Source organism: Chelonoidis abingdonii, chromosome 1, assembly GCF_003597395.2.
Source record: "Chelonoidis abingdonii isolate Lonesome George chromosome 1, CheloAbing_2.0, whole genome shotgun sequence".
Lineage (NCBI taxonomy): Eukaryota > Metazoa > Chordata > Testudines > Testudinidae > Chelonoidis > Chelonoidis abingdonii.
The window spans coordinates 65044064-65116152 of record NC_133769.1 but is presented as its reverse complement, the minus strand read 5'-3'; positions in this window follow the sequence as shown (position 1 = coordinate 65116152).

Genomic DNA, 72089 nt, shown 5'->3' with positions numbered 1-72089 from the left:
CATTGGGTTTGTTTAGTCTGGAAACTGACAGGGTACATAACAGGTTTCAAGTACATAAAAGGTTGTTACAAGAAGGAGTGAGAAGACTTGTTCTTCTTAACCTCTGAGGGTAGGACAAGAAGCAATGGGCTTAAACTGCAACAAGGCAGATTCAGTATGGACATTAGGAAAAAATTCCTAACTGTCAGGATAATAAAGGACTGGAATAAATTGCCTAGGGAGGTTGTGAAATCTCCATCATTGGAGATTTTGAAGAGCAGGTTAGACAAACACCTGTCAGGAATGGTCTAGATAATACTTATTCCTGCCATGAGTGCAGGGGACTGGACTAGTCTCTTGAGGTCCCTTCCAGTCCTATGATTCTATTACAGTTTCCCCCAGCCCAGTGATCTCTTTACTTCACACCTGGTCCCAGGTGGAGTCTTCCTTCTATCCTAGCTTTGATTTCTCAGCCTCATCTCCAAAGTTTTCCGACTTCAAAGCTTCCCCGTCCTCTATTTCTCTGCTCCCAACCAAACTTTTCCATTTTTGGATGTTTGACAAAGTCGAGATTTTCCACAGAAATCAGACACAGAAAGCAGACACTTTTTGTGAAGGAAAAAAAAGTGTTTAGTCAAAAATCTCATTTTTCCATCAAAAGCCATTTTGATGGAAATTTTTCACTCAGCCCTACTGTGAAGATGCTGCACTGGTCCCCAGTATAAGCTGCAGCTGCTCAAGTTTACACTGGTGGCAAATAACCCAATGGGCTATTGTAGGACTGGAGCTCACCAGCATGAAGGGACGCCCTTGCATGTCCTCTTTCTCTTGGCCATTCCCCTGGCATAGTCCATGCTATGCCACTTGGGTGGTATCCCCCTAAGCTGGGGGATATTCCAGAAGCCCAACTAACCTGGCTTTATGATCATTTCATACTGGCAGAGTAGAAGAAAGTGGCCCTGGAGCAGCCAGAGTTTGGGGCCTCTGATTAATGTATTTGCAAACTTTGCAGAAGGCAGACTTTACCATAATATAAGGAAGGCACTGACTTTCCTTCGGATCCTACCTGGTTTCTGAAGTGCACAGATTATACAACACTGGCACCACACTGTGGACACTTAACATTATTGCACAACCCTTGATTGTGCCCCTGTGTTTTACGAGACACAAGTATTTTATTCACCAGGATAAAACCTGTAAAATTTCTTTTTTCGGAAAGTTGAGAAATTGAATATTATGTTGCTAATGTTAGTTCTGTGAAAAATCGTTCCTAGTGCACGTATGCTGTGGTGACGGTCCCTACAGTCAATTATATTAGCATAGGTTAATTGCTTAACTGTTTTCTTAACTTAGAGCTTTGAGGAGGAAGGGATTTAGAAAAAAACACCTTATTTGAAAGTTTGTTATCCACCTTTTCTATCTTTGCAATTTTTTTAAGGCAGGATATAAATTCATCATAGTAAGTTTTATTATGTTATCTCTGGTGTACCTTCCCTGACTTGAAAGGAATTGTACAAGAGATTCATTTGAATCAGCATTCTCAGCCTAGAGGAGAGATTGTCCATGGCTGTGGGAGTACAAGTCCCACTGAAAGTAAAAGGGAAATAATTGGCTGTCAATGGGATTTTGCTCCTGTGGATGCTAAAGATAGTTGTCTTTCACACACTTTCAGTTGTTATTTGTTTCAGCTTTTCTGGAATGTCTTTTAGTTTGATTAGCAAAATAATAATGACTTTAAATTAGGCCTTTGGGATGATCCCTACTTTTGACTATTAAAGTGCTGCTCTGGGACTCAGGAATAATCTTATCTTCCTTACATCAGAGGTGTTGAAAACACAGCCCACAGATTGGATTGAGACCGTACAATGTATTTATTTGGCCTGCCTAGAGTGACCAGATAGCAAGTGTGAAAAATCCAGCCTGGGGGACGGAGAGTAATGGTGGGCTAAAAGGTGACTATATAAACCTAAGCCCCTAATATCGGGACAGTCCCAATAATATTGGGACATCCGGTCACACTAGGCCCACCTAACATACTCTGAAACTCAGTAATTTTCTAGCCTTCTAATGCAGAAATAACCTTGCAAATAGGAACCAAATATAAACCAATGTTGTTCTACTTTCCTGTTGTGCAGACAGCCTGAAGCAATGACTTAGAGATGTGAACTGTCCTGTCCCTATTAACCACAGTTGTGTGTCAACTCGAAAGCCAAAGCCGAGTGATGATATCTTAGCGTGAACATTAACTATTCTGTTGCTGGTCACTTTAAAAGATGGGACAGTAAGAGGGCTGGGAGTGAAGGTGTCAAGGGGTGGGAATTGGGAGTTGCAGCAGGGAAGGAAATGCAGCAAGAAGAACAATTGAAACTCGGAAAGAGAAGAAAGTGGGAGAGAAAGAGGGAAGGGAAGATAAGAAGGAAGAAAAACAAGTGACAGAAGTAGCAATTGCCTAACAGAGAGGACATTGTCTTAATTAGTGATACTGACTGTTAGGATATGGATATTCAGGCCTGTCTGTAAAGGCCCATACTTTAAGAACTTAGGTGTATTTGTATCACTTAGATAGTTATAGAGGTATAAAACAAAGAATCAAAATCACAGTCTGCCTGTGTGTAGGCCTTCTCTAACTAGGATAGTCTGAGGCCTGGTTCTTAGGCTAAGGCCTTTGGCTAAGCAGCAGAAGCAGCCATAAGCTGGGAAGCATAGGGTCACATCCTCACATTCCAAACCAGTCACATTGAAATAAGGTGGTATTGGGCTGTTAGGAATACAATCCTGTCTGAATAATGCCTTCACCCAGATAAAGATAGTTAAAGAAAACTTAATTTGATAACATCCTGTCTGGCAAGAAATCACTTCTCAGTAGTTGTGGTTGTGAAACCCTCATTTCTGTAGGTTTTATCTTTATGGCCTCCACTTTTCTATCGTTAATCTGTCTGGTTCTCTAATTGTTTCTGTCTGCTGTATGATTAATTTTGCATGGTATAAACTAATTAAGGTGGTGGGATATAATTGGTAAGCTCATCATGTTACAATATGTCAGAATTGGTCAGGTAAATTTCAGTAGAATGATTGGTTAAGGTATAGCTGAGACTATTACTGTATAAATTAGGGGCAAAAAGGAAGTAAATTGGGATTTGAAAATAAGGAAAAAGGAACTTGGATTTAAGCTTGCTGGAACTTCACCCCAATAAACATCGAATTGTTTGCACCTTCAGACTTCAGGTATTGTTGTTCTCTATTCACACAAGAAGGACCAGGGAAGAGGGAGGGTTAAGGAATAAGCCTTCTAACACTGACTGTGACACTCAAGTACAGAATAAATAATAAATATAAGTTTAATTACTACATAAAGGTGTTATTTTGCCCTTGATGTCTGTGCAAACTTCCCACTTTCATCAGTGGGGGACCTGCCATGGACTAAGCCGAGTATGAAATACTGTATTTATAACCTGGCCCATGGATCATAATTAAATAAGGAATCTGGCCTTGTCCTCCGAATGAGTTTGACAGCCCTCTTCTACACCATTCATTATTTTATATCTTTATCATGTACTCTCTTATTATCTCCTGTCTAAAATGAGCATTCACAGTTTTCTGTCTGTCTTCATCTGGAAGTCTTTCTATGAATCTAATCACTTTTTGTCACTGATGTCTGAAATCCTTCTATTTCTGCTATATCTTTTTTGAGATAGGGTGACCAGCATTGAATACAGTATTCTCTGTTGTTGGGGGGCCCCATGCCAAGGCACCCTCTGCTTGTAGCCAGTCCTATGGTAAACTAAATAAGGATTTATTAACTAGGAAAAAGAAATTAGAGAGTTATTTACAGTTTAAAGCAGGCAAACATATACACACAAATCAGTTACAGTCTATGGTTCCAAAAGGTGAAAGAGTTGCGGTAATCTTTCAGCTCTTAATGTCTTTTAGGGCTAACTCAGGTTGACCCTAGGGATCTCTGCTTCAATTTTGTAGCTCCAGTCCTGTGAGAGTACAAACAACAAAAGAGATGAAAAATTTTCTTGTTCACTATTTTTATTTCCTTCTTTCAGATTTCAAGCTGTTGAGACGAGCCCTTTTGCATATAGCCTATGCAGGAGCAATTAGCAAAGTCTTTGCATTGTGATGTCCCACAATGGCCCGTTCAGTTTTGATAGTCCTCCATGATGGGCAAAGATGATCCCTTCTGACTGTTCAACAGTTTCAGGACAAACATTTTTTACAGTTATAAAACAAAAATGTAAATAAGAACATAACATAACATAAGAACATAAGAACAGCCGTACCGGGTCAGACCAAAGGTCCATCTAGCCCAGTATCCTGTCTACCGACTGTGGCAATTCAGGTGCCCGAAGGAGTTGAAACCTAAACAGGCCAAATTATCAAGTGATCTCTCTCCTGCCATCCATCTCCATCCATCGACAAACAGAGCTGGGACACCAGTCCTTCATCCATCCTGGCTAATAGCCATTTATGGGACTTAACCACAGTGGAATTTATTCATTCTCTTTTAAACCGCTGTATATAGTCTAGCCTTTCAACACTATCCTAGGTAAGGGATTCACAATGTCGACTGATGCAGTTGTTTGAAGAAGAACTTCCTTTTATAAGTTTTAAAACTTTGCCTTATTAATATTGGTTGACCTCTAGTTCTTGTCTAATTATGGGAATCCTGAAACTTTTCCTTATCCATTTTCTCACATCACTCATGATTTTATATACCTCTATCATATCCCCCCTTAGTCTCCTCTTTTCCAAGCTGAAGAGTCCTAGCCTCTTTAATCTTTCCTCATATGGGACCCTCTCCAAACCCCTAATCATTTTAGTTGCCCTTTTCTGAACCTTTTCTAGTGCCAGTAGATCTTTTTTGAGATGAGGAGACCACATCTGTACGCAGTATTCGAGATGTGTGCGTACCATGGATTTATATAAGGGCTATAATATATTCTCAGTTTTATTCTCTATTCCCTTTTTAATGATTCCAAACATCCTGTTTGCTTTTTTGACTGCCTCTGCACACTGTGTGGACATCTTCAGAGAACTATCCACAATTACTTTATAGCATGTAACAAAGATATTATAAGTGAGATTAATGCATGCAGCAATTTACAAGCATTTCATAAAGTGAAAACACTGAGCACATTGTTAGAAATCCAATACCCATCTTAACCACACTAACACACAGGTGAGATAGACTGATTTTCAGCAATGAATTTGTCAGCACTTGGCTGAGGCCTAAAGCCTTGGCAAGATCCGGCACCTGGTCTACCAGCATCACACCTTATTTTGCAATTGGAACCCTAATTCTGCATTTCCTGGGTTTCAAACATTGGGAGGTGGGTTCGTGAACGATAATAAGTCCTTTCACCATGAATACATGCCTGGAACCTTAGCTTCACCCTAGCAAAGATTTTTGTATAAATTCTCTTTGTAACATTTATTGGTACAAAATTTAATCTAGAATAATAAATGATAGTATTCTGAATGTTCTGATGTAGCTATAATAACTTTCTAGCAAAACAGCAGGAAAATTAAAGCTTGATGGTGTAGTAATTTATGTGAAAGGAAAGGTTATTGTTTATATATTTAATAATATAAATAAATTATTATTTTTAATTTTATAAATTATTAATAATTTAATAATATATTTATATTATATATAAATAATAATTTAATAATATATAAACAATAAAGGCGATTATAATGCTGCCCTTTTGTAAGTAAAAAATATTAATGTAAACATAGCTTTCCCCTCAAGGTCATTAGGTACTTCACGCAGTAGTTTGGAAGAAAATAAACGGATTATAGTTAGTCCAAAATACAAACTAATTTCCAGGAAAAACTTCAGAGGAAATAGGTTTTTTTCACTGTGGTTTTGAAAATCAAAAAAATTTCCAGTTTGGGGTATTTCGTTTATTTATTTTTCATCTTCCTCTCGCCTTATTAATTTTTTGTACTTGAAGACAGGAGAGGTAGTAAAAACACACAGAAGGAGACAGAAAATGTTTGGAGGAAAAGAGGAGAAGAGAAGTAGAGAAAGGGAAGAAAGCAGGGAGAGGGAGAGGTTTGTGTAGGACCAAAACCCAGCATTTTTTCAGTTTCTGAAAACTTAAATCAAATTTGTAATTATTTTAAAAAATTTCATTTGACTATTTTGACCAAATCAAACATCTTCTGCAATTTTTTTTCATTCAGTTGAAAAGTAATTTTTCCATTTAAAAAAAAACCAAACAAACAAAAACTTGGACGAAAGATTTTTGACCACCTCTGAAAGAGCTTTTGCATTTATACAATAAGGAACAAGGAGTGGTAATAATATGAAATTCTTGTGGTTCCATTTGATACTGATGAGGTAATATCCTGATGTTAAGGACAATTCCTCTTCCTAGCCACTAGCTAGAGCTACTTGGTTGACCACTGAGAATCTCCCTGGTTATATGTGGAGGTGAAGCTACATCTATATGCCACAGATTGGCGGAGGATACGTTCCAAACCTTTGTGGCCCTAGTACAACTTCTTGTACAGGACACAGTGGACTGTGGATCTAACACTGCCCTCTTTCCTCTGCTGCTCTCAAGGAGCTACTGTGTGCAGCCATAGAGGGAAGCCCAGTGAAATACAGCCATAGAAATTCTGTTCTCCATCAACAATAGACCTCAGCAGTTCTCCTGCATCCGAGATCCTTACACTCACAGAAGAGAGACAGGATTTGTCCCTTGCTGCACTTGTGAACTCTCTTGATGGCAAGATGAAGTCCCAATATACCGCTAACTACTTCCACTGTTTTCTGTTCTCCACACACAAAAGTTCTCCGTGGACCCCATGTTGTCACCTGCAAGTTGATGAATCAGAAATCCTCAACCATTGCCCTTGTGAGGTGCTTGTTGTGCTTTTTTGTACAGGCCTGCACATATTCTGTGTGTGCCCCATTTTGTTGCAGTTTCAACAAAGTTTGTCCTTGTACAGCAATCATTTGCACTGTGCACCTATTTCTCACAAAGAAAGCACTTATTGCTGGTTGGGAAATGCAATTTTTGCTCTGTGAAAAAAAATCATTTTTTTCTGAAATGTTTTTGTCCTGAATGGAGAGAAAACCAAAAACTCAACATTTTCTGTGGAAGTGAAATTCCACAATATTTTGTTTTGGAAACACTGAAACCTTCCCACAGTGAATACATTTCGGTATTTCTGAAACAAATATGCTCCCCATAAAATTCCCAGCTCCCCACCTGGCAAGCTGCAGTGGAGCTGGGAACCTCAGCTCCCTAGGCACCCCATCTGGAGGGCTATCCTAAAGTTAGGAAACCTGGAAGCCCTGGTTGCTCAGCAGCCCACCTGGTGAGCTACTGAGAAGCAGCCAGGGCCGGCTCTAGGCACCAGCAAACCAAGCACATGCTTGGGGTGTCACATTTTCAGGGGCAGCATTCTGGACATCTTTTTTTTTTTTTTTTTTGCTTCGGGTGGCAAAAGCCTAGAGCCAGCCCTGGCAGCAGCAGCAGTGTGTTGTGCGTGGGGGGTGCCCTGGGCCCACTGCGGTTCCTGCCGTGGGGGAGTAGCACTGCACCTTGTGGCTGGGCCAGGCAGGCTCTGAACAGGGGACACTTGGGCTGGGGCCTGCCCTGTGGGGGGCACAGAGCCACCTGCAGGTGCCGCAGGGAGGCCGCTCCCCAGTGCTGCAGCTGGGGCTGGGCGAAGCGGTCCAAGCCTCCCAGGGACTGAGGCATGGCAGCCAGAAGCAGCAGAAACAGTGAGGCCATAGAGGGTGGGGTGCTGCCGTGCGGGGCCTACATCCTGCTTTCTGGCACTCTGCTCCCTCCGGGACTGCTCCGCCCCGGCTCCTCAGCCCCCTGCCAGGGTGGTCCCCCGGCTCTGTCTTCCTGGGTCCTGGCCAGTCCTGGAGGAGGGACCCCCAACTAGAGGGACCCTGGGCTGAGGTGCAGCCCGAGACCCCTACTGCTTACCCCAACTCTGCCAGCGCTGGACCTGCTGGACCTTAGGGGGAAGCGGGCGGAGTCAGCACTGGTGGGGGGGAACCCAGCACTGGGGCGGCAGGGGGTGTGGGTGGGGGAGGGCACTGGTGGCAGAGGGGGTGAGAGCTCAGGGCTGGGGTTGGGGGGCAGCCAACATTTTTTTTGCTTGGGGTAGCAAAAAATCTAGACCCCGCTCTGGAAGCTGCAGAGCTGTAAGAAAATCATTCCAGTGGAAAATTCCCAACCACCTTTAGAAAGCATGCTGCCTTTGAGAGTTGTCCAAGTTATGCTTTCTGCTTCGTCCCCAGTTTGTTTATTTGCACAGACTACATCATGCTGTTGCAGCTCTTGGGCATCCTTAGTAGATGTCTATTGATACAGAGGTTTCTAGTGCAGATTTTAGTTTCAAATCAGCCTTAGTCAATAGCTAGTTTTGGATGGCTTCACTTTGCTTACCACATATCAAATGGTCCCTTAATGCGTCGTTTAAACTCTTTCCAAACTGGCCAGGCTCTGTTAACTTCTTTAATTCAGGCACAAATCCAGAAATTGCTTAATTTTCTTTATGAGCCCATTGATAAAAGCAGGAACACTCCAGAATCATTCTAGCCTTTGGGGTTAGGGCATTTTGTAGAATTTTCAAAATGTCAACAAATGTTTTGTTTGCTCGCTTAACAGGACTTATAGGCTGCTAGGCAGGTTAGAAGTTTTATCCCCAGTTACACTCAGTAAAACTGTCACATTTTTTTCATCAGTTATACTTTTTGACCCCAGAGGTTAGTCAAAGTTCAAGGGCCTGCAGGTTGTCTTGGCTAGGAGCAAAAATTAATGAGGGATTCAAATATCTTTGATATAATCCTGTTTATTTACAAAGAAAAGAATAAAGTCCTGTTTCTCTGAACACAGACGCAGGCAATATCTTTGTTCACAGTTCCAAGCCCCTTTCAGCCAACACTTAGCCCCAAAAAATCTGGCTCTAGGCTTTTCTCGGGGGAGTTTACTGTAAGTGCAGAAATAGGACAAAAAGAATCTTCAGGCCCATCGCATCCTGGCTGGAGGTGGGGGACACCTGTACATGTATGGTTCCTGTTTGAATGCTGAATGGTATGCACCAAAACCTCAAGAAAATATTTACCTTTACCATGCTCACCAGCCTATTTTGATTGGTAAATTTGCTTGTAACTTCTATATCATGGGGTCTAAGGCTCTTATTAAGCACAGCACTCCAGCACGTGTTTAAAGTTAAGCATATACTTAAGTGTTTTTCTGAATAGTAGCTCATATGGTGAGGCCCATTATTATGCTTAGAAAATGAATTGTTCTGGCAACAGGGGCACTATTTGCTCTCTGCAGATTTATATAGCCAATAACCTGAGAGATCTTGTGTTAAAAGTTCTCCACAAGAAACTCTGCAGTTTTCTGTCACAGAGCATCGAAAGTTACCAATTTTGATACCATACTGACAAAGGGCTATTGTATATAACTTCATTTATATTTGTCCTGTAAAGGCCCAGTGGCTGAAAATGATTGAAATGTATATGGAAGTATATTAAAGGCAAGACTGGATGGCCTGAAGAACTGAAAAGTCATACACACGAAATAAATATTGCAAATAGTCAATCTGGATGAAAATTCTTTTATTTTTTAATATTTATGGACAATAAAATTTGATAAAGAAAGGAATTATTCTTGCTCTACTGGATTATTTTAGGTATAAATATTTTCCACAATCATCAATCTAGCAGGTTATGTGCAATAAATTACCATGTCAGTCTTCTGGTAAAAAATATTATCCATTCCCATAACTGTTTTTCCTTGGCAGTACTCGCTTTTCACCATAGACTTGTCTCTATGTTACATTTATCCTCAAGAGAAGTGTTTGTACACCAGCCTAAATATGTGAAATGATAAATTTTAATATATCTGATGCATTTTTCTATGTTAATACCCAAAATATTACTGTTTTCCTTGACAACCAGCATATTTTCCTCAGCAACAGCACTGAAAAAAGTAACATAAACCATTTTCCTGGAATCTCCTAGTATATGATACTAATTCTCAAATATTTACAAGCAACAGCTTATCTAGATTGATATAAATTGATGTGATTATTGATATACATCAAAATTTTATTTTCTTATTCAAATCCAGCATTCCCTTTGAAATATGTGTATTGCTGTTGGCATTGTTGTGGTTATTCCCCAAGTAAAATACATTTTTATTTCCCAGTCTGAGGGTACGTCTACACTGCACGATCATTTCGAATTAACTTAAACCGATATTATAAAACAGATCTAATAAAATCGGTTTAGCGCGTCCACAGTGGGATCCCGAAATCGATTGTTTGCGTCCATGGTCCAAAGCTACCATCGATTTCAGGAGCGGTGCACTGTGGGTAGCTGTTCCTCAGCTATCCCATAGTTCCCACTTCCGTGTTGAGAGCACAGTGCCTGATGGGGCAGAAAACATTGCCCCGGGTGGTGCTGGGTACAGCCTCACCCCTCCCTTTGTGAAGGCAGCAGACAACCCTTTGGCGCCTTTTTCGCGGAGTGCATTGAGCAAACGCCATAGCACAGCAATCTTTCCCTTTTTTTTTTCACGTGGTGGTGGGGGGAAATAAACTGAGGAGCTGTTCCCTGAACCACGCCAGACACTGTGTTTGAACCTACAGACATTGGGAGCTCAGCCAAGAATGCAAATAATTTTCAGAGACTGCTGTGGACTGTGGGATAGCTGGAGTCCTCAGTACCCCCTCCCTCCCTTCATGAGCGTCCATTTGAGTCTCTGGCTTCCCGTTACGCTTGTCACACAGCGCTGTGTATCCTGGAGTTTTTTATTCAAACGCTTTGGCATTTCGTGTTCTGTAACGGAGCTGGATACAACAGATTTGTCTCCCCATACAGCGATCAGACCTAGTATCTCCCGTACGGTCTATGCTGGAGCTCTTTTTCGATTTCAAACTGCATCGCCAGCCGTGCTGATCAGAGCTCCACGCTGGGCAAGCAGGAAATGTAATTCAAAAGTTCGCGGGGCTTTTCCTGTTTACCTGCCCGCTGCATCCGAGTTCAGATTGCTGTCCAGAGCGGTCAGTGCTGCACTCTGGGATGCCGCCCGGAGGCCAATAACGTCGATTTCCGTCCACATGAACCCTAATCCGAGTTATCACTATCGAATTTAGCGCTACTCCTCTCGTTTGGGAGGAGTTCCGAAATCGACTTAAGGAGCCGTTTAACTCGATATTAATGACGACGTCGTGTGAACGGATACAGCGTTAAATCGGTATATCGGCCATTAAACCTATTTAAAGTCGCAGTGTAGACCTGGCCTGACAATCATGACATCCTATTCATCAAAGTCACTCTCATGGGACACATCATCTGTGTGAATAACAGGGTTAGCAGCTTTTTTGTCAGTCTCCTCACATGTCTGATACTTACACAAGTCTGTTCAGGAAATCTCAGCAGCAAATCAGGTATATACCTCCTCATTGCCCATTTCACTTGCTTTCAGGCACAATGCACTGCCTGCAACATGCTATCTGGTGTTGGACTGCTTGTTATTCCGCTGATGGCAAGCTCCTTGTTTTCTAAACTCCATCAATGGTCAACAAGGGAAAGAGAATTAATCCTGTTAACAAGAGAGCCTCGTTATAGCAGATGATGGTTGGCAGAGCACCTGGTATCAGGCATTAGTGATATGCTGGAATGAAGCTTGGTTATATAGCTGGCACACGCATTTCCTCAAGCACAAGGAATGTTGTGCCTTGAAGTGTGAAGTCTTTCCCGAGGTGTGTGGAAGGAACTCTTCACTCTCAGAGGCCATAGCAAATATCTATCTCTTTCCCTTCCCATGCAAGGCACTTGTAGCATCACATCCTGTGAATATGTAGTGTCCAATAAGGAAGGTACAGAGCCTAGAGTTGAAGTGACTTTCTTCAAATCAATAATGTTGCTTTGATTCCCAATATCAGTGAAGAAATGCAAATTGACTGCTGGTTATGACTTAAGACTGATGCCTATGATTCCAACATCTGTATCTTGGCTCCTAATTATCACATTCTGGTAGTTGCTGGCAGCAGATTTCAAATTAATATATGTGTGTCACATTCTTCATGGTCACAACTTAATTCATTAATAACTGTGGCTGTCACTGAACCCTTCTACATAGCCAGGCAGTGACAGTTCTCTCGAGGGGCTATATAGCCCATGTCCTTACCTACAGCTTGCAAATCTGCATCCCTCCACAATAATTTCTGCCATGTTTCCTTATTGTTACTTCTTCCACTGAGATGAGGTTTTCTGGTTCTTTCTGTAGATTTGTGACACCAGCTGCTCGCTGTGGCCATTCCACATTTTGATGCTCACATGGGATACTGGTCTGTGATAAAGTCCAAACAAGTATACTTGTGTAAGCAGAGTCAGGATGAGCTGTATCCTGACATCTGGTGGTGAATTGTAGGGAGTGTGGAAAGAATGTCAAGAATCTCAAAAGGTGTGGACAGATTTGCATTGGCATCCACCCTCAACTTAGCATAAGCCCACAGCAGCTTGGGATGGTGATTTTAACAGCTCTGGGATCCCCAATTTCTTTGTTATTGAGGCAGGAGGAAAAAAAAGTTTGTCATCATGATTGTGTGAATGGGGAGCTGTGGGACTGCTTTGTGACAGAAATGACTCAACTTCAGTTGGGTGGTACTTGCTAGACAAGGGACATGGGTTCCAAAACCCACTGAATTGAGAGAGAGTGGGGACAGGTATCTGTGTCTGGTGAGGCAGTTTCCTTATGGAGCCAGATGCACCAGTTCTACCCTTCCTCTCTCTACTGTGGAATGTCAGAGTTGACTTTTTATTCCCTTAAGACTCTAGATACAGGTTACTGAGCTGAATTCACTTTGGGCAAATGGTGCACTAGCACTGGGGCTCCTCTACTATGTGCTGAGATCACTAAGAGCTGAAATTACTGAGCTGGGAGCACTGAGTACTGTGCTAACTAGTGGGGGAGCCTGAAGCTCTACTGCAGAACAGAGCAGTTGGTGGAGTGGAGCAGTTTGTGGAGATGGCTGAAGCGGACCACGGGACAGCTGGTGGACGGAAGTGGCTGCAGAGTGGAGTGAGCTGTGGAACGGCGTGGACGTGGCCCATGAACATGAGCGGAGCCGAGCCAGTGCAAGGCAACTGGAGCACTCATGGGGCAGCTGTGGTGGCGGAAGCAGTGTGAGGACCGGCTGGGAGCAGGAGTGAGCGCTGTAAGGCGGGCAGTTCGTGGAGAAGGTGGAAGCAGACACCCGGATGCAGGGCGTATTGGCCCTGGACCACGTAACGTGCCGCCTTTGCACTCCAGGTGCGGGGAGGCGACCTCTCACGATAGATCCTTGAATCTGAGGGCACCTTAGACCAGAGAACTTTTGGGTTGCTGGACTTTTGGAGTGATTGCTAAGACCCTAGGGAAGGCCAATTCGCCAAATTACTATGGGTGAGTTTGTTTTGGTTGTGTATATACTTGGTTTATGGGTCTCTCCAGGGATGCGGCCATTGATCCTTCCTTTATTAAAGGTTTTGGCTACACTCGAGACTCCATGCTTGCAAGAGGGGAAGTATTGCCTCCTAGAGGCGCCCAGGAGGGTGTGGTATGTAAGTGTCCCAGGTCACTGGGTGGGGGCTCGAGCCGGTTATGCATTGTGTTACTGAAATGGAACCCCTGGATACTGAACCTGGCCCTTGTTGCTACCAACTCAGAGGGGCAGAAGGGTTACACTTGTACTGTCTTGCAAGCTAAATCATGTACGTGGTGTCTTCAAGTGTACCAGATGTGAAGGAACATCAGATAGTGGTTGGATGACAGCAATTTCATCAAAGATTATTGTGCTGTTCTCTGGAACGTGGTCCATAAGGCAGTCTTCCCCTTTGAACTGAAGAAGATCAAGCAGAGTTGATCTTTTGGTTTTTGCCAGAGTATCAGGACTAGTCAGAGAATAGAAAACTGCTCCCAAAGAGTAGGACAACATTTCCCTGAGATCCGTTTTCCTACTTTGACCTAATACAAGAAGTCTTGCAAAGAGATTCTTGTGATTATGAAGAAACACATCTTTGCCAGCCATTTGTGCTTTTGTTTTCGGTGACTTGCTCACTGAATGTTTTCAGTTTCCTTGCCACCACAACCTCATCTTTCTTTGATGTCACTAGCATTATCTTTACAAGAAACATTACTAAGGGACACCTGAGTGGAGTGCAGGTTTCGACACTGAAGACCATAGAACAAGGCGTTTTTCTAGTCAGTTAACATTTATTTTAAAAAGAATTTTTCTTCCATTGAAAGCTCTGGACTATTATTTTATTAATATAGATCCATTTAATTGACAAAAGTTCCAAATGGCTGCATAAAATTTAGAAAACTTAATTGTCTGTTATAATTCACAGACTGTAGCTTACTGTGATGATAGATTTTTTTACTGATAATTTTCTAATGATGGTTGCTCCTGCCAATTGTTCCACAAGCCCCTCTGTGAAATTGAAAAGGCGTGAAACATATTTCCATTCGAACAGTAACTATCACTTACTGTTAGGGTAGATGCCCTGTTGATCAGTACAAGTTCTGTAGGATGAGATAAATATTAGTCCATTTTCTATAGATCAGGATTGCTGTTGGCACACTTTCCAAGTGCTAATTTAAATAATGTAATGTTTATTTCGAAAACTTGTTTGAAGGTGAACTGTGTGCCATACTCTGCTGAATTACAGAATATATTCTACCATCTACACTATTGGACAATATATTCTTCAAAGGCTTGTGGGCTCTCTTCCTTTATTGTGAATTAAAGGATATTTTTTGAAATACATACAGTATCTTTTTAATTTTGTATAGTGGATTATTGAATAAAGCATCTAGCACCTGAACTTCTAAGAGTCATACTTAAATCTTATATATAGTGATATACTTCCAACTATCTCAAAGTACTTTACAAAGGAAGCAGTAGCCCCATTCTATAGATGGGGAAACTGAAGCATGCAGGAGAGAAGTGACTTGCCTAAGGTCACCCAATAGGCGAGTGGAAGAGCCAAGAATTATGACCTAGGTCTCTTGACTCATATTTCAGTGCTCTATGCACTAGGCTACAAGACATACAATTTCTTGACCATACTTCTGGGTCCCCATATTTTTGCTACAATCTTTCTACCCACTACAATGACGGGGTAGGGGAGCAATTTAATCATCTTAAATCAACTGTGATTTTTAAATGGCCAAGCTACTAACCTTAAAATTGCTCTTTAAGACAAAACAATCTACAAATCCGCAGGTATTGGAGTCCTAGGCAAGATAAGTGATGATAAAAGCAGGTAAGATACTTAGAAAAGTGAATCTATACAAGGCAACAAGTTTAGACTATATACATCCAAGAATCTTAAGATTATAAAGACTTGATGTGGCAGTTGTTTCTCAGAGACAAAACTGCTATTCACTTCCATGGGAGTTTTGCTTGAATATGGAATGCTTGATCAACATCTTACTGAACTATAGGTAATCATTTTTGTTAAGTTCTGGAGAGCTAGGAAGGTGGTAGAATGACAAGCATTGTACGGATCTTTAAAAAGCAAAAATGAGCAGTCCTGACAATTGCCTTGTAGTAAATAACACCTTTTAGTGGGGGAGGGATAGCTTGGTGGTTTGAGCATTAGCCTGCTAAACCCAGGGTTGTGAGCTCAATCCTTGAGGGGGGATCTAGGGCAAAAATCAGTACTTGGTCCAGCTAGTGAAGGCAGGGGGCTGGACTCAATGACCTTTCCAGGCCTGTGGGATAGGCATATCTCCCTATATATATTTCTAAATGTAACTTCAAGCAACAGAACCACAGTTAACAGAAGCAATTTGTATGAAGCTAGAGGGTAATGGAGTTATGGACAACTGACAAAACAGGATTATAATAAATCATAGCACATAAACTTGATCACATTTTTAAATGAGTTGCAAACTTCATGGGGAAAAGGGGTGCAGTACCTGCAGTATACACTATCTGGAGACTTCAGTGCTTCCCTTTTCTTCTTTTTTTTTTAAATGAATTCAGATTGGCTTGCATATGAGCACCATTGCCTAGACTTAGGTTGACTGACAGATCCTAAACAGGGAAATAAGTGGAAATACATCATGTGCATGGTGAGGTCCACAGTAAGGTCATGCAGTAATAGACGCTAGGCCCAGTTTTACTGTATCCATGCTCTGGAAGAAGAGGTAAACAATACATTCATACCAGCGAGGACAGTGAAATGATGCAAAAGGACCCAGAGAGATTTGAAATGGGCAGGTAAACACAAAATTCAAGGTTCAATGTTCAGTCTGTAAATATAGCTTTTAATACAGATAGAACCCAATTATTTAAACCCAAATTATCCAATTTCAGGTTATCCAGAACTTGGATATGTCCTCCTAGTCCAACATGCTTTTATAGAAACACGTTGTTTTTACAAAACTCCAATTATGAAAATGTTTTTGATTTCCTCTGCCTGTGACACCCCTTGGCACCGCAGAGAAGGGAAAGAGGGACTGGTAGGAAGTTGATCATGTCTCCCTGATTCTCTGCTCTAGCACAGGTCAGAGCAGTCTGCTGGCTGTTTTAACTTGCACCAGCCCACTGTGATCCCCAAGGGACAATATTCCAGCTGGACGTAGCTGGAGCATAGTACCTCCCTGACACCCCTGACCCCAGCGAGTCACCTTCCCTCCCATGATATGGCCCCTGTGCTAGAAGGTGCAGGAAAGGGGGTGGAGAAACCAGTTACAATGGTTTTATTCTTACTGGGATATAGAGAATTGACCTAAATATTAATGCAAAAATGGTTATTAATACAATCACAGTTTATTTTTCTAATTTAGGTTATTGCAAACTTGCCTTTCCTTTCACTGAATTTTAGGAATTATTTTCACACACATGATGCTTGGGAGAATACAATAGTTCACATGCTTATGTTTTTGGTTGCTTATTTATGGAAACAGTCTGGATAAGCTCTCCCTGACATCTAGTGGTGAGCTGTGGAAAAAGACTTCAGAAGCTGATCTCATTTGCATGGACATACCAAATCTGCCTAGGTGCTCAGCATGATGGGATTTCTTGGCCATATGATCACTTGTGGCTGGTTTTGGATCCCCAGTCTCCTTGTTATTGGGGCAGAAGTAATAAAGTGTTGTTATCCTTGTTGTGTTAATCGAAGGCAGCAGAACTGTACCTGGCATACTCTGATGGAAGGACTCACCCTCAACTAAAAAGCACTTGCTAGGCAGGGGATATGGGTTCCAAAGCCTAATGGGTTAAGTGAGGGGTGGGGACAGGTACTTGTAGTGGCTGGTATGGGGCTGTTTAAGTGTCCTAGGTATCTTTTGATTCTTTTTCTTCTATGGTATAATGAAAGAGTTAATTTAGATTCAATTGTGAATCTTATATGCTGTAGGGTGTAATCACTGAAATCTAGGTTTAAGTATTAGACCTGTATTGTGATAGTGTTTCTATTGCAAAAAACTGCTTAGTGTGCACTGGTAGTAAGGCTCCCCCACTAACAACTGAAATCACTGACAGCTGTGTTAAGTTTGGGGTGGACTTGAAGACATCTTGGAAAGTGGGTAACTGGTGGAGAGGCATGGCAAGCAGACAGCAGAGAAGGTGGTAGAGAGGGCCAGAGCAGAGCCCTGCAGAGGCTTGGCTGCTGTTGGGGTGATGGGCGAGTGCCTGAGCAGTGTAGAGCAGTGTAAGGTGCCTCCTTAGCCCCCATGCCTTCCACAGAGGGTGGGAGGTGAACTCTGCAGATGAACCTTTGAACTCTGGGGCTGCACTGGCCAAAGACAGCAACTGTGAGTGGGATAAAGAAAATGGATGGGCATACTAAAGGGACTTTTGAATTGCTGGATTTAAGACCCTGAGGGGAAAAGGACACTGCCCAACTTACTTGGGGGTGGGTCTTTTGCTCATGGTTAGTGTTTATAAACCCTAGTTGGGATGTTTTCCCAAATTAATGCTAAGTTAATTCCCTCCTTTTATAAAAAGTTTTTGCTACACTCAGACTCTGTGCTTGCAAGAGGGTATTTCTCTTAGAGGCACCCAGGAGGTGGAGTGTAATTGTCCCAAGTCATTGGGTGGGGGCATGAGCTGGTTTTTGTTGTTGAAAAGGAACCCCTAGATACTGAACCTGGCCCTTGTTGCTGTTAGCTCCACCTGGCAGAAGGATTACATTTAATTAAATAAAATGTTGAAGCTAATTTAGGAAACTGCTAGGGAATCTCTGCTTTTGGTCAACCACCTCTTTATTCATAAAACCATATTCATATCCTCCACATGTATTTACACAGACTCAGGATGCAGCTTCATAACTTGTACTTCGCTTTAATATTCCATATTTTGTTTTCTGTTATGTTTGAAAGTTGTATTTCAGTTTTAGTTATTGTGATTTGTGCCTTGCATTGAATATTTGTTTGGAGTTTTTAATTGCAAATTTTAAATGTACTACAAATGGTAGGTTGTAAATCTAAGAACTATTTGGTCAAAAGCCAAACAACTAATAAGAGCATCTTGTCAAAGAAGGAGTCGCTTTCTGCACAAAGGGAGTGGAATGAAGCAGAGGATTTGACTCAGTCATCGCATCGCAGACTAGAGAAAAGATGGTCTTTCTCTACTGTTCACTGTTGAGGCTGCCCATAAAAGCTGCTTAGTGTTCTAGCATCTGCGCAGAAGAAAAATGCAAATACATTGGCAGTAATTGAAAGAGCAACAAAGGAGATAGGCTGTAGGGATTCATTCAGAAGGTAATTGTTTTAAATGTTGGCTGAAGGATGACTTAGTAATGGAGGGATATGCTGTGCAGAAACATAACTATTGTGGTCAGCAGGGCTGAGGAGGACACATCCTTCCTGTCACAGATCTTCCCTTTAAGGCAAGAGGGGGAAGTCAGGGAGGCCAGACTTCCCCATTCCAGGAATCCTCAAGTGGACAAGGGCCTAGGAAATGGCAGAGGCAGGTGCTGGGAGGAAGGAAGTGGTTCTGGTGACATTGTCTGGGGTGACTGTTTCTTTAAGAGCCTGGGCTCTGAAGCTTTATATTTCAGGGTGGGACAAGGCTCCCGTCTCAGCCAACCAGGATAAATTCTGGAAAAGAGGGCAGCATATAGCCTGCCTCTTCCTGCATAATGGGAGTAGCAGGGGGAAGACTGCTAACTTCACCTGTCCTAGTGGGAGAAAAGACTGAGGTGGTGAGACCTGGTCTCCAAGCTGTGGAGGAAGGCTACACTCCAAAAGAGATTCCTGAGTGAAAGGACACTTGCTATAGAGGGTCTGTCTGGATTTTTATTTATTTATTTGAAAGATTTTGTTGCTAGCCTAGGAGGAACTGGCTGAGGGCAGTTTAAAGGGATCAAATGAGAGAAGCTGCTTTAAGGGCTGTAGCCTGCTACACTCCCCTTGCTTTTTCAGTAGCCTGTTCGTGTTCTCTCATTATGGCTTCAGGACTCAGGCATTTTCACTCTAGGTCCCCATCAACCTTTTGTGTGGTTGCAGCTCTGATGCTGCATAAATATTTGAAGGGCATAAACGCCAAGGGAAGTGATGAATTGTTGGATTAATGGGATGAAATTGAGCAAATTAAAATATACACTCAGTGTCAGAATATTATTCTAACACAGATCTCCTAGCCAGTGGAAAAATCTCACAAAGGAAGCAGAAGAAATTTGATCTTTTAGCATAGTTGAAACAAGATTGGACCAGGGGTGGCAGGTTTGTAGAAATTTTGGTGGTGCCCAGAATCTGCCCACCCAAACTCCACCCCCCACCTTCCTAAAGCTCTGGAAGGGAGTTTGGGTGGGGGGAGGAGGTGTGGGGTGCAGGCCCTGGGTTGGGGCAGGGGAATGGGGTGCAGGCTCTGGGAGGGGGTTTGGGTGCAAAAAGGGTGAGAGGTTGGGCTTTTGGAGGAAGTTTGGATGGGGGAGAGGGTTTGGGGTGCAGGCTCTGGGATGGAGTTTGGGTGCTGGGTGCAGATCTGGGCTGGAGCAGGAAGTGGGGGTGCAGGAGGAGGTGAAGGATGCAGGCTCTGTGAGGGAGTTTGGGGATAGGAGGGTGTGTGGAGGAAGGGAGTGCACTGATGAGGGCTGAGAGGTGTGGCTGGGGATGAGGAGTTTGGGAGGAGGCTCAGGGATAGGGCAAAGGGTTGGGGTGAGGGCTGTGGGGTGGGGCTGAGGGGTTCCTGATGCAGGAGGGGGCTCAGGGCTGGGGCAGAAGGTTAGGGGGCTGGGGGATAAGGGCTCTGACTGGGGCCAGGGATGTTGGAGAGTCTCAGGGCTAGGGTAGAGGGTTGTGGTCTGAGGGCTCTTGCTAAGGGTGTGGGCTCTGGGGTGGGGGCAGAGCTGAGGATGAGGAGTTTGGAGTGCAGACAGGCTGCCCTGGGGTTGGGGGCAGAGAGGAGGACTCTCCCTGCCAGCAGCAGTGAGCTCTGGGGGAGGGACCCTCCTCTCCCGCCCCAGAAGCACACTCACCTTGCACCACTGTCACTGCATGTGCTCCTAGAGCGCTTCTCAGGTCCAGGAAGCCCCCTTTCCTCCCCTCTGGTGGGTGCCAGAGGGGTGCTGCCATCAGATGTGTGCCTCCTCCCCTGCTGCTGCCTCTCACTGTAGCCTCTCTGGGAGTGTGGGATGGGGCTGCCCCTTGCCCAGCATGGGGCAGAAGCAGTGACTGTGGGCAGGGGGGCCCTGTGCTGGTGAAGGGTCCTGCCAGAAAAGGGAAGGGTCCGAGGTGGAAGGGCAGGGTAAGGGCAACCTGCCCTGCCACTAGTGTATGAGGAGCACTAGGACCCTGCGGCGGCAGTTATGGGGAGCTGCTGGGGAGAGGACACGCTCAGGGCCTGGGAGAGGCATGCGGTGACAGCAAGTGGGGCTGGGGGCATTCAGGGGAGGGGGACGGCAGGCGGAGCTGGGGGAGAGACCCAGCCCCAAACATTGGTGGAGCCAGGCCCCCGGGCCCTGAATATTGCTGTAGCCTGGGTACCACAGGCCCATACAACTTGCTGCCCCTGGACTGGACAGTGCTCTAAAAAATGTACTACAATTGTTTACATGTACATAGTGTCCTTCACAGCAATATCGCAGACTGCTGTACTGCTAACTACAGAATACCATTATCAGCACTTACTCTACAGAAAACCTATATTTCTTTAGTTTTGCCTTAAATGCTAATTGTATTAGGCAGTGTATTCCATCGTCTAGTTCAGGGTACAGAGTTACAAATTGCCGCATCTCCAACTGACTCACGTTAATAACCAAGACTACCAAATACAGTATCCTGTTGATTCAGACTTTACTACATGGCCTTTAGGAACATAATAAAAGAGAAGATTAGGTACATAGACTGGGCCATAGCACAGGATTCAGGACTGAATGTGAATGAAAGAAACTTTGAAAACAATATTTAAGTTGTAAGGGAGCCAGTGCAAAGACTCTACAGCAGGTGTCATATGTTCAGATAGGGATCTGCCTGTCAAGATTAGATCTGTTGCATTTTGAATACACAATGCAAGTTGGAGTTCCTGCTAACTAAAGAATTAATGTATTCTAGTGTGGTGGCATTCAGCCTTTCCAGACTACTGACCCCTTTCAGGACTCTGATTTGTCTTGTGTACCCCAAATTTCACCTCACTTAAAAACTACTTGCTTACAAAATCAGACATCAAAATACAAAAGTGTCACAGCTCACTGTTACTGAAAAATTGCTCACTTTTTCATTTTTACAGTATAGTTATAAATCAATTGTAATATAAATATTGTAGTTACATTTCAGTGAGTATATAGAGCAGTATAAATAAGTCATTGTCTCTATGAAATGTTAGTTGTACTGACTTCACCAGTGCTTTTTATGTAGCCTGTTGTAAAACTAAGCAAATACCTAGATGAGCTGATGTACCTTCTGGAAGACCTCTGCGTACCTCCAGGGGTATGTGTACTCCTGATTGAGAACCACAGTTCTTGTGTGACAGTCATGTAAAAAGGAGTTTTAGAAATGGGCCTAAGATACATAGGCATGAAGATGGAGTCAATGCAACATATTGAGCTATAGAGGAAAATATTGCACTGACAGAAGAAAGGATTGGATGTCCTAAGATCTCCTCTAGGGAAGTGATGAATCTACTATTTGTTAAATTTGTGGATACCAAGTAGATGGTTTCACCCTTTGGACTACAGACACGGGTCTAAATGTCATTTGAGCAATATGCTTGAACTACTAGTCTGCCTCAGCTAGTGCACAAGTCCTGCTGCTTCAGCATGTAGCTGTAACTCAACTAACTGCAAGGACTTGCAAGAAATTGCAACCAGCTTCAAGTCTCTTCAAATATGTCAAGCTGCAGTGAATATGTCCTAATAATAAGTAACCAGAGTGTCACTGACTACTTAGAAGTGTTAAATCTATACGAAGCTATATTTTCTAACCTGGGGCACTGTTGCTAATGGGTGCTCTTCCTCTTTGCTTTTCTTCTGTCAGGGCCTTGAGTTTCCGGAACACAGAGCAGGGATAGACAGACAGCATGAGAAACTGTAATCTGATTTGCTATGATTAACTCCTCCTCCTCCCCACCTTAATGGAGAATAGCTGATGTTTTAGGGTCACTCACTCAGATATCCATACTGTATGCCTACAAAGAGGATGAACAGTAAATGCCAACCCATGGTTCCAAAGGCTTGACTGATGCCAGCGGTTCCATTTCTTGGAAGCGTCCTGCTCTGTTGAAAATATTGAAGTGCCAAGGAGGGGTGAAGGAGATTCTGGGAGCATGAGGAGCTTTAGCGAGTAAAGCCAGATGCAGCTGGCAATTTGAAGAGTTTACATGCAGCTTCCCAGGCCACTGAAGAGTCTGAACAGGAACATTAGGAGTAGGGGAGATGTAGAAGGGGCAGGGAGATTATTACCAAAAAAAAGAAAGAGGAAAGTAGTATTGTCCCTCTCACCAAGTCTCAGTCATTATCTAAGATGCTGGTAAACCAGGTGCCAGCTCTTGTCGATGCTGTAGGCATCAGCTGAGCACTGACAAACTCATAGCTGGAAACCAGACCGGCTTATCTGTATGTTAGTATTGTTCAAGATAGGTTTTTAGCCTTATGCAAATGTTTACTGTTTAGACCTTATGGAATTCTTGTAGGTTGCTGCATGCATTAATTACACTTGTAATGTCTGTATCCAATGCTATAAAGGGTGATTCATAGATTCATGGACTCTAGAACTGGAAGGGACCTTGAAAGGTCATCGAGTCCAGTCCCCTGCCCTCAAGGCAGGACCAAATACTGTCTAGACCATGTGATACATAGTCTTGCTTTATAACTGTAAAAATGCTTGCTCTGAACCTGTGAACCCAATCAGGAGAAATAGTCCACTGCCCATCAAAACTAAATGGGCCATTGTGGAATATCACAGTACAAAGACTTGTAAATGGTCCTCTCACACCCATGCAGCTAATATGTGCAAGAAAGTCTGTCTCATCAGCTTGAATGCTGGAAGAAGGAAATGAAACAGGGACACATGAATTTTTAATCTCTCTGTTTGGACTCTCACTGTGCTGGAACTAAGAAATAGAAGGAGAGATCCCCCAGGGTCAACTTGGGTTAGCTCTAAAAGGCATTCAGTGCTAACAGATTACTACAACTGTCAACTTTTGGAACCACTAACTTGTGTGTTTATGTTGGCTGCTTTAAGCTGTAAATAACTCCCTCATTGCCTTTTCCTAGTTAGTAAACTATCTAAGGATTTATTATAGGATTGGCTACAAATGTCTTTTGGTGTGATATCTGAGGTACTAATCGACCTGTGGTGAGTGCCTCATCTCTTGGGACTGGGAGCAACCTGAATCTTTTGTGCTCTTTGGTGTATGGCAACCAACTGTCACTAAGTCCAGCTTGCCTGGGTAGCAAGAGAGACTGGAATGGTGAAGGGGACTGTCTGTAACTCCATGGTAAGACTGTTATAGTGCTTTAGGAGTTCACATTTGTCATTGGGTTGGAGAAATCTAATTATGAACATACAACCAGTTTGGGGTATCTGCCCTGCTTTTTGACAATCTGACCTGAGGTTGGCACTCATGGCCACAAACCACTCCAGACAGCGTGACTGGAGGTTCTGGAGGAAACCCGTTCTGTGAACTGGATCCCTATCCTGTATTGCTGGCAAAATCCAGCAGAGGTTACTGGGTCCACTGCTGACAGAGATGATTAATCCTTCCCTAAAGGAAGGTGTGATGGGGTGTATAAACACCACACTAGAACTGAAGTGGTTAAGAACCAGTTCTGGGTCCAGGTGTCTCCTCTCCCCTGCACCTGTAGAACCTACTCCAGTTGGGGGGAGAAGCTTAAAAGGGAGCCATACAGCTCAGAAGGGGACAGAGAAGGTAGAAGGGCAGACCTATCCTGAGAACCCCTGAGCAAGAGGCCTGCAATAGCCTTTGCTGGCAGAAAGGGGCTAACAACTGAACCCAGCTGGGCTGAAGGTTCCCTTCTTTTTTTGTTTTGCTGTCTTGTAGGGAGGCAAATAGTACAAAGTGGCCCAGGAAGGCAGCCTTTCAAGGTTGTTTGTTGTTGTTGCCTCTCATAGGGCCCTGCATTGGAGCCTGGTGGAGTGAGAGGGCCTGCATCTGTATGCCAACAACACTTGTCATGGAGGGTGTGACATTCTATACCTTGGGGGAGCACCCTGTAACCCCAGTGTTCCTCATTTACATATAATTGTGATCTTACATCACACAGCCTACTTTATCTGCATTAGGGGAAAGGTTATGATCTTCTGAAAGTAATTTTTCTATCCATTTATGTGTATCATTAATGCATATGAAGTTATGAGAATTGTGTTGTATGGTTGTCACTAAAATATGCTGTAAATTGGGGAATCAGTCAGATATTAGCTCCCCAGTGGCAACAGCAAGGAAAGTAACCAACGCCCAGGCAGGGTGTCAAACAGCCCATCAACAGCCATTGTCCAGCAAGGGAGCGAAAATTCAATGACTCACCTTCATGAAGACACACCAGGGAAATTGCGTAACCTTGCCTGGAGACTCAGTAATGCCCACCAGACATGCCTGGACTTGTGTGTTCCCCAACCACATGGGACTGAGGATAGAACAGAGCAGGCCATGCTTGGCCTTTTTCCTGCTCCCACCTCTGCTGCAAGGAACAAGGACACTGAGAAGACTTAAGCAGAGGAGACAGGCCCAGATTTCAAGGGTGAAATCTGTGTAATATGAACAGAAATATCCAGTGAGGTGAAAAAACTGCTTAATATAGATGTTGTCCAGTCTAATAGAGTTGAAAGTTTAGACTGCATGCTTATATTTTCTTTTCTTACAGTGACTAACTCTGACTTTTTGCCTATCACTTAATGTCACTTAAAATCTATCTTTTGTAGTCAATACACTTGTTTTACTGTTTATCTTTACCAGTGAGTTTGGATGAAGTGTGTGGCCAAACTGCTCAGGTTTGCAAAGCTGATGTGTATCCACTTTCCACTGAAGACGTAGTGAACCAATTAATAAATTTCCACTCCTCATCTTGAGCTGTGCAAGATGGTGTATTCCTGAGGTACAGTGCTGGGAGCTGGCTGGTGCCTTTCCCTGTGTGATTCATGAAGGGATCTGAGAGCATTCATGCAATCTAGCTCACAGCACCCCAAGGGGTTTGCTGCTTGTCACTAGCAAGGCCTTGTGAGAGACAGCCCAGGCTGGAGAGAGTTCAGGGTAGACAGCAGTCCCACAGTCCCAGGCTGCACCCCAGGGATCCTGTCACAGAGGGGGCCTACATTTGCCTTCCACACACCCCTCTCAGAAGTAAGAAGATGGTAGAGATTCTGAAATCTCCAAGGTGAGGGTGAGTCACCTACAGAAGTCATGAGATAGATTTAAGGCCCTCCCTGCTGTGAAAACATGGGGTTCTATATATATTTCTTTGGACTTAGTTACCCCATAAAGAGGAAACGCTGACTTGGTAAATCTCTCTTCATCTCTAAATCCAATGATATTAGGCTCATTAAGTTTAAAGCTGGAAGGAACCATTAAATTTAGTCTAACCTCCTACGAAAGCTTTTCAATTCCTTTGATAAACATGGTTTCCCCCCATTCCCTCCCCAAAGATTAGCACCTGTGGGCTAGATTCTGCTCTGTCCAAGATGCTAGCTTTTTTGATCACTGAGGGTAGATGTTAGTTTAGTCAAAAGGTGTATAGAAAGTTACGATATAGTTAATATGGAAAAGTGGATGAGATAGCAGAACAAAGTGTCTAAGGAAGAACCATGTGATAGTAGAAGATGGTTACAGCTAAAAGCTGTGGTATTCAGACATTGTTCTGTTGACATAAGCGCTATCGTGTTATTCATGGTGTGATATGCACCCTACAGACTATATTCAAAGTTAAGAATTTACTTGAGCTACATATGAGCAGCACTGTAGATAAAGAACAATTATTTGAACTGTATGCTATACTCCTCCTGTGTAAAGTGATTATGCTGATCAGTATAACACAAAGTACTTCTGACACTTCTTTGAAAAGTGCCAAATCTTCCCAGTACTAAGCAATGATGAGTTCCACAGGCATTAGGAGGAACCTGCCCAGGGCATGTACTGATAACAGAGGCACCAGGAATACTCAGCCCTTGTCCCCAACACACTAATCTGCACCGATACAGAGGAAACTCCTTCAAAGAATGGATCTAAGCACCAGGTGCGGCAAACACTTTATTTGTGTAAGTAATCTCATAGAATTAAGGGGAACTATTTGTCTAAATAAGGATCCTTCACTGGAGTAAAGGTTTACAGCAACAAGGCCATAGGCTTTTCTAAGGTACCGACCAACCTCATAACTAAGCATCTAGGATTAGATTCTGGACTATGCCACTAAAAAGTGTATCAGAGAACTCAGCCCTGGGGCTTTGTCACCTTTGTGCCCTCCTGATCGTAGGTTGCTGCTGGCAAGACAAAGCAGCTCCTGGTGTACTTTAAACTGCTCTGGGACCTGCCCACACACACACACACACCTCTCTACCCCTTCATTGGAGGGGTCTTCTTCAGTGTCCGTACCAATGGAATTCTCTGTCTTCTGATGTGAGGCTTTCAGAGCACCTTTACCTGGCCCCAGTCCCTTTATCCAGCATGAACAGGGGTATTACCCCAGGTTTGAAGACATACTATGCATCATTCCCATATCTTGCCTCCTATCCATGTGCAGCAGAACCTTCTCCAGTCTTGCTGTGTTGAAGGCCCTTGCTACACAGGAGAGGAAGAGGCTGCGGGGTTTGCCCATATGTACTGGGGTTACATATTTTAAAGTTATATTTGGTTCATTATTAAATTATTTTGATTATATTGCAAAGTAATGTGTGAAAAGTTATATTTTTAGAAGCTTTTGTTTAAATAATATGACTCACCCACCCCAAATGCACAATTGTTTAATAGTTACAGAGTTTTAAAAATCACTTACTAAAAATACTTGAAAAACTTCCCTCCTGGGCTAAGATCTCATCTCCCCAAATTACAGCCTGGAGTAAATGTTTACTACCATGTCTGCAGCTTTGTAGCTGGCATAGCTGAGAGGCAATGTGATCTAGTGGACTGAGAGAAGCCCTGGAAACCAGTACTAATCCTACTGTAATTCTGGTTTAACATGATCTTCAGCAAATCACTTAACCTCGCTCTCTCTTTCCATCTGTAAAATTGGGGTGATAATACCTATTTCACAGGAGCATTGTGAGGATTAATTAGTCTGTTCAGTGCTTTGAAGTTGTAAAGCATTATATAACTGCTCGGGATTATGATGTTTGCTTATGTACCCTAGAGGCATAAATGGAAATACTGACAGACCTTCAACTACAGTAGTATTACTGGCAATAGACACAATTATAATTATTATTTTTAGGTCTGTCAAGCAATTAAAAAAATTAATCACAGTCACACTGTTAATGATAGAATACCATTTATTTAAATATTTTTGGATGTTTTCTACATTTTCAAATATATTGATTTCAATTACAACACATAAAACAAAGTATACAATGCTCACTTAATATTTATTTTTTATTACAAATATTTGCTCTGTAAAAAACAAAAGAATAGCATTTTTCAATTCACTTATTCTAGTGCAATCTCTTTATCATGAAAGTTGAATGTACAAATGTAGAATTATGTACCAAAAAAAACCTGCATTCAAAAATAAAACAATGTAAAACTTTAGAGTCTACACATCCAATCAGTCCTATTTCTTGTTCAGCCAATTGCTCAGACAAACAAGTTTGTTTAAATTTGCAGGTGATAATGCTGCCCGCTTCTTGTTTACAATGTCGCCTGAAAGTAAGAACAGGTGTTTGCATAGCGCTGTTGTAGCTGGCGTCGCAAGATATTTACATGCCATATTCGCTAAAGATTCATATGTCCCTTGATGCTTCAACCACCATTCCAGAGGACATGCGTCCATGCTGATGATGGATTCTGCTCAATAACAATCCAAAGCAGAGCGGACTGACGCATGTTCATTTTCATCATCTGAGTCAGACCCCACCAGCAGAAGGTTGATTTTCTTTTCTGGTGGTTTCGGTTCTGTAGTTTCCGCATCAGAGTGTTGCTTTCAGAAGCCTTAAAAGAGTATGTTCCATACCTCATCCCTCTCCGATTTTGGAAGGCACTTCAGATTCTTAAATCTTCAGTCAAGTGCTGTAGCTATCTTTATCTCCTTTGCATTTTGTCAAATTTGCAGTGAAAATGTTCTTAAAATGAACAACATATGCTAGGTCATCATCTGAGACTGCTATAACATGAAATATAATACAGAATGTGGATAAAACAGAGCAGGAGACATACAATGCTCCCCTAAGGAGTTCAGTCACAAATTTAGTTAACACTATTTTTTTTTAACGAACCTTATCAGCATGGAAGCATGTCCTCTGGAACGATGGCCGAAGCATGAAGAGGTATATGAATCTTTAGCACATCTGGCACATAAATATCTTCACATGCCAGCTACAACAGTGTCATGCAAATGCCTATTCTCATTTTTAGGTGACATTTTAATTAAGAAGTGAGCAGTATTATCTCTTGTAAATGTAAACAAACTTGTTTCTCTTAGCGATTGGCTGAATAAGAAGTAGGACTGAGTGGAATTGTAGGCTCTAAAGTTTTACATTGCTTTTGAGTGCAGTTAAGTTGCACTTTCATGATACAAGTACTGTAGTGCAATCTCTTTAAGAGGTGAATTGAAAAATACTTTCTTTTGTTTATCGCTTTTGCAGTCCAAATATTTGTAATAAAAGTTATAAAAAATATATAAAGTGAGCAGTGTACACTTTTTGTATTCTGTTGTAATTGAAATTGATATATTTTAAAATGTAGAAAAACATCCAAAATATTTAATACATTTCAATTGGTATTCTATTGTTTAACAGTGTGATTAATCATGATTAATTTTTTCTATAGCGATTAATTTTTTTTGAGTTAATAGCATGAGTTTGCGATTAATTGATAGCCCTGTTATTTTTTTAAAAGGCTCTTTTCCATGGCTTTTTTTAATCACAAAAATTAATCTCTTGCTTCAGCTTCACACACATTCAGTAACCTGCCCTAAATCTTGGTATTTGTAGTTTTCTATAGCCAAAATCATATGAGATCATTCTCTCGTAGATTCCAAGGCCAGAAGGGACCACTGTGATCACCTAGTCTGACCTCCTGCATAACACAGGCCATAGAACTTCCCCAAAGTAATTCTTAGAGCAGAGCTTTCAGAATAATACCCAATCTTGATTTTAAAACTGTAATTGATGGAGAATCCACATGTTCCAATTCAAGGACAGTGTGAGCTAAGCATGATTTGACTTGCTTTCCTTAGTCTTCAAGGCTTTTTATTTTGCTTGTTTTTATATTGCAAACACAAAGCTGAAGTTTTATGTTGTTTAGGTTGTGCATTCTCCTTATTCGGTCATTCACCCTATTTGACAACTAATTTTCAGTTTAGTTACGTGCCACGAGCACCTCCAATGCCATTATAATGTTCTATCATTAATGAAAATGATAGCAGCTTCTAAAGCTACTATTGATTATCTAACTGATATATAAACCTGCAAAAGACATACTGCTTGAGCTGTGCTACTTGATTATAAACCAGGAAGCCTTCTGGTGGGCCACCATTGCCCTGTGGCCCAGCAGGAGTGCTGACTGGTCCATAAGATCCTACCTGTCCTTATTTCCAGCTGCTAAATCATTTGTTATGTTATTACTGCTTCATGTTAGCAGTAACTGTACTTGCTATTGGAGGTGGCCTTCATGGTCAGCAAAGGGAAGGCACTGGCGAACATTCTACTCAGATGTGGACCACCCTATGGAAAACTTTGACAAGTCCACTCTATAAACAGTTCTCATTAATAATAGAAGAAACCAGTGCTTGTCATGTCATTAAAAATGCTCTAAATATTTTTCCATGTCTCTTCCTTCCCTCCTCTCCCCGCACATTTTGGTAAGCATAATCCTAGGTAAGCATGTGTAAGTGATGGCTCTGAGGCCATAAATAATTAACTTAACTCTGTAAATGAAGTTGTGACCCTAAGAGTCCCTTTATGCCAACTGGCAAATGACACACTCAACACGCTGTTAGAATATTTAGCCAAACGGTGTCTTGTAAGGTATCATAAAAACTGGTGACATGCTGGTCATGAATATTATCGTGTGATGTATGCACAGGTTGTGTATAAAGACTTAAGCATGTGTGCTGGAAATGTGTTCCTAAAATATGTTTTGGAGGCAAGCCTGCCTTAGACAAAGAAATGTCTTTACCTGTCTGGGTCAAGCTTTGTAAACTATAGACAAAAGTACATTTACATATAAGGTAAACAAAGCAATCAGGCTAACAAGCAGTGGAGGAAATAGCTAGGTGACCACACCAGGAGACATTGGACTATGAACCCTCAGGAGGTTTTCCTTGCTTTTGAAGGAAAGACAATGGACTTTGGGAAGTATAAGGGAAGCAAAAAGACTTTCTAGTGATCCATCATGTAGGAGTCACCACCCTTGGATTCTGTGAACATGAGATATTCTTACCGGGAGAGCTGGAGATGCTGATAGTTTGATGTAAGTGAGAAACTGTTTTAGGCAAAGACGTAGCTTGCTAGAATTAAGTTTTAGCACTAGAATGCATGGTGGGGGGTTGTTTTGTCTGCTACTCTTTTCTCTCTTTTATTCTTGCTTGGTATCACTTAAATCCATATTCTTTATTAATAAAGTTATTCTTAGTTTGTACTAGAAATGGTGTTTTATGGTAAAGAGCATGCTCCGCAAGCCAACAGGCCAGTATGTAAGCCAGGGCTGCCCAGGCGGAGGGGGGCAAATGGGGCAATTTGCCCCAGGCTCTGGGCCCTGCAGGTGCCCTCATGAGTATATCATATTCTATAGTATTGCAACTTTTTTTTTATGGAAGGGTCCCCCAGAATTGCTTCACCCCAGGCCCCCTGAATCCTCTGGGCAGCCCTGGTGTAAGCTGTCTTTGGGGACAGCAAACCTAATAATAAGTGTCACAGTGAGAGGGCCTGGACACTGAGTATTATCTGCACAGCAAAGTTATGACTGGCAGAATCTCCTGGACTATTGCAGGGACCTGACAAACAGTTCTAATTGCCTCACTCTCTGTAAGGCAGAGCAGTAACATGGTGGCTTATGGTTCTGGGTGTCCAGAGCAGAGCATCACAGAAGTGATGTCAGTGAATAGTACTTTATGGTAGGATGGGAGTTGTTTAGTTGTCGGTTTTTGTTTTGTTTGTTTAAAAATAAAAGCTCTGTACTGATTTTCAGATTTTGCAAAACAGAGACTGAATCCTGAGAGGTACTGGGCACCTGCAACTCCCAATAAAGCCAATGAGGGCTGAAAGGGCTCAGAATTTCTCAGAATCAGGCGCAAGTTGATATTGCAATACAACCAAGCAATATACATCCCTGGTGTATGTCTGTTGGCTCAGCCAGTTACACCAGGAGATTGTGGTCCAAAAAATAAACTCAGAACAAACTATGATGGCTAAAGATGGGTATTATCTATGGTATACAGTCTGCATGCTGGAGATGCATCACAATGGGGAGGCCTTGCAAGGCTGATATCAGTATAGTTGGCATTTGTGTACTACAGTCTAGATACGTCAGGCTATTTTCATGTGAGGATCCCAGATTTTTTTTTCCAAAGTAGAAGCAGGCACTTAACAGTATAGACCCTCCCACCAGCATATGTTAAATGTACTATAGGTCCCTCCTACACGATGTTGAAATATCCTCTTTCCATGCCCTGCCCTTCTGCCACCCACTCAAAATGCTCCCCCTTCTTATTACAAGTGCTGCTGACTCTGACCCTCTCCTTTGTGCTCTACAAGTCACAGGTGATGCTATATTTCCTGCTTTTGTCTCTGGCCCTTACCTTACACCATCCCACAGGGAGTCTGGGCCAGGGCTATAAAGGTATTTAGGTGTCTGAAAATACAGATAGGCACCTAGGTGCTTTTGAAAATCCCACTAGGCACCTATCTGGGTCTTTAGACACCTGAATAGCTCCACAACTCTGCCCTGATACCGTAGTTAGTCTCTGGTGGTTTGTAAAAGTGGTGACCATTCCCAGCTTGTCCCTCATGCAGGCAGTTAGACCCCTCTGCACATGTATTATTCCTATTGCCAGGGCTGATTCAGGGGCCACTATCAACAGCAGAAGTTGACATTTCTACCTGCTCCACATTGACAACAAGTCCTCCTGCAGCAAGGACAGAGATTTGGCAGCCACCTCTGCACCGCATGGTCCTCAAAGGCCTGTCAGAGGCAAGGAGTGACCTGATTATTCCTTATGTGGCAGTAGCATTTCCTACAGGGACATCATAGCACTGTAGGAGTCACTGGGGTGGAACAAATGCTGATGTGTAAAAGGGAATAAACAGATACTCTATAAACACTGCAGCATACCTTGAAGCAGAGGTGGCTCAAAGCAATCTTCTGCCGTAGGCAACACTTCAGTGGGTCACTCTCCCTCATCATTAAAATTTGGCCTGGCAACCCCTCTGTCATGAAGAGGGGAGGAGAAGGGCCAGATTTGAGTGCGTGGCATTGCGACTGGTACATGGGGTCACAGTGCAATTTAGGTTTGGTCTAGCTGTCCCTCTGTCATGGTGTAGGGATAACCAGTCCAAATTTGCTGGCGGAGACAGCTGCTTAGCTTGCCTAGAGCTAGAATGGCCTCTGCCATGAAAGGTCTACCCTTATTCATGCCTTTCCCACTTCTAAGTAACACCCTCCATTATGCTTTTCATTTCAAGGGTGCTAAAAGTACAGCCCAAGTCAAGTTGCAGCCCTTGAGTCCTAAAACTCAGCCCATTCTTGAAGACAAATGTGAAATCCTGGTCCGCTGACGTCAATGGTCAAACTTTCATTGGCGTCAGTGAGGACAGAATTCCTCCCAATAGGAGCTGTGAGTGCTTAGCTCCCCACCCCATATTTATTTGGGGGGCCTAAATATGTCTTTAGATGCTTAGATTTAGACCTCAGTGAAAATGTTGGCCTCATGCCCAGATCCTCCAAGGTATTTAAATAACGAACTCCCATTGATTTCGCTGGGAATAAGGAACCCAATTACTTTGAAGATCTGAGCCTCCGTCTCTGCAGATGTTTATCAAATACAAATCCCTTCCGTAAACTCTAAGCTTTTGTTCTTTTCTGGACCTTTCAAGACTCCCATGAAATGAGACTTTTCCTAGTATCTTAGTAGTTCTCTATCATTCACACTGGGGAGAGAAAGGAGTGCCTGGTTGACATCCTGCACCTACACAACAGCCACAATTGACCCAGAAACTCCTCCCAGATGGTCTCTGTCATGGAATTACAATGCAACTTGGGGAAAATATTATAGTTATGTGCAAACAATTACAGATGTGCCAACTTTAAAATGGCCTCTCATGCTCACTCTCACCCCTTGCATCATCCACTTCTTTGCTCCCTTCACGTCTTCACTCCTACCATTTCCATATCAGCACCACACCATTTCAAAGCCACTGAGGCAGCCAAATCCCTTAGGCAACTTTCAAAGTCACCAGCAATGTCTTCATTATTTTGCCTCCTCTGTATATAGCTTCCTCTCTCATTTTATTATTTCTTCTCCTCCTCGTTTGTTTATTCCCTGTCCACACACCATGCACAGAGCTTCCCAACCCTCTCTCTCTCTCTCTCTCCTTGAATCTGCACCATCCCATAGATCTCTTCCCCTCACTGCTCCTTCCATCCGCACTCTGGAATTCGTACCTCCACAAAGCCCATAGGATTTCTGATGTTGCTCGGCACAATTCTGTAATTCATGGCTGCTTTCTAATTATGATAAGTGGAACTTAGTATGAGAGCTGAAGTAGCCTAGGAAGTTAGTGATGGTAACTATAGCCAGGAAGAGAGGCCAGCAAAAGGTACCAATGTTCCAGACCAGCTCCGCAGGAGCTCTGTTCATTCTATGTTGTATTTGGCTTCCCACCATACTATTTAGTCAGTGGTTGCACAAGCAATGCAGGGTCAGGCCTTGTCAGTACTTAGATGAAAGACCCCTAAGAAAAACCCAGAGGGTGCTGAAAGAATGCATACACATGTGCTGGCTGGCACCTACCCAGTTATCAGTAGTAGAGTGCGCAGACCCTGGCTTGGTGTCCAAACTCACCCCCTTTACTTATAACCTCCAAAATAATAACACCATTAAAACTTCAGCCTAAGCTTCTACTTTTAGCTTAGCTGGTGTTCGGTTTCCCTCCAGAACCTCCTTTGTCCCTCTACCCAAAATGGCCATCACACCCCCTTTGTATCCTCTTGGAGGTAATTGGACTCATCTCAGGTATTCTTCAATATCCCCACTGTAATGCTTCAGAAGGAAGAATACCACTTACTGAATGGCCCTGTACTAGAACGGGATACCCACAGAGGAATACAAAGTTCTTATGTTACATCATCCTGGCTCAAGTGCTAAAATTCAGCATTAAGGTTCAGGGCATTCTTTCCTTTGATTCAGTATTGAATCAATGCCACAACATATTTAGGGATGGCATACTGTGCTATTAGAGGTGCCATATTAAGATGAGATGTAAAACTGAGGTGATGATCAGTTGTAGTCACTGAACTACTGTGGAATTGTTAAAGGAGTTGAGATGAGTAGTGCTGTTCTCATTTAGTTCAGTGTTGTGTGTGTGTGTGTGTGTTAGAGTTGGACTCCTTCCAAGGATAATATTGGTATGTACTCATTTGGAGGTTATATAAATAAATCAGTTCAAGGAACCAACTCTGCTCTATGAATAACCACAGTTTCCCTATACTGCACTTTCTTGCAGGCAATAATCTCTTTCCTCTGTTACAGCAATTAATACTGCACTCAGTATACAACATGGGGTCTACCAAAAGGAATCACCTCCCTTAGAGTCTAATAATCTGTTAACTCGGCTTCTCCAATCAGCCAGTTTTACTGGAGCTGTCCACAGGGCTAGTGGCTTCAATCATTTTTCCATATTAATTCGAGAACATCCATATCAGATCTGTTACGTGACCTTTGTTCTTAGTCATGTGACAGCAGGTGGAAACATGATTTCTCAGTCTAAAAAGTTGCAGATCCTTCATTAGACAAACCTTTTATACCAGATTCTTGAACAGCAGTTGTTGCTGCTACTGCCATTACTCCCAGATCTGCTCATTTGGCCCTGTTCAATCTCATTATACCATTGGTCTCTAGAACCCCTATTACGCAGCATTTTTAAGAGAGTGCTCTGCTCTGAGAATTCATTAGAATATGAAAATATCAAACCATAGCTAGCATGCCAATTACCCTATTGTAATGATAGTGCAAAGAGCCTCCATATCTATGCTGACAAAAACTTTCTGAAAATATTTTATTTTAAAATAATCCCCTTCATTAGCCTATCTGGAATCTTTGTTTTTACAATGCTACGCTTGAAATAGCTTTAAAATTATACTACATTTATGGAACAATTGATCTTTGTTTAGTTGCAGTTAGATGTTAATCTTTTTGGCAAATGAAAATGGATTAGCAGGATTACAGTTATTGGGTGGGGAGGGCTATCACAGTGTAAAAACAAGAATTGGATCAGGAACTTTTAGTTCTAATCCTTGTTATGACTTTCTCTATCATCTTCAGAAAATCACTAAAGCCCAGATCCTCAGCAGAATTTAGGTGCCCAATGGGAGTTAGGTACCTAAATATTTTTGAGGATCTGGTCTTAAACACTTTTCTAGTTTCTCCATCTGTGAAATAGAAATACTATTTACTTAACCACCTCACAAGGATGTTGTGAGGCTTAATCAATTAATGCTTCAAAGAGCCTTCAAGATAAAAATTACTATCTAAGGCCCCAATTCTGAAAAGACTTATGTCCATACTTAAGTTTATGCACCATGGGTAGTCCCATGGACTTCACTTGTAACTACTGACTGCATAAAGTTAAGCAAGAGCATAAGTCTTTTCAGGATTTGGGCCTAATGGTTAAGTATATTACTTCTTGCATAGATACCAAGCTGATAAATATTTTTATAAATACCCAATTATTGTTAATATCCTTTTTAAAAAAAATAGAAAAAGCAAACTTTGTTACAAAGTTACAACTACATGAGCCTGATCTTCCAGCCCTTACACAGATAAGTAGTTCACTGAGGTCAATTTAGTGAAGGCTGTAGAATTAGGCCTATGAGGTTTGTTTTCTTTTTTAAAAAACACATTTCAGTGGTATTCCCAGTTTAACCTTAATAGAAGTAAAATGACCCCAACATGAACTTGTTAGGAATAGGATTTGGAAGATGTGGAAAAAGAAACTTCATTTCATTTTAAGAGCTGAAGAATATTTGTGCGCCCAGATAATTCTAATATGTATTTGAAGCGACTGTTCATTTGAATCTTCAACATTAAAATAATGATATTTTGTGTTAGAAAACTCAGATCAGCTCTATGGGTGTGAGGCTTATCCAGCCCAGAACAATAATTGTGAAGTGTATAAGGAAGAATATGGCTGCAGAATATACAATAATAGAGAAAGGGACATGGTGTCCTTTTTCAGGAATCACATTTGAAGGATAAGATTAAAAGTGCATTATCTCGATGTAGGATTATAGAAAGACCACTTGCACAGCTGGTGCATTTGCTGTTGAGAGAGACAATCTGGCTTCTGCTTAGCTTTCAGACAGTAATAACCTCACACTTTTTTCATAATACAGTAGGATAATATTGGAGGTTTCTTTTTCCAAATTTTAAAATAATTGCTGCTTATGTATAATGCTACTAATGGTCTTTTATTATTGCCGGCTTTTAAACTGTAACGTCTAAAGTTGCAATGCTTTTTAATTTCCTTAAACTTACTACTTAATGTCTTTTATTTGTTGTGCTTTCTGAAGAAAAGTGCCCATAATTACACATGGTACTGTAACAATTCTCAGTGTCACAGCTTTCCTGCAGGGTAGATAGGAGAGGAAAAGCATTTTATAATGGATTCTTACTCCCAGGAGCGGTTCCTACTTATTAGAGAAGTCCCATTAACTTCAGTGGAGCTACTCAAATGAGTAGGGGTTGCAAACTATACCCCTAAAAACACTCTGTGGGGTTCAGAGGAGGGGCAAAGGTGCCACACACAGCTGAGCACCCTTTCCCTGTGGGATGTAGGCATTCAGTGGACAGATCTGTGGAAGGCACAATCCTCCCCCCAGTGAATTCATAACCATACTATAGTCATCCCTTCAGCAATTGATTTTAATGGGAGTTAGGTACCTAAATACCTTTGATCTAGGCCAGGGGTAGGCAACCTATGGCACAGGTGCTGAAGGTGGCACGTGAACTGAGTTTCAGTGGCACTCACACTGCCCAGGTCCTGGCCACCGGTCCGAGGGGCTCTGCATTTTAATTTAATTTTAAATGAAGCTTCTTAAACATTTTAAAAACCATATTTCCTTTACATACAACAATAGTTTAGTTATATATTATAGACTTATAGAAAGAGACCTTCTAAAAACGTTAAAATGTTGATGAAACGCGACATCCTAAATTACAGTGAATATAATGAGAATCTCGGTACATATCACTTCTGAAAGGTTGCGACCTGATCTAAAGGCCCGTCACCTTTCACACCCACCCTGAACACATATAGTGAGAGTGTCGACATTGCTATAACTATAATCTACATGCACAACCAGTAACAAAAAACAAAACTGGGAACCCAGCCCGAGTACGCTCTATTGTACATGGGAATATGGTCCTGGCTACAGGTGGGGGAGATAAGTCTTGCGGAGGAATACTAACCTAAGAGCTTATGAGGATTGATAGGGGTACATTTTGGACTAGAAAAATCCATTTAGCCTACGACCACCCCAGTAACTATAAAAATTTAAACTGATCCTCAAGTATGAATATAAAGAGCAAGAATAGATGAATTTGGAAGCCAACTAACTTGTTTTTAAACAAATGATCCAAAGTGCTGGTAAAAAAAAAAGAAAAGATGGGAGAGAGAAAGGAAAATATCTATTATAACCCAGAAGGAAGGTTTGTAAATATTTTCCAGTAGTTTTTTTCAAGAAGTATCTGCAGCTTTACAACTTCCACATACAGCACGTAGCATCAGCAATGAGTAAAGCTAATTGCTGAGATTGGGACAAGCCAAGACTTTATTACATAGCACAAAGAGTTTGAATACACTGAGAATTCAAGGACATAGACTCTAATAGTGTAATCAGTGGAACTGTTGCTTGCTCCCTTTTAGTATGTAATTTTCTATCCCTTATTCCTCTATGTTTCATGTTTTTGGTCCACGTAGCCAATGTTAATTTCTATTTGGATCTTTTTTTGAACTACCACCAAGTCCTGCATTGGTGGTCCAGTCCTAGTTTGATACAGCTCATATGTAGGCTCCAGAATGTTTGCAGAAAAAAGGGAATAATGAAGAAACCAGAGAGGAAATTTGTGACAAACTTTATTAGTTAATGCATCAGAAGCATAACACAAAACATCCAGAAGAGAGGTCACCAATTTCTATTGGCTCAATGAAATCGTTGTACTATTAAACTGAGGGTATGTCGCTGAGGCGAGCGGGATTAATTACCGATTTTACATAAACCAGTTTTGGAAAACAGATGATAAAAGTCAAGTGCAACCGGGCCACAACTAAGCACGTTAATCGGCGGTGTGCGTCCATGCCATAGGTACGTTAAATTTCCAGAGCGTTGCCACCTGTGGGTACTATCCTGTACACTATACCCATAGTTCCTGCAGTCTCCCTCACCATTGGATTCTGGGTTGAGATCCAATGCAAAACAGTGTCGCGGTGATTCTGGGTAAATGTCGTCACTCAATCCTTCCTCCCCAGCATGCAAAGCCACCAGACAATCATTATCACGCCCCTTTTCCCTGGTTGCCTCTTGGACTAAACGCCCATGCATGGGCATCCATGGACCGTTTGCCTTGTCCACTGTCACCGATTGTAACTGATGCTTTGACAAGATGCGTATCGCATAGTAGCACACAGCACGCATTCTTTGCCTTTTGCACAAGGTAGCAAGAGATACGGTACCATCCCTAGCACCAGACTGCCATTGTATAAATTGGCGATGGAGATGAGTTATCAGTCATTCAGTGACCGTTGCTGCCTTGTCATGAGGCTGCTCCTGCTGGCCTTGTGGATGTGGTGCCGGGGCAAATTGCAAAAATGGGACAATGACTCCCGGGTCATTGCCTTCTTTATGTTTTGTCATAGAATAAAGATCAGTCCTGCCTAGAATATGAGGCAAGTGTACTAGAACAAGAGCGACCACGCGCTCCGTGTCAGAGTCCCCAGCAGTGCCCATCAAGAAAGATGAGCTGCATGCTAGCTAGGGAAGTGACCCTGCGACACATTGCACCTCAATCGCTTCCTCCCTCCCCTCACCTCCTGGGCGTTACTCGGCAGTGATCCAATTTGATGTGATGATAGTAAATAATAGCAATGCAGTGAATAAGAAACACTGACTTTTTAGTGAATAATAATGAGGTAGGAGCGCAATCCAGCTGCTATGATGTTCCAGGCGAGATCAGATACTTTCTCTTCAAGACATGAAAAGAGGGCTGATAGAGCTCAGTCTCCAGTGGCTACGATGCAGACGTGTTCACCGTCCTGTACCATCCTGAGGGTATGACCAGGGGAGTCCATTGGTCCCATTATTTACACCAGCGCCCCCGGCCCGACCTCACCGAGGCAGCCCAGGACACTCAAGGCTGATGAGGACGTGGAAGTAGCAGTCATTGTGTTACCGCTCCATTACTGGGAGGGAAGCTGGGTGTTCACGCTGCAGCAACCACGTCTACCAGCAGCAGCATGAGACATAGGGCTGAACTATTGAAGGAGAGATTTTTTTTCCCTTTCTTTTGGTGGGGGGAAGGGTGTACATTGAACAATACCCGAAAACACCCGGGAAAATGTTTTGACCCTTGAGCAGTGGAGGCTCAGCCAAGAATGCAATATGCTTTTCAGAGACGCGGGGACTGTGGGATAAGCTGGAGTCTCGTCCGCTCCCTCCTTCCTAGTGTCATTGATTCTTTGGCTTTCCGTTATGCTTGTCACACAGCACTGTGCTGTGCCTCTGTCTATCATAGCCTGGAGATTTTTCAAAAACTGTTTGTCATTTCGTCTTCCTGTAACGGAGCTCTGATAGAACAGATTTGTCTCCCCATACAGCGATCAAATCCGGTATCTCCATACGGTCCATGCTGGAGCTCTTTTTGGATTTGGGACTGCATCGCCACGCTGCTGATCAAAGTCCCACGCTGGCAAACAGAAAATGAAATTCAAAAATTTGCAGGGCTTTTCCTGTCTACCTGGCCAGGCAAATCCGAGTTCAGATTGCTTTCCAGAGCGGTCACAATGGTGCACTATGGGATACCACCCGGAGGCCAATACCATCAATTTGCAGCTATACTAACCCTAATCCAACATGGCAATACCGATTTCAGCACTACTCTCGTCGGGGAGGAGTACAGAAACCGGTTTAAAGAGCCCTTTATATCACTATAAAGGGCCTCGTTGTGTGGATGGGTGCAGAGTTAAATCGGTTTAATGCTGCTAAATTCGGTTTAAATGCATAGTGTAGACCAGGCTTGAAAGTCAAAATGACAGCAATAAAATGGCTACACAGCCAAAGAAGAGACATTTTCAAAATTTCTGCTATGTCACAATCACCTCTTCTTAATTTTTGCCTGACCTTAATGATAGCATAATTACAGTGGCTGATCACAGCTCTTACATTTAAGATAAATTAGTCTTTCCCCTTGATAGTTTCTGGAATTCTTCTGGTAATTCCAAAATTTTGCAGCTGTCCTAATAACAGCTCCATGCTCAATTCAGGTTCTAATAACAGTTAATGCTGCCATTGATCTGCAAGTTTACTTTTTATGAACTTACTAATGTCTTTCAAAATGACTTGCATAGGTAATTATCTATCTCCAAGGAGTCACATTTGATATCCTACAGAGGAAATATAGCTTTAATTGTCAACATGTTGTATCTGAAGCATAAAATGTGAACTGCTTGATCATTTGATTATAGTCATCATTACTAAAGGCTGTAAATCTTGTGCATTTTTTTTGTAGTCTACAGAATAAGAGGGAGAGATCTAGGTCTATGTTGAAAGACCTAAATGGCTTAAATAAGAATGGCGTAAGCACCTACCATCACTTCCCTGTGCCAGCTACTCTTTTTTGGTACACCTATTGGCTGTAGCCAGCATCTCTACTGGGGATGTGCACCCATCTGCTTGACCTCTTTTACTGAGCATGCCACCTGAGTAAATTTTTCCCCACTATGCCTTCCTAAGGTCAGAACTTTGTTCTTCTCTTCAGCATTAGCCAATAAATCAAGCAGTCTTAATAAACCTTGCTTTATTTAACACAGAAAATACAAAAGGCAGATACTCAAAAGAGACTGGATGTTGAGTGGTATACACATGTCTCAGTCTAGAAACTATGTTCACGCAGCATGCTAGACTCTTGCAATCTTTGGCATTGCAATGACCCTGCAGCATGTCTGAAAAAATTCCTTTCTCTGACTCCCTCAGTGCTAGCTGTTCACTGGCAATTCTTAAAAAATCGCGGAAAGGACTTCATTTCAGGCTGAACCAAAAACAATGTTTTTTCAAAATTTTGGTGACTTTTTTTTTAAAAACTTTGATTTTTTGGGTTAAAACAATGTTTCATTTTGACAAAATGCTTTATTCCATTTTTGACCATTTAAAAACTTTTGATTTTTTTTTAATTAAAGGAAAATTTGAATGTCTTTTCAAACCAAAAATTCAAAATATATTGACTTTTTGAAGGAGGACTTTGATTAAAACAGTTCTGTGAAACCAACATCAATTTATAAAATGTTTTAGTGTCACTGCATTTTTTGCCAAAAAGATTTTGGCCAAAATATTTTGCACACCTCTACTCAGTACCCAATCACGAGGTGCTTGATTGTTAATTGTCTCAGGTTTTACACCCTCAAAGTACTGCTGTCTCTTGTAATTAGGTCTCTTTGTTCTCCCCCTTGGGTTGAGTACCTCCTGCCTGGCTTTTTCTTACCCCTAAACAAGTTTTGGAGCATTCAGTGTCTCCCACCCATCTTGGAAGGACTATCAGCCAGCAATAGCCTCCTGTCCCTCACTGCTTTGTTCCAGGGTTTGGCAGGACTCTTTCATCGCTTTCACATGACTTGATATGCAGGATCATTGATATATTTTTTTTTTTGGTCTGGCAATCAAAATCTAAAGGCTAGTAGGGTTACTATCAATTGCCAGATCTGTCAGATAAAATCTAATTAGGACACAAAGGCATTTTCTATCTATCCTCCTCGGTTACTAGAAAACCAAATTCTATATGGCATCATGGAAACCTCTGGTAATTTTGGCTAAAAACAAACTACTTTACGGCTAAATTATAGTTTTGCCACAAACCCCAGGAAGGGTCAGCACCTAGTTGCACTACGTGGGAACAGATCTAGAACCAGACCGTGTCTCAGAGAGTCACCATTTGGTTTCTGGTCACCCCCCTTAGGCCTTGTCTTGGATAGGAAGTAATCTATGTCTGCCATATACCTGGTCGCTGACAAGGCTCCACCAACTCCCCATCCTTCCCTACCCACTTTACCTGCCTGCACAAGAGGGAGAGCAGTGGCCCCACAAAGACTGCTCTTCCACCTTGCCTCACTATCTGTGATATGGTTAGCTTGTGTGGTGGAAACACGACTCCCTTGCATCACAACAAAGCGACATTCTAACCCTTAACATTTTTCTTTAGGCACTCACAGAATTATTGTATGAGAATAATTCCCACCCCAGATTACTGCATTGTAGTTCTCTAAATATGGTTTAAAACAGTTAATATTACAATGATTGTTAACTAGCGTACTTAAATGTTACTGTTTTGGCTTGACATCCAATACAACAGTTATTCCATATTAACGGAAGTAAAGGATTAGATTAAAACAGCTGAGAGTGAGGGGGTGGAAGTTGTCCCCACAAGTTCTCCACTGAAATAAGGAAGACTATGCAAGCCAGATAGCCAGGATTTGCCACCCTGCATGACATTCAACAACCCTTCAATATATATATAGTAAGTATGTGATCACCTGGGACATGTTGATTGTCTCACTATGCTACAAACCACAGCTAACTCACAGCAACAGCAGAGACAGAGAGCTAAAGGAAAGCAGCAGAAACCAGAATAGTGGTGATGAGACAACTGATGTTCTGATTCTATCAAGGAGGAGGCAACAGCAGACAGACATCCTATCTAACTTATCACAGTAGTGTATTTTACACCATTTCTGACTGATAAAAGTGTAACTAGCTTCTACTTCAAATGCTCCCTTAAATGTAAAGCCTCCTGAGGACTGTTTTAAAGTGATTGATTGCAAAACTCACTTCACATAGACAGCAAGGCATTATTCAAAGGTTATGTGTCTAATAATTAAAAGGAAGAACCTTGTTTGGCTGTTTAAATTTTAATTAGCTAAACTATGTAGGTGCTGGAGGCATTATTTACGCAAGGTAAATTGTATTGGTTTAAGACCTGCCTATTAAATCAATCAAGACACAAAAACGTGACTGGAAGATGGACACAAATCCTTCCTTTTCGTTAGCACTGGAGGGTTAATGAAGAAAACAATTGCTCACAGAAACGTGTCAGATGCCATCCTTAGCCATGTGCTTCAGTTTCCTAGCTTATAAAATAGTGTTTTGGGGGCCAATTCTGAGAGGTGCCACAATGTAATCTGCAACCCTTTAGTCAGTGTTGAAGGGTGCTCCACACCTGTTGTGCACCATGCCCATGCTGTGTGTTGCTTTTAAAAGGGAAAACAATCGTCCTGATAAAAACACATGTAGGACTCCAGCCTAGCCTCTTATTCCGCTCTGGCTCACTTGGTGCTGCCCCTTCACAGGAAGAGTTACATCTGCATTTTCATGTCTGGATTACATGCCCCCATATTTTTAGATTTCAGATTGGTGCATCAAATCTGTTATTCTACCACAAGGTGAGGTTAAGCTAGAACAGTGCAGAAAAACTCAGACATAAGGGTACCAAAGACATATCAAAGAAGAGTGAGGAAAAAAAGATAAACTCTTTTGGGGACATGAGTAGGAAGCTAGAAAATAATGCCTATAAATAGCTTTGTGAAAATGCAAGATGTACAGTAGTACACAGGAATAGGAAACACAATTAAAAATTGTTACCCCATGATGGCTGTTCATTGGCCTATCTAAAATGAGATGAAGGCCTCTATTCATTTTCTTGTGGATAGGTTCCATGTTATTAAGCCACCATCACAACTGTGTAGCAGCCTGAGCAGTACTACCACAGATTAAAAAAGCTTGAAAACTGTTCTCACTCCTAGGGTTAGAATCAAGAAATGTAGGACTAGGAGGGATCTCAAGGTCATCAAATCCAGTCCCCTGCCCTGAGGCAGGATCATCCCTGACAGGTGTTTGACAATCTGTTCTTACAAATCTCCAGGGATGGGAATTCCACAACCTCTCCTGGAAACCTATTCCAGAATTTAACTACTAGAAAGTTTTTTTTTTTTCCTAATATCAAAACCAAATCTCCCTTGTTGCAGATTAAGCCCATTACTTCTTATGCTACTTTCAGTGAGAACAACTGATCAGTGTCCTCTTTATAACAGCCCATAATGTATTTGAAGGCTGTTTCAGGTCCCCCGCTTCAGTATTCTTTTCTCAAGACTAAACATGTCCATAACCTTTCCTCATAGGTCACGTTTTCTAAAATTTTTATAATTTTTGTTGCTTTCCTCTCCCCAATTTGTCCATATCTTTTTTTAAATGTGGGGCACAGAATTGGACACAGTACTCAAGCTGAGGCCTCACCAGTGCCGAGTACAGCAGGACAATTACCTCCCCTGTCTTACATATGACACTCCTGTTAATACATATTAGCCTTTTTTGCAACTACATCACATCGTTGACTCATATTCAGTTTGTGATCCATATAACCCCCAGATCCTTTTCAGCAATACTACTTCCTAGCCAGTTAGGCCCCATTTCGTAGTTGTGCATTTGATGCTTTCTTCATAAGTTTAGTACTTTGCACTTGTCTTTTATTGAATTTCATCTTGTTGATTTTCAGACCAGTTCTCTAATTTGTCAAGGTTATTTTGAAGTCTAATCCTGTCCTCCAAAGTGCTTGCACCCCCTCACAGTTTGGTGTCATCCAATGATTTATAAGCGTACTCTCCACACGATTATCCAAGTCATAAATATTGAATAATACTGAACCTACTACTGATCCCACAAGTTTGACAGCAAACTACTGATAACTATTCTGAGTACAGTTTGTCAACCAGTTGTGCACCCACCTTATAGCAATTTCACGTAGACCACATTTCCCTACTTTTCTTATGAGAAAGTCATGTGGGGCTGTGTCAGAAGTCTTACTATAATCAAGATATATCACACCTATTTCGTCCGCCCTATTCACTAGGCCAGTAACCCTGTTGAAGGAAATGAAGTTGGTTTGGCACGATTTGTTCTTGACAAATCAATACTGGCTATTCCTTATAACCCTATTATCCTCTAGGTGCTTATAAATTGATTGTTTAATAATTTGTTCCAGTATCTTTTCAGGTATTGAAGTTAGGCTGACTAGTCTGTAATACACCAGGACCTTTTTGTTCCTCTTTTTAAAGACAGGTCTATGGCTCTGGAGCTCAGAGATGAGGCACACTGAAGGGCAGTGTGGGGAAAACTTCCAGCGCCGTTGTCTGCATTGTACCTTTCGTGTGAATATACAGTGTAGAACAATGGTTCACTTGCTGTGCCTTTTACTTACTAGCATTCTGCAGAGAGATCTGGCTGTTCCCCTGGCACTTGCTCTTATCTTTGTTTCCAGCTGCTAAGTCACATTAAAAGAAACTAAAACTTCATTGCAAACTTTTTCTAATATTACTTTTCCATGTAAACAATTGCTGTACTTGCCAGAAGGACTGTGTCACAGGGATTTTATGCAGTGGCCCCAGTGACTTCTGTACTGCATCACTGTGAGCCTGGTGCACCAGTAGGAGCAATCTATTCTATACATTAGGAAGCCCAATTTCTCACCATGTTGCTCTTTGCAATCTGTTCCATTCATTACTAGGGATCAGATCCTTCCACTGGTACAAAAGCCTCACTCTACAGGTTAATGCAGAGGCTGAGTGGGGCCATGATCCTGGCCTTCCCCACCCCCCTTTTAGTGTTCTCTTCCTTAGTGAAAAGCAGGAGAGGAGTAGAATCATAGAATCGTAGGACTGGAAGGGACCTCAAGAAGTCATCTAGTCCAGTTCCCTGCACTCATGACAGGACTAGGTATTATCTACACCATCCCTGACAGGTGTTTGTCTAACCTACTCTTAAAAATCTCCAATGATGGAGATTCCACCACCTCCCTAGGCAATTTATTCCAGTGCTTAACCACCCTGACAGTTAGGAAGTTTTTCCTCATGTTCAAGCTAAACTTCTCTTTCTGCAACTTAAGCCCGTTGCTTCTTGTCCTAGCCCCAGAGGTGAAAAAGAACAATTTTTCTCCCTCCTTCTTGTAACAACCTTTTATGTACTTGAAAGCTGTCGTTCATTTCCCCTTCTCAGTCTTCTCTTTTCCAGACTATACAAACTCATTTTTTCATTCTTCCTGATCTAGGTCATGTTTTCTAGACCTTTAATCAATTTTTGTTGCTCTTCTCTTGGGACTTTCTCCAATTTGTACCACATCGTGTCCTGAAATGTGCCTGGAATGAATATTCCAGTGAGGCCTATAGCTGTGCGTGATATGAGTGAAGAACTTCTCTGTCTTGCTTACAACCTCCTGCTACTACATTGCCGCAAGGAGATGTTTGCTTTTTTTTTTGCAACAGTGACATGTTCACTCATATTTACATTACAGTCCACTGGGACCCCCGAATCTTTTCTTCCGCGAACGCGTTCCTTCTTAGGCAGTCATTTCCCATTTTTTATGTGTGCAACTGATTGTTCCTTCCTAAGTGGAGTACTTTGCATTTGTCCTTATTGAACTTCATCATATTTACTTCAGACCATTTCTCCAGTTTGTCCAGATCATTTTGAACTTTTATCCTATCCTCCAAAGCACTTGCAACTCTTCTCATCTAGCTATCGTCTGCAAACTTTATAAGTGTACACTCTATGCCATTATCTAAATCATTGATGAAGATATTGAACAGAACCAGACCCAAGTCCGGAAGCAAGTAGTTCCTGCACCACACAGAACACAGGGAGTGCAGTGACTGTTATTGTCCAGATGTGCAAGAGAGAAGCTTTCTGAGTGCTTTGGCAAAGGGGCTGCTCATGGTGTGGGCCTCAACATTAACAAGCAGACGCTCTCTCTTTAAATCTACAAAACTGAATAGGCTACTGCCATTCAATACTAAAAATACTGTAGTAAGATTTTCTCTCAAGACATCCAGTTCTTGGGTATCCATTTTAAGTTCATGGCTTCTCCATTTATGTGTGAGATTTAAAATTAAATTTCACTGTACAAGGGTGAATGTCAGCAGTGTGCGGCAGCCAGCAGAGCCCTCTCAGAGCAGCTGAGGCAGGCAGCAAAAGGTCTGCATTTGCTCTTTGCTTTGGTTGCTGATTGGATTATCCATTAGACTTATGACATGACCTGGAAGAAGTCAAGCCTGGCTACATTCATCAAATCTAATTTCTTTTTGATTAAAAAGAAATGTAATTATGGAGGTGCCTACCTCAAATCACTTTTCCTACTGGGAACAGCATTAATATCTACCAAGAAAGGTGGCTATCAGTTAAAGCTGAGTCTATACTGTGTAAGAACCTCCCGGATACTTTTGGGGCCATTTGTAAGGTTCTCCTTTATAACACTCACTCATGCACAGATAATTCCTCTTATCACTAAGGGGGGAATAAAAGCCCTCTGCCTATTATCTGACTGCCTTCCCTTAGCTCCTAACTCAAATTAAATCTCACTGAAAATACTGTACTGCACTGGAATGGTCCAAATGCTTTCCTCATGCAGAGGGGAAAACAGATGCTCTGTATTTCCATAGTTACCTTTTGGCAAAATACATAGATGAAAAAAGTTTATTTTTAAATTGTATTCAGGATGCCCTAATTTACTGAAATGTTGGAATAATAATTTTGTGTAAGAGTCTCTCCTCTTCAGGGAATTTCAGAATTTGGGAATACTTTGGAATATAGGAAAGTCATTTCCCCTCATGCTAGCATAACAAATTCCCCAGCTCAGGTGCTCTGCTTTGATTCACATATTAGTCACTGATTTACTCTTTGATGAGGAACTGGTGGATTAGGTAGAGAGGGAAAAGATAAACACTTATTTGATGAATAACTTTTAAAAACTGATCAATTATTTAATTTAATGCACAGATTTCTAACCCCAATGGGTCACTTTTTCAGGTGAGAATGAATACATCACAATATTTACATTTTTACTATGGCCCTGATTCATCAAGATACGTAAGCATGTACTTAATGTTAAATCCAATGAGACTAATTATGCACCTCAAGCGAGATACATGTTTAAATACCTTGCTGAATCATGGCCTAAATTTATGTCTCAGTGGACAGAATTCTAGTCTCAGATACAGCTGTGAAACTCCCACTGACTTCAACAGGACACGCCTATGTTTATCTGAAGGTATAATTTGGCCCTATGAGTTGAGCCACACTGGGATGAGAAGAGTGAGCAATACCTGAGGAGTGATGGCTGAAGGCATTATGTCTGCAGATGCCAAGAGCAGGTGTAACCCTCATGGGTGTGGTGCTCTGTCCCCTTTAGTGGCATCGAGACTACTTAGAGATTAATGAGTCTGCTGTACAGCCTTAGCTAAGAGCCATATGGCTTTTAGCTCATGTGGTAGAGGCTCATGCACTAAGCTTCAGAGATCCCAGGTTTGATCCCGCCTGCCAATGACCAGGGTCTGTCAGTGTTACACAGGCATAAATTTCTCCATATATGCAGAAGAAAGCACAGTTGACCAGTAGAAGGTGTTTGGTATGTGCTTCCCTCAACACAACCCTGCAACCAGTTGGTGGTGTGTAGGTTGGGAGGAACCATGCCAGATCCCCTGTGGGGCATTGAGTGCTGTTTGCAGTGCCCCCACATCCTTTGTACTCAGGGAGCACAGAACTCACATTATGACCATCCCTGTTCTCTGTGTGCTTGCCAGTCTACCCAAGAAGTTGCATCCATTATTTTTGTATAAATATATATTGTAACTCAAACACACACTGACACTAGTGAAAGGAGAAGATGACCACATGATTTACAGTCCACATACTGCACCAGTATCATCAGATACAGTAGAAACTCAGAATTATGAACACCTGGGGAATGGAGGTTGTTTGTAACTCCGAACAAAATATTACAGTTGTTCTTTCAAACGTTTACAACTGAACATTGACTTAATATAGCTTTGAAACTTTACTATGCGGAAGAAAAATGCTGCTTTCCCTTTATTTTTTTAGTAGTTTAGGTTTAACACAGTACTGCACTATATTTGCTTCTCTTGTTTTTTGTGTCTGCTGTTTCATGGTTGCGTACTTCCAGTTCCAAATGACATGTATGGTTGACTGGTCAGTTCATAAGTCTGGTATTCATAACTCTAAGGTTTTATTGAAGTCACAGAACCATGCTTTGTTTATAACAGTATGAAACTGGCTTTTTTCCACTAAAAAACTGAGTGTTTGCATGTGACGACCAGCATAGTGAAGAGTCTTTCATTCTCCCCCAGTGCAGAAGTCTGCTGAAAACCGTGGGAGCTGATTTCCCAAGTCTTTTGTGGGTTTCTGCAGCATGAAAACATCCCATATAAAATTTTGCTGATCCGAAGCTTTAACAAATTGTCTTGATTTCCTATTGTGTGATTGGCCTCATTTTTCAGTGAGACAACATTATTACCTTGTGGACAAGCAATCCATAATACTAGTAAATGGGCTGTGTAAATGGAAGTTCACCTTGGGCACATTCTGACTAAAATGACTTTCATTTTGTATGAGAAAACCAGAGAAAACAAAGCTTTACAGGAAAGCAAGAAAATCTCACTCCAAAAAAGAACTTGTGTACTACATGCAGCCTTCACATTTTGAGAAAAAATTTCTCAGCGTGTGATTGAGTCCTAAAATAAAATAATTCTGGTGCACTCTCTGCAAGGAGATGAACAAGGTTATTGTATATGTACTCATTAGAAAATGTCAGGCAGACCATAAAGCATTGACTAGAATATGGTCTGAGAGCAAATCCAGATTTTGTTCCTTTTAAGTATTTTCTTAAAAATCAAATGTTTTTGCTGCTTCACAATAGCTTACTTCAAACTTTGCCAAAGGTGGCTTCTGCTTAAAAATAAATTGCCAAATTCAACCGTGATTTATTCCATCAGGGATGAATCACAGACATTTAATTAGGCTATTCATTGCTATTATTTTATTTATACCCCACTCTCAGTGAGCTAGGCTAAAACAGACAGTTAAGAAAATAATAGTCTCTTCCCAAAAATCTTAGTCCAGTGGTCTGATCCTGCAAATGCTTTCTGTTGGGCGTAGTACCAACCCCAAATATTCAAAAATCACAAGTCAGGCCTCCCACAATCATGTTAGACTTGAAAATCATGAAATTTTAAAAAATAGTTAATGTTGGATTCTTTTCATTTGCCTTCGGATGTTTGAGCTATGTGGATGCACGTTTTCAAGCGTTTCTCTGCAACTACTAGAACCTCTTTAATTTTAAAGAAAGAATATCAGAACATGAGTGGCCATACTGGGTCAGATCAAAGGACCATCTCTCCCAGTGTCCTGTCTTCCAACAGTGGCCAATGCCAGGTGCCCCAGAGGGAATGAACAGAACAGATAATCATTAAGGCTATGTTTTAGTCACGGGTATTTTTAGTAAAAGTCATGGACAGGTCAAGGGCCATAAACAAAAATTCACAGGCTCGTAATCTGTCCATGACTTTTACTAAAAATATCTGCCGTGACTAACTAAAAATACACTTTGGACTGAGATCAAGTATGGAAAATTTGTGCCTGAAAGGAATTTGTTTGATAAAGTTATGATAAACTGAAAAGAAGGGATGGAAACAACACCCCAGTCTTAACTCTTGCATGGGCTATGAGCAAATATTATAACTGCAACTGTCTGTACCAAAGCAAAAGATGGAAGCTTATTTAGCTATAATGAATCCTAAGAAACTCACTTCCCCCCCCAGGTTATATAATAAATGTCTTATTAGTGTGTAATCTCAGGAATATGTTAGGAGATGAGAGTCATCATCACCATTGTCCACCCACATATTAGGCCTCATTCTTTTCTCATTTACAGTGGTTTTAGAACAGTGGAACTCCCAATGACTTCAATGGATTTCAGCCTTGATCTGCAAAAATATATGTGAATGCTTAACTTTACACACTGCAAATAGTCCCACTGATGTCAATGGGCTACTCAGTGCATATGTGCATGAATCTTTGCAGGACTACGGCCTTAGAGGACAATCAGACCCTTTTCTCTCATTCTCTCCAAAATAGTTTAAAAATGGTTAATACTAAGGAGTTAGGATCACTCTGCCTTCTGTATTCTATGACCATAGCATGCCCACCCACCTAGCTGTAAGATGCTAGCTGTAATGATCTTGGAGTTCATTAAATAACAAACCAGTGAATGAGAAAGGAATAAAGCTTTATTAAAAACAAACTGGAGAGCTACTGTGATGAACAGCTGCACACAGTCATGTGGTGTTCCCAATCCCCACCTCCAGGGCAAATCTCCAAATTTCTATTTCATAATACTGTCCTTATGAGAAAGCATCTCCAAATTATAATCTTCTACAAACATCTCTCTACATCTTCCCTCTTAAAGAAAAACAAATTAACTCATATATAAAAACAGCTAACAGCTATCTAATAACACATATATTAAATTCTCAACCCATGTAACACGTTTCCATAAACCCGATGTGTCAACTACCTAGAGAGGAGAAGTTGCCAGCATGTCACTCTAGAGTGAGTCTTTACCACTTCCTTTCCTCAAATACTCCATCTCCAGGTAGGTCAGCAAGTCTCTCTGAGTCCTTCAGAATGTTTAATCTCCAGCTCTGATCTTCTCAGTATCACCTTTCATTAGAGTTTGAGTTGTTCTCTTCTTCCTTGACAGTTTTTCTTTTGTGTGTCAATGTTAAAGGATCAATCAGATGGGAAATGCAAGAGTCCACATCAGCTGGGTTTACTCATAGATCCCTTTGATTATGTAAAAATGCATCACCCTGGTCTGTCTGGATGACATAAGATCTTGGATGCAGCTGTTCTTTAATGGTACCCCTTTGGCCCCAAGTATTAGAGGTGTGATTCTTCAGGCACGCTCTATCACCTGGGTTAAGAAGTGGAGGGACACAGGCTCTTTTGTCAAAATAATATTTCTGCTTCCACTTCTGATTTTCTTTCATCTTCCATATGGTTTCATTGTCATGAGATTTCAGCAGTATTTCAATTCAGTAATTGATAAATTAGATCTGATCCTTTTCCCCAGTAACATCAGAGCTATAGAAAAACCATTCTCCAGGGGTGTACTTCAGTAAACCAGTAATGATTTATACAAATCACCCCCACTGTCAGAAGTCTTTTTCGTAAGATTCTTTATTGTCCGTATAGACCTTTCCACAAATCCATTTGATTGGGCGTAATGATATTTTGTGATGAAAATCCCAATCTATAGCAAACTGCCTAAAATCTGCACTGGAAAACTGCAGCCCATTATCGCTAAAGACTTCATCTGGAATTTCATGTCTGGAGAAGATTCCCTTCATGCTGGCTATCACTGACTTACTATTAGTACTGTGCAGTGTGCAAATTTCTGGATACAGAGAATAACAATCTGACCAATTAAATTATTATTAAATAATTCTTTGATTTCCAGGTAAATAAATCAGTGTCAACCTTCTCATAAGGTCTTTGTGGGACTGGATGAAGTTTCAGTGGCTATACTTGTTGGCATGGCTTGTATTTCAAGCAGGAAAAGCAGTTTCCTATCACATTAGTGATGTCCTGATTGATCCGTGGCCAATACAGCACCTCTTGTGCTAATTGTTTGCACTTCTCAATTCCTAAAAGACCCTCATGGATCTTCTGCAGCATTTCTTTCTGGAGGCTTATTGGAATTACAACCTTACTGCCTTTGAAAATCATCCCATCATTCACAGTAAATTCATGTCTGAAGTTCCAATAGTCTCTTATACTTGGACAGCAACTGCTTATTTCTTCAGGACATCCTTTTTTGCTTCTTTAGGGATTCCCAATAATTCATCTTGCTTCGTTTCCTCTCTTATTTGTTGTAGTTTCCTACTAGCTATGGGAATTAATTTTACAATCAGATCTACGTAGACTTGCATCTCTGTCTCTAAAGACTTCTCTGGTTTTGTGAGAGCCACTGCTCTGGAAAGTGCATCTGCAGTGAACATGAATGTATCAGGCATATAGGTCAAAAAAGTGTTTCCTCTAATTTTTCCCACATATGTGCATAATGAATTTTGTAATATGCACCAATATGGAGGTGATATGTGACACATCACCTTTGTATTAGTGCAGTGCACATAACAAAATTCATGTGGTGGGAATGGGAGCAAGGGGTTCAGAGTGTGGGAGGGGGCTCAGGGCTGGGGCAGAGGGTTGGGATGCAGGGGTGAGGGCTCTGGCTAGGGGTGCGAGCTCTGGGATGAGCAGTTTGGGGTGCAGGAGGGTGCTGTTGGCAGGGAGAGAGGACTCCCTCCAGCTCTCTCTCCCCACAGCAGCACCTGGGCTGGGGGGAGAGGTGTTTCTCCCCACCACAGCAGCCTCTACCTTAGCAACAACCTTTCATTGCTCAATAAGAACCAATCACAAAACCTTCTCTCTGGGGTCAGGGTATATGGGCCAGTGCAGATTGCATGTTCCAGCACACGTTATGTCCTGGAGTGGGCGGGCTGGACCGGCAGGGGGTGCCTGATAGTCCTCATTCCTTCTCGGCTCTAAACCATTCAGAGCCCTCTCCACCATGAGTTGTGAGAATGCGAACAAACAATGCCCAAATTGGTGTAAGGATTTGGACCAATTAGCGTCTGCCGCAGAAGATCTGGGCCAGGGCTGGGTTTGGGCCACCCCTCCTATAGTCACAGCAGGTCCCGGATGGGTGGGTTCTCTAAGTGCCTGTGCAGTGCTACATAGGACTTACAGGGAACTTAGGTCACAATCAAATCACATTTGTGCTGCTGTATGATCATTCTTTGAATCCCTACAGTACAGTCATTTAGCGGTTTGCTACATAATATTATCAGGGGCTTGTGGTCCATTTCAGCTTCCACTGTCTGTGCATAAATACACTGATTGAATTTCTGACAGGCAAACAATATTCCTAAAAGTCCCTTTTTGATCTGTGCGTATCTGGTTTCTTCCTCAGTCAGTGATTTGGATACATATGCCACTGGTTGCCAACAATCTTCATATTTCTGTAAAATCACTGCACCTAACCCAGACTGTGAAGCATCTGCTGAGATTTAAACAGGCCTTCCTAGTGCATAGAATTTCAGCACTGGTTCTTGTATGTTATTGTTTTAAATTTTCCCATGATTCCTCCTGTTCTGCACCCCAGTAACATTCATTTTTATTCTGTAGGCGTTTTCTCAAAGCTGCTGCTTTGGTAGATAGGTTAGGAATGAACTTTCTAAGATAATTATCCATTCCCAGGAACCATGGGGTATCTTTCTTTGACTGGGGACATGGCATCATTTCAATGGCTGAAATCTTCCTCTTACCAGGTTTTACACCTTCATTGGAAATAATGTCCCCAACAAAAATCAGTTCTGTAACCCCTAAAACACATTTCTCCCTACTTAATTTGAGGTTTGCAGCAGTAGCTGCATCCAGGACTTCCCAAAGTCTATGATCATGCTCCTGTTTCAATGAGCCCATTGTCATCCATTCAGGTGTCAACATCATTAACATGGTCATAAATCATATCTTTGGTTTTGTGCTGAAGCCATGTCAAAGGGTAAGTGTAAGAATCTGTACCTTCCAAATCAGGTGTTAAATGTGCATAGTTTTGAGCTTTCTTCAGTAAATTTTAGCTGCCAAAAACCTGAGGATGCATCCAATTTACAGAAATATTGAGCATTTGCAAATTGAGCCATAATCTCTTCTCTGATTGGTAGTTTGGAATGTTCTCTTTTTACAGCCTTGTTGAGGTCTCTGGGATCTAAGCATATGCATAGCAGCCATTACTTTACTTTTCTCCACAATGACTAGGGAGCTCACCAGTTCTGTTGGCTCCTCAATTTTTGTATTACTTGCATTGTTTCTATCCTTGCAAGCTCAGCCTTAAATTTATCACAGAGTGCAAATGGCACCTTTCCACATGGATGGATAACTAGGGAGACCAGCTTGTTAATCCGGATTGTATGTTCACCCTGCAAGTAACCCAACAGCTCATGATATCCCAAAAGAGTGTCTCATAGCCATGCTGAATATGATATTGTAGCGAGAGCACCCATTTTACCAAACTGAGTTTCTCACATGCAGCCAGGCCTAAAATTTGTGTCACTTTCACTGGTATATTTGTTCCAGAATAACCAGTTATTTATTTTCGTTGGTCCCAGTTTTAGTCTTCTTATTAGTCTTTCATCATCTTGTTTGGACACAATATTAACCTGAGCTCCTATGTCCAGTTTCAGTGGAATAATTGTTCCATTCAGTTTCATGGGCCAGTCTCTCTCTTCAGGCTTGCTTAATCCCATTATATCTATGAAAAACTGCTCAACCAGATTGTCTTTAACTGAATGTACTTGAATTTTCTGCATTTGGGATCTGAAGAACTTTGCAAAATGATTATTTTTCTCACATTTATGACAGAGTTTCCCAAAGGCAACACAGTTTGAGGCCATGCTGCGATCCACACCTTCCACATGACCATCTGTACCTAATCTTCCCCTTAGCACTGGTTTTCATAGCAAGTGGTTCCTCTCTTTTCCACAGCAACTGGTTCCACTTTTGACATATTTTGGCTTGATTCTTTTGTACTTAGTACACGGATAATCACTTCTGGTGAATACCTCTCTTTGGCTTGTGCTTGCACAATTTCTGCTGCCCTGCATCTTCGTAGAGCTTTTTCTCAAGTTAAGTCTCCTTCACGGAGCAGTTTCTCTCTTAACACATTGTCTTCAGTGCCACAAATGATTCTGTCTCTGACCAGAGACTGTCAGCTCACCAGAGTCGTAAGTTTTACTGAGTGTCCTTAATTCTGTGACATAGTGCTCTATGGTGTCATCAGTTTTTTGCATGCATGTGAAGAAATTTTGTGTCTCAAAGGTTTCATTCCTTTTTGGCACTCAGTGTTCCTCAAATTTAGTCAGTATTTTACTTTATTCAAATTTAAAATTGTTATAAATATCCAATGTGTCCTCCCCAACAACATGCAAAAGGATAGATGATTTAACGTTATCATTTTTTCTCTTCTGTCCTTCAGGCTGCTAAATATAAATCAAATCTCTCTGAATGTTTTCTAGTTTTCTACTACATTGCCTGAAAATTGCAGACTGGATGGAGGTAGCAACACATCGATTTTTGGCTTTTTTACCTTCTTAAAGTAGTCAAGCTACTATTGTGCTAATCAAATACATGCAAAAGCCTCTGTGCTTGGTGCTCCATGTGCTTCTCTGGTGCCTCCCTTTGTCTCTGCTTTCAGTTGCAAACACAGGAGTTAACTTCAAAATGACTTCAGTTTCCTTCTCATTCAGCACTTCTGACACTATGGAACAATCTTGGGCTTCATTAAATGACAAAGCAGTGAATGAGAAAGGAATAAAACTTTTTTTAATAAAACAAACTGAAGTGCTACTGTGATGAACTGCTACGCATAGCCATGTGGTGTTCCCACACTCCACCCACCTCCAGGGCACATCTCCACATTCCTATATTCATAACTATCCCTTTTGAGAGAGCATCTCTAAATTTATAATCTTTTACAAACATATCTGTACACTAGCTACAAACCTCCATGTTATCCATAATGTATAAAGGAGAGTAATTTAACATGGAGTCAGTCAATGAGAACATGTTAGCCTTTGGCAGCTTTATTTTCTGATCTTCTGTTGCTATAGTTCCTGTGGGGAAATTGTTCCCAGAGAACTCCTTTCAAGACTCTCAGAAAAGTAGCTACACAGAATAAATATATGCTCTCATCTCAATATGGTACTAAAGGCAATCTCAAAGAAAAATAGCTCCATATCCATATCCTAGAGTTGATAATACACTACTTGAAAGCAACCAGAGAAATACTACAACAGGGAAGTATTTGATACTTTGAACCAGGAATGTTCATAAAGGATTTGTGTTGGCACTTTACCATTATTTGCATTATTGCTTTACCATTTGCTAATGGAAAAAATAATGCTTACCCTAGGACTTTTTACGGGCAGTGTGTGTGTGTGTGTGTGTGTGTGTGTGTGTGTGTGTGTGTGTGTGTGTGTGTGTAGATTTTTTTAGCAATGCAACTTTCAGTGCTGTCACTTGTAACAATTTTGTTAAACAAGGATTGTATTTTAAATGCTGTCATTATAGCATTTTATTTATGTGTTGGGACTTTCTGTGTTGAAAGAAACTTATCTCTCCCTGTATAAATCTTGAGTAATTGGGCTTTGTGGTAGGTAGTAAATAGGGGTGCATGGGACAAAACCAGGGCCGCCCAGAGGATTATGGGGGCCTGGGGTCTTCAGCGGCGGGGCATCCCCGCTTCGGCAGTAATTCAGCAGCGGGGGGTCCTTCCGTGCCGGGATCTGCTGCCGAAGTGCCCCGAAGACCCGCAGCAGGGGCCCCCTGCTGCTGAATTACCACCAAAGCAAGACCCTCCGCCAAAGTGCAGCCAGGTCTTCAGCGGTAATTCCACGGCATGGGGCCCCTGCCATGGGTCTTCAGGGCTCTTCGTTGGCGGGTCCCGGAACGGAAGGACCCCCCGCCGCTGAATTACTGCCGAAGACCAGGCTGCACTTCGGCGGCAGGTCTCGCTTTGGTGGTAATTTGCCGGCGGGGGGTCCTTCCGCCCTGGAGCAGAAGGACTCCCCCACCGGCGAAGACCGGGAGCGGAAGAAGCTCCGGGGGCCCTGGCCCCACGAGAGTTTTCCGGGGGCCCCAGAGCGAGTGAAGGACCCCGCTCCAGGGCCCCCCAAAAATTCTAATGGGGGTCCCTGCGGGGCCCAGGGCCTGGGGCAAATTGCCCCTCTTGCCCCCACCCTCTGGGGGGCTCTGGGTAGAACTTCTCACCATCTCATACTTGCAGACAGGCCTCACAGCTACAATGTAGTACTTATTTGAGGCTTTTGAACCATGGGATCCAAGCTTATGTGGAAGCAGCAGCATCTCCCCTGCCCTGCCCTCTGTGACTCCAAGAACCCTCAATGCCAACAGATAAAGGGCTCACTGTTCTGTAACAACAACTCCTGATGGCCCTGACAAGCTCACTATACTTAGCACATTGATTTCATAGCGTTTATCGACAAAGAATACTTTGTGAAGTCTTAAATGGAAGCCAGAATCATGCTGAACATTAGACTCTGTACATACATTTCACAATGATATTATGTAAGAAGTTGGTGTGTGTGTGTGTGTATATATATACTCAAACACCAGGCTCAAAACACCAGTTGCTGATAGATAGAGCAGTCGCCCAAGACTCAAGATCTAGACAGACCAATCTGAGCATAGCCTGGATTGATTACAGGAAAGCCTACGACTCAATGCCGGATCTGTGAATGTGGATCTGTGAATGTCTGGCGCTATACAAAGTCAACAGAACACTATGGACCTTCCTCAAGAACTCACTGGAAGTCAACTCAAGGCAGCTTGCACAAGTGGCCATCAAGTGCGGCATGTACCAAGGTGATGCACTGTCCCCGCTGCTGTTCTGCATAGGCTTAAACCCCCTCAGCCAGATAATCACAAGGACTGGATACGGGTACAGGTTCAGGAGTGGAACTACCATCAGCCACCTCCTCTACATGGATGACATCAAGCTGTATGCTAAGAATGAACGAGACATCGACTCGCTAATCCACCTGACGCGGATCTACAGTGAGGATATCGGGATGTCATTCGGACTGGAGAAGTGTGGCCGGATGGTAGTGAAGAGAGGGAAGGTAGTCAAGACTGATGGGGTGGAACTACCAGCGGGCCACATAGCAGACATACAGACCAGCTACAAGTACCTTGGCGTCCCACAGTCACATGGAAACCATGATGAGGAGGCAAGGAAGACAGCAACATCCAAGTATCACCAAAGGATAAGACAGGTCCTGAAGAGCCAGCTCAGTGGGAAGAACAAGATCCACGCCATCAACAGATACGCCCTGCCGGTCATCAGATACCCTGCCGGTATAGTGAGCTGGCCAAAGGAGGACATGGAGGCTGCCGATGTGAAGACCCGGAAGCTCCTCACAATGCACGGAGGTTTCCACCCCAAGTCCAACACCCAGAGACTGTATACCAGCCGGAAAGAAGGCGGGCAGGGCTTGGTGAGCGTCAAAGCCACTGTCCTGGACGAAACCCGGAACATCCAGGAGTACATCAGTAAGATGGCCCCCAAAGATGAGCTGCTGAGAGAATGCCTGAGGCAGCAGCAGACATGGGAGGAAGACCAAGCAGAAGAAGTGCCATGGCAAGACAAGACCCTGCATGGGATGTACCATCGACAGATAGCTGAGGTGGCTGACATTGGGAAATCCTACCAGTGGCTGGAAAGGGCTGGACTAAAAGACAGCACTGAGGCACTGATCATAGCAGCACAGGAACAGGCACTGAGCACCAGATCCATTGAAGCAGGGGTCTACCACACTAGAGAGGACCCAAGGTGCAGACTGTGCAGAGAGGCCTCAGAGACAGTCCAACACATAGTGGCAGGATGTAAGATGCAGGCAGGAACAGCATACACTGAACGGCACAACCAAGTGGCTGGCATTGTGTACAGGAACATCTGCACAGCGTATGGGCTAGACCCTCCCAAGACCAGATGGGAGATTCCACAGAAGGTTGTGGAGAATAGCAGGGCTAAGATTCTGTGGGACTTCCAGATCCAGACGGACAGGCAGGTACTGGCCAATCAACCAGACATCGTGGTAATAGACAAGGACCAGAAGACAGCGGTGGTGATAGATATAGCAGTGCCAAGTGACAGCAACATCAGGAAGAAGGAATATGAGAAGCTGGAGAAGTACCAGGGCCTGAAAGAGGAACTAGAGAGGATGTGGAAAGTGAAGGCCAAAGTGGTCCCAGTGGTGGTAGGAGCACTCGGGGCTGTGACTCCTAAGCTGGGTGAGTGGCTCCAACAGATCCCAGGAACAACATCAGAGCTCTCTGTCCAGAAGAGTGCAGTGCTAGGAACAGCTAAGATACTGCGCGGAACCCTCAAACTCCCAGGCCTCCGGTAGAGGACCCGAGGTTGAGGAAGACACATACCACCCATAGGGGTGAGAGGGGAATTATTTTTTTTTTTATATATATAAAAATAAAATCAGGCAGGGTTAACAAACAGGGTTCTGCCAGAGAGAGGAGGTATGTTCATCTGTCTACCATAGATCACATGTAAATTAAGCATTGTAAGTCAACAGAATGGAAACGTCATTTACATCCGAAGAATGGATGTGAAGACAACATGGAGTCAGCACGCCAAGGGATAAATCACGGGGGGTCATCCTGACCTTAGGTGGAAAACATTCAGGAATATAAGGAAAAGGCAAAAGGACGTCCCTTTATTCAGCACCTGAGGAAGTAACTGAGCAGTGCGATTACATTCATGAAAACTGAATCCCAACCTGCCCTGGTTGGAAGCACTATAAAGGACATTTAGGTGAGATAAGATTGCTTTTAGACAGATGGTTAGCCTAAGTTTGTTGTTGTTCCTATTATCCTTTATCAAAGTTAGAATCAGGACTCACAATTTGTCAGACCACTCTGTTCATTAGTGCAGCGCTCCGCCAATAACATTCAGAATATGTGAGTGGCCGTGCAAGGCCCAAACAGTCTTATTTATACAGATAAAAGAGCAGGAATTAGACAAAGGGACAAAGAAAGCTGAACAGTAAAAATCACCTGGGGCACAGCATGCATATCCTACTTCCTTACTAACTGTTATCGATCTAAGGCTAATACTTCACCAATTGCCCTTAAACAGTGCAATTGTTCTATGTTGATGTCTGTATTCCTGACACCTGGATTGCAACATTCCAACAATTTTGCTTAAAAGTACAGACATCATTTCTTTAATCCTTTCTATTCTTACAATATAATTCATTCTACTTTCACACCTTACTCTTTAGCTCTTAAATCTTAGCCTTTGATAATAAGCTTATGATTGTTTTCACTATAAACATATCTCAGAGCTGTGATGTTATATAGGAGCTGATTCTCAGTTGAATCCAACAGGCTGGTGTATGTACTGTTACCCTGTTATTACTGTGGCTGTTTCAGTGGATCAGAGGCTGAACACTACAGGGGAATGCTTCAGAGGGGTGTAGAGACTAGGGTGTAATTATTGTTAACCTGCAAGGCAACATAAGGGCTGGAAGAGCCCTGAGGAGATTGTCTGGGTGACTAATGGGTTGAAGGTTTCAGGGACACCCAGTTAAGCACAAGCAAGTCTCTCTCTTGCTGAAGGCAGGGGGGTAACAGAGTGATTCACAATCCTCAGCATCCAGCGAACTATCACACCCTCACCGGGTCATTCTGTACTGGCCTATTTGGAAGATGCATAGATAAACCCTCATGATGCATGACAGGTACAGAGCCTCCACACCACAGCTATTTCACTCAGGCTTTGCTTCCCCTGAAGAATGGCACTGCAGGAATTAAATGGTGTGGAAAGCTGAGTCTTCCTCTGCACCTGCTTGCTCAGAAGTGGAAGACGTTTTCACAATGGCAAGTGGATAATAATCTCTCTCAGCATTCTGCTTCCATGTCGACTAGCTTAGACTATCTGAAGTACTTAGCATTTATGGGCCTAATTCTCTTTTATGCTAAAGCCCCTTTATACCACTCTGGCAGCATAAAGGGGCTTTAAAGTGGATGCCAGAGCAGTACAAAGGGACCTTAGTGTAAATGAGGATGAGATTCTTAGGCTTTTCTTGATTCAGATTGTCTAGCATAGTGTGGACGTTCCGCACTGCTCTGCCAGCATAATGTGTGCCCAAAACAGCTTAACCTGCCCATGGAAAGATCTCTGCAGTGAAAGAGAGATCCTTCAGTGGTACCATCTTTATTTTCTTTTTCTTATTGAATAAAACAAGCCACTGTTCATTAGGATTGTGAATAGCCTGGATGATGGTGGCATGCTATAGTGGTAGCATAGCAGACAAGGTTTATTTCTTTATTGAAAGGGCTTTTCTACCATTCAAGAAGACTGTTTGAACCTGCACATGCCTATCAAAGTAATCACTCTCCAAGAGATAACTGCATAAGTGGTGTGCACTATGTATACAGCAAGGTTATTACAATGTTCTCATGCCATGAGAAAATGACTGCTTATTATCAGCTGGACAGCAAAAGTCTATTATAGTTGCTATAGCAAATGAAATGTGGAGAAATCATGCAACCCTTGCAATGAACAAAAACAACTTCAAGCTAAGTAAGTTTTGGTACCTCGCGAGACTGATAATCTCCTGATGAAATATAACTGTTAATTATTAACAAAAACAGGCAAGGAGAAATCTAAAAACCCATGAATATGAAATTAACTCATCTTTGAATTTGAGACATTTTAGTTTTCTCCAGCATGAAAGTTCCTCTTTAATGTCTTACTGGCATTTAGTTAAAAGCCACATTAACTGATGTTTAATATACCATACTAGCAACAAAGAAATCATTTACAATCAAGACATTATCTCCAAAAGAAAATGTAAAAAGAAATATGCATTAGACAGAGACTCTCACAGCTTTCTTTTCAATATCTGGTTCATCAAAGGGAATGCACTCAAAATACAGTTTATAAAATAGAGCTCAGCATTTCACAAAGGATGATGCGAAGTATAAAATTTCAGCATGATGGGCAAGGGAATTAAACCAGCCATTCACATTAACAATAATGAGTTTTCATCATCTATGTATTCCCCTGAAACTTTTCTTGCTCTCAGAATAAAACTTAAGCATAACTTGAGTGAAGCAAAGGCCTTTTACTGGTCCTCTGAATTTCACTCAGCCCTGTAAGTGGCTTGTTCAAGGTCACACAAGAAGTCAGTGGAAGAGCTAGGAATGGAACCCAGTTTTCCAGAGTCCCAGTACTATGGCTTACTCCCAAGATCATACTTCCCCCATATATAAATACACCTCTACCCCAATATAACGCTGTCCTCAGGAGCCAAAAAATCTTACCGCGTTATAGGTGAAACCGCTTTATATTGAACTTGATTTGATCTGCCGGAGCACACGGCCCTGCCTCCCTGGAGCGCTGCTTTACTGTGTTATATCTGAATTCTTAATATATCAGGTTGCATTATATCGGGGTAGAGGTGTATATAGACACATATTGTATCTGCGTGAGTTTTCGTGCAACAGTTTAAGGATATTCCATAAAAGTTCTTCACGTCTACTTTAAAAACCTTTTTGCAGGCTTCAGGGGGCTTCCATTCATATTATTTTTTTTCTAGATATGCTCTATGCTATCTGATTCTTCCTGATTATCATTCTATAGCTCTTTCTTGACAGGTTAAACAGCAGGAAGCAACTTATCATCATAATCACTTAACTCTAGTATGGTGCATTTCTTTCATTAAGGAGACATAAACACAAGACTTCCTAGTACTCAACTTAAGCACACTTTCTAACTGATAATTACCAGAAACAACAGGGTTCTAAATAACAGCAATTCTGTGTGCATTTAACAGTGCTGTGCTAGGCTGTCACATATTGAAATTAACACTGAAAGATTAAATATTTCAGGTACTGGGATGTTCCAAATAGATTTAAACAGTTCCATGAATTGTGAATGCAGGATATTCTGTCAGCAGTTTTGTTCTCTGTAAGTAAATATCCACATATATTATGTACTATGCCACCTGAGAGGCAGAGGGAAATTAGTTTTACGTTTCCTTGCACTTTCTAATCAATGGGGACATTCTTTACTTGGTTTTTTGTTTCAGACGTCTTTGTTTTATTAACCAGTCCCTGCTGCAGTTACAGATCTTTTCCAGATGGCTTTCAACTCTGGTCTTCCTTTACCTACAGTAACGTGCTCCTGTACTGGGCACAGTATGAATGCAGAGTTTGAGGGGCATACAGATATTTCTAAGAGTATTATAAAACTCTAAGCAATGAGAAGAGCTACTTAACTAGGCTCTGATCCCTAACTGTTCCATTAACTGTTAACCCAGGGTGGGACTACTCAGGGAGAACAGGTGTTTAAAAAGCCAGTTTCTAAGAGACCAGAGGAGCTAATGAACATGAACAGCAAACCGGAGTTTTGCAAGCAAGTTTAGAAAGGGTGCATGAGAGCCAGTTACACCTAACATTCTCTGAACTTAGGCAATATCATCCCTCTAGCCCCCTCCCCACCAACAGAACAAAACAAAACACAAACATAATAAAATCTACAGGAATAAAAAGAATCCTCATGGTTCCAGCTGCATTACTGACCAAACTCTTTAGGTCGGAACCCTTTCTCCCTAAGTCCGAAGGCTATTTTCCTTTGTTGTCTTAGATGCAATGCCAGAAGCAGACAGGGAAAGGGTGTCTTTCGGTGTTTGCCCCCGCTTTATGTAGTTTTTTTAGGCTCTCTTTCAAAAGCATTTCCAGCTGAGAAGCAGGAGACAGGCATTCTGATGAAGGAAGGAGACTCCAAGCTGTTTCTTTGCTAAGGTGCAGATCTCTTTGCCATGGACCCATTTGTTTCCAAAGAATGGCCACTTGGTAGGCAATGGCCCATCAGCTTTGATGACACATGCCTAGGGTGTCAGCTTGCCCTTTGTCTTTGAGAAATTGGTTTAACCACTCCCCAGACTTATCTGGAAAACGTACTTCAGTCATGATTTCAGCTTGTTTATATCTTTACATATAATGTCACTATATGCATTTTAACTTGATATTACTGATCAGCAAGTTATGAGTTTTCAGATACCTCAAAAGGCATGTCTTCTACAAAGATTATTTCAATAATATGTATACTGTGAATACAGGAGTGCATTCTGACACAGGGTGGAAGATCCACAGGTCCTTACCCAACAAGGAGGTAGAACCTAGTGTTGCCATTAGCAGAACAGGACTGCAGCCAGGATTGTAGTCTGTTTGGAGGAAAGGATTCTTTTACCCTTTGCAGAGATTCCAGATGCTCTGTTGAGCAGAATACTTAGGTTCTAAAGCATGCATAACTGAGACATCTACAGCAGCAAGATTCTCTCCTGATTGTATATGTTAGTAATGTACATTAATGCAAAGTTGAGATAATGCATAAACAACTCTATTCCTCTTGGTTCCTGCTCTATGTATGTTGTGCTATAGCTTTTTGCTATAGCTTTTCCTTAAAATAACAACCACAGTGAGCACCCCATCATTTAGTAACATAATACATTGTGCTATCTGCTGCTAAAAATTCCATCCTTCTCTCCACTTAATGTTCAGTCTCAACTGAAGTTGGTGCTGAAATCTCTAAGGAGGCATGTTATGTATTTTATGTCAAGGAAACTTTTACACCTGTAGGACTTACTTCCAGTTCAGCTGGGTAAATCGGAGGTTTGGGAGCATCAGGATCATGGGTACCCTAGGCTGTGGATCTTGAGAGAGTCCAACATAAAGAGATACCTCATTCATTATGCAAGCAGCAAATGTCCAGGTACTTTCATTAAATAGCCCAAAGCAGCTCTGAGTATTGTGTCCAGAGATTGTGATCCTTGAATAGTACTTAGACATGTACCTAATCTCTCACACAAATAGACGGGTTGTGGGATTTTTGTTTATTTGTTTTGATGTGTTTTGTTTAAGGTGTAGCATGAAATATTACTGATACAAATTCAAACACAGTATACTTTGTTCCAGTGACACACATCCAGCACAGTCTATTTCTAGAGAGTTTACCAGGAACAATGCTGATCGTATGCTAACGACATATGAACTGTAAGACCAAATTTACTGAAACATTATTGTGAGCTAAATATAGAGTATGTGGCCGTGAAGACCTCTAATCAGATTGTATAGGATGACTGAGCATTGTGGATAATAGTTTCTATTTTTTATTATTTATTTATACAGCAGCAAAGATGTATGTGATGTTTTACTGTTGATTAGAAGACAAGGTCCCTGCTCCAAGGAGCTTAAATGACGTCAGGAGTTAAAATAGAGTAATTTCTATTGCCTAGACAAATCATAATGTGTATAGCTTTTTCTGTTTAATGTATTTTTTCAACCTTATTATTCTGTGGGACCTCACATTACAATCTGGTACCTGTTCCTGGAGAGCAGAAGCTTTTCACAGTGTAGACTCACATAGTAAAATATTGCTGAAACTTAAGATGTCCTAGAAGCACATTGCACCTGGGACCAATTTATGGGTTTAAACCACTGGCCAGATTGTGGGTGTGTGGGGAAGAGAAGCTGAGCAGCACCAGGAGTTTCATATTTTGGCTTACTCAGTGATAAATCCCCCTGAGACTAACTGGGAGCACACACTGAGTGGAAGCCCTATCACCCTTGGAAAGAGTGCAGACTGAGCTCTGTCTCTGAACTGTGCCAATGCCACTTTGTGGAGCCAAGCACCAGCAGCACAGTCTAGCAGTAACCTATAGCTGTGCCTGTACTCTTCATCAGTTGTGACTGAGCCCTGCACAGAGGCACAAGTGTGCAGGGATGGGTCCTGAGCCACCTCATCTGCTTTTCACTTCTGAAATTTCCTAACCTTGCTCATTGTGTCTCCCTAAACTACTACCTCCCTCTGAGAGATTTGTAGTTTCCATGACTTTCTCAGGCCTTCAGAGTTATGGCTGTCCCATCAGGGAGAGGACAAAGCACCTTCTTCTGTCTTCTGCTACCAATCACAACTCAGCAACAGAGCTAGAATTTTATATAATAAGTATAAAATACTCACAGGAAACCACTACCAAGAGTACAAAAAATCATTAAAATTTTGAATAAAAAAGTTAAGAAAATTGCAGTCTGCAATAATTCACCATAAATTATTGCTTTACTAGTGTTTACACCTCATATAATATGTTTACACCACATGTAATATAGCACTGAACCCTTCAAGAACCAAATGTTTCACTGACCCTTCTAATGAGTGACAAGCAGTCAAAATGAAGCACACAGTGAAAACTAGTGGAGGAAAAAAATTATAGTGATGGGAGATTATCCTCAGCATATACAACGCTTCATACATCTGGAGTTTCAAGAGTTCTTATGTATACAATTAACTGTAAAAAAAATAAGATAACCCCAGACTTAAAGGTATGCTGAGACTGAAAAGAATGACAATGTGCATTTTCCTTAGGCACAGCTGATAGGTCTGAGAACATGCAGTGTAACCTAGTCAATTCAGAATAACACAGCGCTAATTGCTGACACAGAAATTGAACACTTAAACCTACTGTAAATAATGGGCCAGACCCTCATTTGGTGTAAAATGGCGACGCTCCATTGACTTCAATGTGCCAATATACACCAGCCCAAGGATCCAGCTGTACAAAGGTCTTTAGAAGCATTTTTAAAAGTATTATCATGCAACTTAAAAAGAATGAAAAATGGAATAGTGTAGAAAATTATTATGAGATTTATAAATTATCTCCAAACCCTTTTGGTATATGGATGATACAGTTTAATGAAATGTGACGCTTTCTTCCATAAGGTACTTTGGAAAGCAGCTGGGATAATAAAGGTATTGTTTCAGCAGCTGTCCCATCACCCCAGCATTTAGTAATAAAATACAGCAGCTAATCAGATGTTACTTTAGAAGACTAGTGTAACCAAGGCCAAGGAGATCACCTAGGTCCCTGTGTGCAGGTAACTCAGGGAGGGGAAACCAAAGGCATACTCAGAGTCTGCCAGGCAACCCAGAGGGAGAGAGGAGAGAGACTATTTAGAACAACAGGGCCCCTGTTGGCTTGGGGGGAGGATTGCAGGCATGCCTGCTCGGAGGAGGGGGCACAGTCAAAGGATTGACAAGGGAAAGTCAGGGAAGAAGAGCTAGCCTGACCAATAGGAAATGAGATGCCCTCTTTTGAGAGCCCTATGTGCGGTGGGAGAGAAGCCATTTTGGGAGTAGTCAGTAGCCAGCCACAGAAAGGGAAGAACTGGCTGTATGGTGAACCCCAAACCTGCAGGCAGGATGTGACACTGCACCCCATATTCTTCACAGTGATATTATTATAATATGATTATAACATAATTGACATATTTTATGCAAAATGGGTCATGTAAGGTGTCATTGGAAAAATTATGATTCGCTGACTATGATTATCCTATTTGTATGCATGTATCATTTTTGTATCTGAAGTTATGAATATTGACTATGCATCTGTACTTCAAATGTAGGTACATCTGGGTAACGCTCAATAGATAAAATGCTTTTAGTCTAGAGAACTGGTTGGGAAGAGCCTATTCAGGGCAATGAGCCATTAGGGAAAACAATAGGCCTTTGGAGAAACCTATTTCCCACCTTGTGAGCCTTCCTGAGAACACTCCAGGCAGCCTGTAAGTAATGGCTTCTGTGACTCTACAAGAACATGTGACCAGGCCACATGATTCGGGACTCCATCTTGGAATGTCAGCATTTTTTTTCACAAACTGGTCTGGGAACCAAGTTTCAAAACAAAGGGTTCCTAACATATGCTTAAACTCTCTAAGGCACAGAGTATTATCATCATCATTTGGTGGCGATGGGGGACTTCAACTATCCAGATATATGTTGGGAAAATAACACCGCGGGGCACAGACTATCCAATAAGTTCTTGGACTGAATTGCAGACAACTTTTTATTTCAGAAAGTTGTAAAAGCTACTGAGGGGAAGTTGTTCTAGACTTGATTTTAACAAATAGGGAGGAACTCGTTGAGAATTTGAAAGCAGAACGCAGCTTGGGTGAAAGTGATCATGAAATCATAGAGTTTGCAATTCTAAGGAAGGGTAGAAGGGAGTACAGCAAAATAGAGACAATGGATTTCAGGAAGGCGGATTTTGGTAAGCTCAGAGAGCTGAATAGGTAAGTCCTTGGGAATCAAGAGTGAGGGGAAAACACTGAGGAGTGGCAGTTTCAAAGGACACTATTAAGGGCCCAAAAGCAAGCTATTCGCTGGGTAGGAAAGATAGAAAAGTGGCAAAAGACCACCTTGGCTTAACCACGAGATCTTGCATGATTTAAAAAATAAAAAGGAGTCTCATAAAAAATGGAAACTAGGGCAGATAACAAGAGGATGAATAGAGCAACAACACAGGAATGTGGGGGCAAGATTAGAAAGGCAAAGGCCAAAATGAGCTCAAACTAGCTGTGGAAAAAGGAAACAAAAGACTTTTATCAATACATTAGAAGCAAAGAGGAAAAAAGGGCTTAAACTGCCTCTCTGGTTTGGGTGGGGTTAAACTGCAGCAAGGAGATTAGGTTGACATAGAAAAAGTTCCTAAACTGTCAGGGTAGTTAAACACTAGAATAAATTGCCTAGGGAGGTTGTGGAATCTCCAGCTCTGGAGATATTTAAGAGTAGGTTAGATAAATGTCTATCAGGGATGGTCTAGACAGTATTTGGTCCTGCCATGAGGCCAGTCCTAAGTCTATGAATCTATGAATCTGTTGTTCTTCACTCCCCACACAAGAAGAGTCCTGGAACCACATGAGGAACAAGAACTGAACTGGGGAAAATGCTGGATCCAAGCTAAAATGACTTCTAGCCTGTGTATGAAGACCTGAGAAACCCAATCTATAAAGCTAACACAGCTTGTGCCTTAAGAATCTACAAGTCTGCCTGTACCATCAGTGAAGGTGAGAATCTGCTATTCATTTCCAGTATATCTGGTATATTAAGTTTAGATTGTGTTTTTGTTTATTTGCTAGATAATCTGCTTTAATCTGTTTGCTATCACTTATAATCACTTAAAATCTATCTTTTGTTGTTAATAAATTTAATTTATGTTTTAATCTAAAGCAGTGAGTTTGGAGTGAAGTGCATGGGAATCTTAGCTCAGAAAGGCTCTCCACATTAGGGGTGGGGGAGGACTCTCTGAGCTTATGCTGTACAGTTCCCTGTTCAGCACAAGATGGTATAATTTTGGGTTTATGCTCTAGAGGGGGGGTGTGCCTGGGGAACTGAGAGTTACCTTGGCTTTAGCCTTTCTACTGTTGGTTCGTGCAGTGGCTTGTCAAAGAGCCTGCATGTAACTGCAGCTGTGTATGTCCTTACCTGTGTATATGCTGGTGGAAGTGTAAGACCGGGAGCATAGCTGCAGCTTGTCACAGTAGCACAGTGTGATAGGGAGCCCAGTCTGGTGGGTCAGAGGGTTCAGTAGTACCCCAGTTCCAGGTGACACCCTGGGGGGAACCTGTCACACAGGGTTCCCCCTGAGAACTGGCCTCTGGGGACCTGGAAGCAATATCCCTCAGTTTGGACCTTTCCCTCTTCAAAGTGACTCTCAGTTTGTAGAATTTTGTTGGGAAAATCCACCTTCCTTCCCACTCTAGCTAGGCTGAGTTAATCCTCCAGCTCCCCAAGTAAAATCATTCACCACCTGGCCAGCTCTGCTCTGGCTGCTAGTCAAGGGCTGCCACCTGCTGTGAGTGTTCCTGAGCCTGTGTTGGAGGCAAAATTTTGGATTTTTAGTACAGTTTTGTCATCTGCACCCAGAACGCCACCTCTTTATGGTGAGGGGAAGTCCTGGCAGCAGAAGCAGCCTGACTCCCGCATGAAGAGGATGCCTGTCAGCAGTGATCATCAGTAATGCTACAATTATGTTACAGACATCATGGAAGTCATGGATTCTGTGACTTCCAGCGACCTCTATGACATTTTCCACTTCAGCCTCTCAGTTAGCACTGTTATTACACAGTGGTGAGAGAAAAGGTCAACTGGTGTGTTAGCCCTTAGGCAAGGCCCACACCACCAGGCACAAGTACCTGTCCTCACCCTCTCTCAACTCACTGGGCTTTGGAACCCATGTCCCCTGCCTAGTGAGTGCCATTTAGTTGAGAGTGAGTCTCTCAGTTGGGACATGCCAAGTACAGTTCTGCTGCCCTTGATTCACACAACAAGGATAACAGCTCTTGCCCCAGAAACAAGGAGACTGGGGATCCCACACCAGCCAAAAGTGACCATTTGGATAAGCAATTCCATCATACTGAGCAACTAGGCAGGGTGGGTGTCAGGGGAGAGCTCATTCAGACTCTGCTTACAACCTAGCTAAAGCCTTTTGAGAAGATGGATTTACTGCACCAATGGGAGAACCCCTCCTGTTGCTGTAGTAAGTGTCCACAATGAAAGCAAGAATGTACCACTTCCTGTTTTTACTATAGCTTCTGTCTTGAGATCAAGGTATGAGATTTTAGGTGCCTCATTCTTTGGCACTTAATAGTAAACTACAGTTTGATGTTTTCAGTGTTCTGTGATATGATTGGCAGAAATTCCC